General features: G+C 44.2%; 1 protein-coding gene across 2 annotated transcripts; it reads left to right on the top strand.

Moving 5' to 3' along the window:
* Positions 1-1,416: 1,416 nt before the first annotated feature.
* ANXA13 (annexin A13) lies at positions 1,417-59,314 on the top strand. 2 transcript variants are annotated; one of them, XM_003256181.2, is made up of 12 exons: positions 1,431-1,522; positions 2,956-3,078; positions 26,361-26,436; positions 36,434-36,528; positions 40,599-40,769; positions 44,461-44,494; positions 44,601-44,680; positions 46,373-46,441; positions 46,849-46,950; positions 51,156-51,231; positions 55,361-55,473; positions 58,749-59,314. In XM_003256181.2, the coding sequence occupies exons 1-12, from the start codon at positions 1,508-1,510 to the stop codon at positions 58,866-58,868; spliced, it is 1,074 nt and encodes a 357-aa protein (XP_003256229.2). In that variant the 5' UTR covers positions 1,431-1,507; the 3' UTR covers positions 58,869-59,314. The 2 variants fall into 2 exon arrangements, with proteins under 2 accessions (XP_003256230.2, XP_003256229.2); XM_003256182.3 differs by lacking the exon at positions 2,956-3,078 and having other exon boundaries at positions 1,417-1,522; positions 58,749-59,255.
* The last annotated feature ends 1,634 nt before the right edge of the window (positions 59,315-60,948 follow it).

The following is a 60,948-nucleotide window of genomic DNA, read 5'->3' as shown; positions in this document are numbered from 1 at the left end:
GAAATTTTCATTCTTTGAAAGTAAGCCTCATGGATCAGCTGGTCTTTGAGAGTGGTCCAGGATTTTGTCAGTATGGAGGACAACTTGGCAACAGCTATCAGAATTTTCAGCGCACATAGTCTTTAGCCAGCAATTATATTCTAAGATTTTATTCTACAGATAAGAAAGCATAGCAAAGATGTGTATGAGATATTCATGCAAAAGACCAAAAACAATCTAAATGAGACCTTTTACGGTGGACTGATGAAATAAGGTTTGGTTCATATTCATAACAGATGACTACATAGCCACTGAAAAAGAAATGTGCCAGTGTCATATATCTCTTTAGTATATGAAATATAAAACCCATGAGACCACTAAATTAAGTGAAATAAGCAAGGCACAAAAAGACAGATATCACATGTTCTCCATTATATGTGGGAGCTAAAAAATTTGATCACATGAAGGTAGAGAGTGGATAGATGGAGAAAAGAGACTGGAAAGGGTGAGTTGTGGGGGAAGAGGAGAAGTGGGTTAAAGGGTACAAACACACACTAAGATGGAAGGAATAAATTCAGTGTTGGATAGCAGAGTACGGTGGCTGTACTCAACAGAAATCTATTGTACTCAGGCAAACACTCTCAACACCCTGACTTGATCACTACTCATTATATACATGTAACAAAATGTCTTACGTGCCACATAAGTTTGTACAAATAAAAAAAGAAACATGTTGTAATAACCTTCTCAGAAAAAAAAGGAAAGAAAAGAAACATGCAAGGCATGGAACAGAATACATTGTACAAACCCATTTGGTGAGGAAGAAAAGACAAGTTGGATAAAGATAAACAGAGAAGTAGGTAACTAGACAGACGACAGATGGACATAGCTGAATATGCATGGACCACTTCCAGAAGGACTCACAGAAAACCTCTGGGGGAAGGAATAAGGAGGTCAGTAGGCTGACTTTTCATGGGACCTTTTTGTATTATTAGAAACAAATTTACCATCTGCACATATTACTTTTTAAATTCAAAACTCAGTAAAATTTTTTAAATGATCTACTGTAATGCAATGTAGCCTTCAAAAAATTCTCTGTAAGAATAATAATAACAATGTTAGTAAAAAATAGTAAGATTTTTCTATTTGGTTAATGCTTTCATTATTAAAAGGCATAATATTTTAAATGAACACCCAGAATATGAAAGAATAACTCAACAATTCTGAAGTGAGGCAGGTTTAGTCTTTTAGGTGGGAAGAAGCTATTCAAATTTAAAAGCCTAAACTTTATTTATTAAGAAGTATATTATTTTAAAAACATGGGTACCAAGGAAACTTGGGCAGTCTAAGTTTATCTGTAGCTAGAGCCACTCCCTACCCATCCCCAACAATGTATTCAAATTCAGTGCCAAAAGTTACTTATTAAACACAAGAGATATTATGCCCTGGGGAAAACTGTTGTAAACTTTGCCTGTAGGAGGACTGATCTCTTAATGAAATACAGAAAAACCATCTCAGAAAAAGGAAAATGGGCAATCATCATGTAAGTACTCATTGCCTTTGGGAATTGGTTTTAATTTTGGTTAGCACGTGGAAGAATTTAAACTATAAAATCATGATTGATATTTGTATATTTTATCACTATGATTACCCTTTAATATTGGTTTTAGCAACAGTATACCGTGCTTTTAAAATGCATTGAGGCCGGGTGCGGTGGCTCATGCCTGTACTCCCAACATTTTGTGAGGCCAAGGTGGGTGGATCACTTGAGGTCAGGAGTTTGAGACCAGCCTTGCCAACATGGTGGAACCCCCTCTCTACTAAAAAAAAAAGAAAAGTTAGCTAGGTGTGGTGGCACATGCCTGTAGTCCCAGCTACTCAGGAGGCTGAGGCAGGAGAATCATTTGAACCCGGGACGCAGAGGTTGCAATAAACCGAGATTGCACCACTGCACTCCAGCCTGGACTACAAGAGTGAAACTCCATCTCAAAAAAAAAAAAAAAAAAAAAGCATTGGGAATATATTTTTCCCTCATTGGCCAAAAATCTCTTAAGAGGGGCTAAAGAGAAAGAAGTATGTAAAATAAGGCAGTAAATAGTGCCTTGCAGAGAGCAAATGGTTAATATGTATCTGTAGAATGTATAACTAAAGCTGTTAGTTTGTAGCAAATTTGTATAAAACTTCATAAACTAAGCCCATTCAGAGTTATGTGGGAAAGATAGGTTCATGTTGCAAATATTAATAGACCAAGGTAAATACTCCTGTAAGTCCATACAACTTTGATTGAAAGGTGAAAATATTCCATTATTATTTCTAAACATCCAGATATTTGCAAATATCCATGGAATGGACTTAATATTTTACATTTCTTTTGAAATGTTTAGGCTCCTGAATAGTGTGTCTATAAATAGATAATGACTAAAAACTGACTAAAACACCACCTTTTGGAACCAACTACACACAAGACAGATCAGTTGAATCTTGAATATTTTTTACATTGAAGTATATCTAAAGCTATTCCAATACAAATCTTAATAAGGTTTTGTGTACCTGCTGTAACTTTCCACAGCAAGAATGATATATTTCATGCACACTATGAGCAGAGAATAAAACTCCAAAACTTTCTGTAAACTGTTACTTTGTCTATAAGGTTTTTCCTTCGCTATATATTAAACCTGCACTCAGATGTTTACAAACTTACAAATGTCTTCTTAGGAAAGGCATTGTTTTTCAAATCATCTACAAATAGCATTTTCATACCAGCAGAGATTATGAGCCATCCATTCAGTGTATCTTTCAGAGAAATTGAAGCCTGTTTTTCAAATACTTCTGATAGATGCAGAGGACCCCAGGAATAATCAATGGACCCTGCATTCACAGCTTAGGAGGATAATTTTGTCTTTTGAAAGTCAACCCAGGGGGCAGCTGGCCTTTAGGAGCGGACCAGCATTTTTATGTATTTTTTTTAATCCTCAGAGCCAGTCGTACACCCTCTCAGAAGGCAGTCAACAGTTGCCCAAAGGGGACACCCAACCCTCGACAGTCATGCAGCCTCTCAGCCACCCATCACGGAATGGAGAGCCAGAGGCCCCACAGCCTGTAAGCACTTTATTTTCCCTCCAAATCATAGGTATGACCTCTGCTCTGTCATGGGGCCAATATGAGCCCCCAGTGACCTGTCATGTTGGACCCTCCATCAGCCACCAGCCATCATCAGGCATGACTTCCAAGCAGGCAAATTTTTCCCTGCAAAAAGTTTGTTACTGTATTTACAGGTAATGTAAAAATGAACTCTTCTAGGAGCTTAGTTTCTGTTCCCAACAGTGTCTCATTAACAACTCCTTGAAATCAAGCACATGAGGCTACACCAGGACCACTATGACACTGCAGAAAATAGTAAAGGAACTTAACATGTGCACAAAGAATGAATACATGTAAAAAAGTAAATACAAAATCTTTTTAAAGAACAAAAAACTATCCCAAAAATGGCTTAACTTATTTGCATTAGAAAGTTACTTGAATATGTACAAACAAAACTAGAATGCTGGTGGTTTTGAAACTACACAAGCAAAACAGATATATAAATTAAATGATAATGTTATAAGTCAATGCTGTTTAAATGTATGTCATCAACATAGTGTAATAGACAATGTTATTTTGTTGAGGATAAATGGCTGTGCTCAACATGAAATGGTCCCAATGGCTATAATGCTGGGTTGTTTTTTTTGAGTTTTACTTGGTTTTTGTTTTGGTTTGGTTTGTTTTCTGAATCTCAGCAAATCTAAAACATGATGTGGTATGTGACTTCTGAGTTCTTTTATCATATTTCTCTATTGAACCTACTGAGACACTTTTGTTTGTAAGGCTCCTTGTAATGCCGTGGGACCTTCTCTCAGCTCACACACATGGTGTTTCTATTAAATCTCCCTCTGTTCACTCTTCTTTAATCATTAGCCTGCAATAATTGAAGTATGGCTGTTTGGCATATAAACAATCATAAATACAAACACAAATGCAGACATTGAAATCATGAGCCGGGACTTGGTCATCTTGATGATCTAGTATGCTTTATATTAATTTTTAAGTTGTTATCAGCATGAAATACAAAAGACTCCTAGAAAAGTTTTTATTCCCCCAAGAATATGTCCACAGACCAGGACCCATAGATAATTGACAACTATTATTGCAGAGCCAGTAGAATATTGGCCAGGAAATTGCATTTTTCAAGGTACTATCATCTGAAATCCTCATCAATCCTGAAACAAAAATTACTTCTGTGCTATCCTCAATTCTTTTGCCACTATTAATGATTTTTTTGAACCAAAAACCTAGTGTTTGTAACTAACCTATTTGGAGCAGCAGTAACCAAGATACTGGGTCATTATCATTCGCCAAATCACACAATGTTCAAAGAATTTCCTTATCTTGCCAGGCACGGTGGCTCACGCTTGTAATCCCAGCACTTTGAGAGGCCGAGGCAGGCGGATCACGAAGTCAGATCGAGACCATGGTGAAACCCCGTCTCTACTAAAAATACAAAAAAAATTAGCCGGGCGTGGTGGCAGGCGCCTGTAGCCCCAGCTACTCAGAAAGGCTGAGGCAGGAGAATGGCGTGAACCCGGGAGGCGGAGCTTGCAGTGAGCCGAGATGGCGCCACTGCACTCCAGCCTGGGTGACAGAGCGAGACTCCGTCTCAAAAAAAAAAAAGAAAAAAAAAAATTTCCTTATCCTGGAGGACATGTCCTTGTGTCCAGCGAGCTTTGCAGATAGAGTGTACACAGAGAGAAAGATCAGATCTAGCTCAGGTTTAGCTACATGACTCTTCCATTGTCTGGGTTGTTTTCACAAGAATCACTATCTAGGGAAAAACACAGAATTGAGATCAATATTAAGATTACTTTACCACTGGAGTGTGGCTATAGGATATGGGCAGAATGACAGAGGGAGGGAGACCTAGTAGAGCCATTGATAAATGTGGAAATAATCACAAACTCAAATGGACTCATGATTTCTGGGAAATTACTTGCAAGGCTAATGAACAGGCAATAGAAAGGACTACAGCCCTGCTACTCAAAGTATGGTCCCTGGATTTGTAGCAGCATCCACATTGCCTGGGCACTTGTTAGAAATGCAGATGCTCAGCCCACTCAGACCTATTGAATCATAGTCTGCATTTTAACAGACTCTTCAAGTGATTTTCAGGCACATTAAAATCTTAGAAGCACTGGACTATGAAACGCGTTCTCAAACTTGCCTGCATTGAGATCACCTGAGGAGTTCTAAAAGCCACTGATGCCTGGGTCCCAGCCCTAGAGTCTGAATTATTTGGTCTGGTGGTTGTCCTGGGCATCAGGGTTTGTCAGTGCTTCTCAGGTGGCTCTAATGTGCAGCAGAATTTGAGAAACACTGGAGTGTAGAATATGGCTAACCTTACAAGAAGAGCTCTGCACACTGGGGACAAAGGCAGATGGTCATTGCACACGCTTATAACTGAAAACCGATTTGTAAATGTTAGAACATCTGTTCAGCAGTCTGCCACGTTGTTTGTGAACATGCCAAGTTTATGACTTGCTTGTGCCAATATTTAGCCAACATAAATATTATCTCCAGTGGAGAACAGTTTGGGACTTGTGGCAGGTGAACACCAGGCGAGCTCAGATGAAGGTGGACCAAGAACACCCGAAAGCTGCATGACAAGTGGGGAAATAGGTCCAGATTCCTGAGAAAAGAAGAGAGGCTCTGGAGGCAGGTAAAATATGGCTGGGAATTTGAAATTAAAGTAAGTATGGTCTTAACCAAGGGTGTGCATTAAACTGTGATCCCAAATCCAGAAGACCCATGGTCAAGCCCTAGCAGAAAGCAGTCTAGATCATTTCAAAAGACTTAAATAAATAAATAAGATCAGGAAATATTACTTTTTTTTGAGACAGCATCTTGCTCTGTTGCCCAGGCTGGAGTGCAGTGGCACAATTATGGCTGACTGCAGCCTCGACCTCCCTGGTTCAAGCGATCCTTTTACCTCAGACCTCCAAGTAGGTGGGACTACAGGCATGTGCCACCATGCCCAGCTAATTTTTTGTAAAGACAGGTCATCTTATGTTGCCCAGGCTAGTCCCAAACTCCTGAGCTCAAGCGATCCTCCCACCTCAGCCTCCCAAAGTTCTGGGATTACGGGTGTGAGCCACTGCACTTGACCCCAGGGAATCTATTATCCCAGAAAGTTAGTCCTTCAGAGTGCCACTGCAAAAGTGTAGGAGGAAGTGAAAAGGGCCTCTGATGTCAAAGCATGACATGCACCAACGCATACCTTTTTCATTTAAAGACAAGTCTCTGAAGGGTAGCTACATTTTAGGTACAATTATGCAATCTTGGCCTTTTGGATATTTTGTCTATGGTGGATACAAAAAAAAACAAAACAGCCATTGTAAGGAGGTGGTAAGAAGTCGGCAGAGGACAGATACACTGATAGAAGGAAGAACATGCTAAATGAAACCTCAACACAAGAATTCTAGAGCCGCGGGAGTCTGGGGCCACTTGGTGCAGGGGAGAGAATCCTGCATGTCCCAGCAGCGCGAGCCCACCTCCCAGTGCTACAGCCACAGCAACAGGAACCAAAACTAAAACTCCCAGTGGTGATGGTTGTAACTGGAAGTTTAAATGAGACCTTCTGAAATGTTAATGATAATAACTGACATTTATAAAGTGCTTAGTAGACTGTGAGCTGTTCTGAGGGTGTGAACAGTGACCCTGGAAGTTTGAGTCCTTCAAGCCACCAAGCACTTCACATGTGTTACGTCATTTGGTCTTCACAACAATCCTATCAGGGAGATACTATTATTAGTCCCCTTTTAAATATTGGAAAAGTAAGGCAAAGAGAGTTTAGGTAAATTGTTCCTAGCTGGACAGCTAGTAAGGGGTCAAGCATGGATTTGGATTTAGGCACAAATTTTTAACACTATGCCTTAGGTTCAATAAAGCTTCTTTTTATGCCAAATAGAAGCTTAAGCTATTGGGATTTCTGAAACTGTTGAACTGAATCATCACCTTGTCGTCTCTTTAGCCCCTTCCCTGAGCTTTCTCCATCCCCTGCCCCCCAAGCTGGATTGAATGCTCTTCCTTAAGGCTTCTATAGTTCTCTCTGCATAACTATTACTCCACTCCCATGTGGTTTTAGAACCATCTGGGTTTTCTGCTTTTGTTTTGTGTTTTGAGACAGGGTCTCGCTCTGTTGCACAGGCTGGAGTGCAGTGTCACAATCACTGCTCACTGCAGCCTCAGCCTCTCGGGGTTCTCCTACCTCAGGACCCCCATACCCCCAAGTAGCTGGGACCACAGGCGAGCATGACAACGCCCAGCTACTTTTTAATTTTTTGTAGAGATGGGGGGTCTTCCTATGTTGCTCAGGCTGGTCTAGAACTCCAGGGCTCAAGCAATCCTCCAACCTCAGCCTCCCAAAGTGCTGGGATTACAGGTGTGAGCCACTGCGCCCAACAGAACCACCTGTTCTTTATACCTGCCTCACACTGGACTGATGGTTTCCTGAAGGCAGAATTGTATTTTGTTCACCTATATATCCCCATCACCAACACAATGCCTGCAGCATGGTAGATGCTTAATAAAATTTGGATAAATTCATCAATGCATTCATTACATTTTCTAAATAAATCTTAAACAAATCAGTGTTTTGCCCAGTTGGAGTTCAAATCCTTATATCTATTTGCATTCCCAGACCAATTCATGTGCAAGGCCCTGTCATCTGTATATTTTTAAACTCCCCAAATGATTCTAATGTATCAAAAGTTGAAAGCCATGAGTCTAACGTCAGGTATTCTAGTGCAGTAGTTTTCAAATGAGGTCTCCCAGGCCCGCATCATTGGTATAATCTAGGATCTTGTTAGGAATGCATATTCTGGAGCCCAACCCCAGATCTACAGAATCAGAAACTCTGGACATGGGATCCAGCAATCTGCACCTGAACAAACCTTCCACGTAAAACTGATGCGTGCTCAAGTATGAGAATGACAGTTGAAGCATAAGCCTTTCCCATGCCCACACTGGGGCTATGCCTCAGCATTGACTATGGGGAACTCCCACCATTCAACCTGCAGAGATGCCCAGATGATGGCACTGAAACCCAGATTAGCACCACACCTTCCTCCCCAGGCTTCTCACCCTGAATGCAGCCTGGAAAACTCCCCCATTCTGCTCCTTTCCCTACCCCACCCAGGCTTCCCTCTCTCCCTGCTGCCATGTAAGATGTGACTTTGCTCCTCTTTCACCTTCTGCCATGACTGTGAAGCCTCCCCAACCATGTGGGACTGTGAGTCCATTAAACTTCTTTCCTTTATAAATTACCCAGTCTGGGGTACGTCTTTATTAGCAGCTTGAAAACGAGCTAATACAGACAACAATCATTGGATTTAGGAAATATTCTAAATCCAGGATGATTTCATTTTGAGATCCTTAACTAATTACTTCTACAAAGACTCTCTTTCCGAATAAGGTGAATTCTGTGGCTGTGAGTAGACATGAGTTGGGGTGAGGGGGTGGGGGTGACACTGTTCAACCTATGACACTAAGGAAATTAGATTTTATTTTCTTAGGCTAGCAGTGATTTTAAACTTCAGCACATTAGAGTTCCTTGGAAGGCTTACTTAAATGGAGAGTTGGGTCCAACCCCCAGAATGTTGATTCAGTAAACACTCTAAGGTGGAGCCTGAGAATCTGCATTTCTGAGTTCCCCGGTGATGTTGATACTGCTGGTCTAGGAACTACCCTTTCAGAACTGCTGCCTTAGGCATAGGGAAGCCCAAGTCAGAAACAGACAAGGAAGTAAAAACTGGAGTGCTGCTTTTAGCTAGACCATGCTGGAAGCTAGTGGAGAAGGGCTTGGAGGGAAACATGACCAGAGGCAAGTCAAGCACTTGGGAAGCAGTGGCCCTGGAGAGAAATGAAGACCCTCTGCCGCCCTCCGCCCTCATCATCTAAAATAGCAACAATGGAATTGGGGAAAAGAAGGCAGATCAGAGTCAAATGAATATAACTTGCTAAGTGGATGTGAGAGGTGAGGGAAAGGAAGATGACAGAGTGACTCCAGGTGTCTTGTCTAGTTCGTGTGCACAGGTGGATGGTGGCACATCCCAGGGATGTAAGGCAGTGACAGATTGAATTTGGTTTGGGGATCTATAGAGTTTGAGATATCTTTGGGGAGTATGAGTTCACAGTTGTTTTTGTTTGTTTGTTGGACAACTAGTATGTGTTTGATCGAAAGTAGCACACCACAGGACTCACTTTGGCTTAAATAACAAAGACATTTAATTGTCAATTCTAACAGGAGCTCTGAATTAAGATGATTCCAGTGTTGGTTCAGCAGTTCAGTACATCGTTAGGGACCCAAGCTATGTCTGCCTTTCTGTCCTGCCACTCTGGATGTATTAGCAACATCTCCCCGCCTAGGTGCAAGATAAGGGTCATGTGTTCAAGTTAATGATCTCTCAAGATAGTCACAAGCAAGAAGGAAGCAGATAGAGGAAAAAAATACCTTCTTCCTTATGTACCACTCCCCTATCAGGGAGGAAAATCTTTCTGCAAAGCTCCAAGCAGCAGACATCCCTTTCTATCTCACTGGCCAGAACTGGTCAAAAGCCCAACCCAAGACTGGCAAAGAGGAAGAGGAGAGCCTTGAATCATAATTCATCCCTGAGGCTGAAGAAATCATCTTCTCAGTTCTCTCTCTCTTCTATGAGTTGGCCTCTTTCTCTCCTACTAAAAATAAGCTTTTTCTTTTCTTGATGTGGGAAGCAAAAGGGGCTGGTGAGAGGGAGGCATGGCCATAGATAGTTCAGGCACCAAGAGAACTCCATGGCATCACATAGCTCCAGATTAGCAGCCTCAAGGAAAATCTCTTCTTTCTCTAAGTATCTATGTCAGGGAAGAATTCTGGTTGGCTTGGGTCGTGTACCTACCCTGTGAATAATCATAGTAAGTAAGGTTGGCCTTATCTTTATCATCACCGCTTTCTTATAACTATTATATTTATTAATATTACTACTGCTATTACTACTACCACTACTGATACTAATACTACTAGATGGACAGAAATAGAAGGAGGATGCAAACTTGAAAATCAGATAGAAAGGGAGAAAATAATTCTCTTTCCAAATAATGGGGACTTGGATGGTTGTAGTAGGAATGAAAAGGAAGATAAAATGTTAAAGATAATTTTAAAGAAAGAATTAATAGATTAAAAATTAACTAACTAACTAAAAGAATTAATCTTTTTAGATCCAATGCATAAACTCTTCTACCAGGGGAAAGAATAACATTCATTGTTTTGATACTGATTGAGACAGAAATTTGCTCAAGCAAATTTAGCTATTTTACCTTGTTTCCTTTTCAGCAAATCAGAACTTGTCCACATACTGTTGACTGCATCCTTCTACACAGCACATTTGATGCCGTGAAGGCCCCGCTCAGCCCCCAATATTCTCACTTTTCAATTCCATCTGCCCACTTATCATTGACTCTTGAGGATTCCAGAATACACTTGCTACCTTTTTTCCTGCAAGTAATGAATCCCAAGTTCATACTCTCATTGAATTGGCAAAAGACTACCTTTGGCAATATAAGAAGGAAATGGATCATTCTTTTCTAATGAGAAACGTGCTTCATTTTTCATAACTCCTGAAGGCATGGTTCCTTTCACGGTTGAGAAATAGCCATCATCTCCCCACAACCACTTTATCCTCCAAGTTCTCTTTTGTTGATGCAATACAGTGGTAATTGGATATCTGGAAGTTTAGCACTCTTCAGAGGTCTCCAACTCCCCAAACAATCTGTGGACAACCTCAAAGCAGACAGTCATTTTCCCCAGGACACAAAATCTTGTTTCCAGATAACGAATGTTATTCCGCCTCTACTAGAAACTCCAAGTTCTCCAGCCCAACACAGCACTCAAGGGCCCCTAAGAATGAGTCAACAGAGAGATGTCACTTAGGCACGTCGCCCTGCCAGTGTAGGCTGGGATGTTCACAACAATCTTAGTGCAGACAAAGAAGCAGGAGGTGACAACAGGTTTCTCACTTTGAACTGATCTCAGCTCACACCTTCTTCCTAGTTACCTTATCCCAGCACTCATCTTTCAGATTTGTCATCTGGGTTTCTTTGCAAAAAAATTAAAGAAAGTAAGACATCATGGTCCATTTCTATTCTTCCCTTTTAAGTTACCACAGCAATTTGCCCTTGGTGACTGGAAGCCTTGCTTTAGTCAGTACCTGTGTGCCGTTTACCACCAGAGGCTTGGCCTTCTCCACACTTTTTAAAGAGACCCGTTGACAGAATTGTTACAACCATTCGGCCAGGGTTGTGGACCCTTGGCACATTAGTCCTTGGCACTGCTGACATTTGAGCCCAGGTAATTATTTGTGTGTGTGTGGGCGGAGGGAGGGGGGCTGTCTGTTCTGTGCATTACTGAAGGATGTTTAGCAGAATCCTGGCCTCTATCACTAGATATTCCAGTAATACTCCCCTACTCGTGCCAACTGAAAATGTCTCCAGACATTGCCAATTGTCTCCTGGGAGACAAAAATCACTCCTGGTTGATTGAGAACCACCGCTTAAAAGGGAAAACAAGGCTCCAGGGCAGGTGTCCTCAGAATGTCTTTATGTCACTGGATCTCCACCAGAAATCACCATTCCTGCCCTTCTGGCCCAGGCACGTCCCTACACTGATTTCTTCTCTTATAATGGAGAAAAGTCAGCTTCTCTTGAAGATTAACCCTCGTCCTCCTGTTGATGACAGCAGCAGCCAAGAGGCAGCAGTTTTTCTCAAAACCGTTAGCCCATGAGTAACTTCTTCTTCTTCTTTTTTAAAAATTCTTTATTTCCACAGGTTTTGGGGGAACAGGTGGTATTTGGTTACATGAGTAAGTTCTTCAGTGGTCATTTGTGAGATTTTGGTGCACCCATCACCCGAGCAGTATACACTGAACCCTATTTGTAGATTTTTATTCCTTACCCTCTCCCACCCTTTCCCCCAAGTCCCAAAAATCCATTGTATCATTCTTATGCCTTTCCATCCTCATAGCTTAGCTCCCACTTATGAGTGAAAATATATGATGTTTGGTTTTCCATTCCTGAGTTATTTCACTTAGAATAGTATTCTCCAATCCCATCCAGATTGCTGCAAATGCCATTAATTCATTCCTTTTTATGGATGAGTAGTAGTCTATTGTATATATATACCACAGCTTCTTTATCCACTCATTGATTGATGGGCATTTGGGTTGGTTCCACATTTTTACAATTGCAAATTGTGCTGCTATTAATATGCATGTGCAAGTATCTTTTTCATATAATGACTCCTTTTCCTCTAGGTAGATACCCAGTAGTGAGATTGCTGGATCAAATAGTAGTTCTTATACCAGAGTGAGAAGGGTTTCACTGCAGAAACCCTCAGTAACAAGGCTGCTGGGCTGCTGGGCTGCTGGATTCCCTGCCTAGATGAGCAGTGCTCCCCTGGAAAGACACAGGCTGGAACCATCAGGAGCTGATTGGCTCACCTCTCCTCTGTTTGGGTGTAGCCCCCAAAAGGGCTACCCCACTTGGACTCCCTATACCACAGGTCAGTGCATGGCAGGATGACCACATTGTTTACACTCCTGAGGATACCATCAGTACCTTCAGGTGCAGTGGCGCCCACCACTTTAAGGCACAACATATTGAAGGGCCTTCAAGTCAGGTCTCCTAGCTCCTACCCAGCCCTGCAGTCACCTTTGATAGGTAAATATCACATCAGCACGTGTAACCCAGACGGCACAGCCTAAGGAAGCTTGTCTTTCTGGAAAATGACCTAACTATACCAATCTTCATTAAAAGGTGCTGAAATGCCAACATGGAAGCAATCCCAAATGTAATAGAAAGGTCATGTTTTAATCTAAAGAATTGAACTCATTTTTCAGAACATACAGTCAACATATGTAAGCGAATCATGTTGAGCTGTGATCCATCCAAATGGATGTTTTTCTAGTTTTAGTTTTATTTGTCAAATGATACAAATATTTCTGCTCCTTTAGAGTGATAGCCAAACACTTAGTCATCATGCATGTCACTGTAATACTGCATCTTGGAAAGGAGGTATCAACAGCAATGAACAACTCTGTAGCATTCTAGCACCCTACTAAGGTGGGCAGAGCTCAAGTTTCCTAACACACTTTCCCAACAGCTCTCTGATCAACCCCCACAGATTAATAAACTTCTAATGTGGGAAGAGGTTCTAGGCATGAAGGAATTAGCTTGCTTTTAGTTGATGTGAGATTCTGGGGAATCCTAATGAAAACAGCAATAACTACATGATGAAATACCACATATTCTTATTCAAACTGTGCTTAAATATACCCAACAGGGTATACTGCCAAATATATTTTTTTCTATTGGGTATTTTTACTTTTTGCTCTGGCAGGCAATTAAGTGGATTTTAATTTTTTTTTTAAAAAAAAGGCAAGTATTTTTAAAAATCAAATTTATTGTTCCAAGGAAATCATGCCCAAGAAGCAATCGACTTAATGAAACCAATATGTCACTAATCACCCAAGATTCATGCTTCAGATGTGAATGGCCCCTCTATTTTGTTTCAAATTGCTCATCAGTCTCTACTAACCATGTCTGTGGAAATGTCACCAAGATATTTTCTGGCTCTGAATTCATGAATGTTAAAAGTACAATAATTTGCATTCATACTAACTGGCTTCAAAGTGCAAATGAGTAACCAGTTAGAGGTAAAAGAACATTGTTCTGAGAGAGATAGGAGATGGTTGTTTCCCTAAGGTGACCCTGAGCAGGTGACTTAACAACCAGGCTTCAGTTTCTTTGTTTGTAAATGAGGGGATTGGATACATTCAATGTCTCCCAAACTTCAGATTTAAGTACAACCTTCATGATTGTTGCCAAATATATGGGTCACCTCTTCTACTAATTATTCTATTATTTTTAAATACGCACTTTTAAATATAAATTACCTTAAAAGGAAATTTTATACTGATACCATAAATGGAAAATTAATATCAGTTGACATAAATGTAGATAACTAAATGAAAGCAAAAAAGAACGTATTAAATTCTAACTAAATTTGATGTTGCCAGCTGAAGGGTAAGGTCCTATCCTCTGACTAAAAAAGGACCTGTCTACATGTTCTACGTGGGATAGAGTGGGAGTCCACAAAGTAAATAATGAGGCTTTGTGGGCCACAGAAGCTCTGGTGCAAGTAGGTAACTCTGCCATTGTAGCGTGAAAGAAGCCATAGGCCAAATGTAAATGAATGGGTTGGCTGTGTTCCAATAAAACTTTATTTACAAAAATAAGTAATGGGCCAGATATGGTCCTCAGTCTGCAGTTTGCCAACCCCTGGATTAGATGAGTGTGAAAGATCCACTATCACTAAGCAGAGACTTAATCAGAAGAGTTGGGAGAGAATTTTAAAAGGAGTTCCTTTCCTAGTTGGAGGTCCAATGGCTTTAATGCTTTCAGTGTTCCGTGTCACCCATTTGGAAAACCTGGGTTGAATTTTCACTTTCAGATTTCATACTTAACCTTCTTCTCTTTATCTTTAGCATCTTGGATAAGGTCAAGGATTTCTTACTTGTGTAAACCTTCAGCACGTTTCTAAGTTGTCTTCCCCCTTTACCGGGATGTCAACGGGGAAAGTTTCTAATTGTTCTCAGACTAACAGTTGTCAACCCTGGCTGTTTGTTAGAATTGTCTGGGGAGTTTTAGAAATATTTATACCTGATATATCCCTGTACCTCAGAGATTCTGATTTCGTAGGATCAGATTGGGATCCCAAATGATTTTGAGTGCAACCAGGGTTGAAAGGCTACTAATCTATATCTTGGCCAGGTCACTTTCCTCAGAGTCCATTATTTTCTCCATTTGGTATTAAATTCTAAGAGCCCCAAACTCTATTTAGCTCAAACCGTTTCACACCTGAAGGTCTTAGGACTTCACTTTCATTTGTGATTCCTGTTATTTCTCCAGCTGAGGTCTGATTGAGCCCTCCCAGACACCTTGGTTAAATTTACTGTTCCTCTTTTCATTCTCTCTGCTTCATCACCTTAGAAAGCTTGACACTATTCTCAGCTCAAGATTTCTAGCCAGATAAGTTTCCTGTTCCATTCTTCTGTCCGTACTACTGCCACTGACTCTGACATTAATACAAACTGGGTGCAAGACCAGGATGCAAAGGAAAGGCATTCAGTGTATTCTGTAACATACAAAGGAAGAAGATTCCTCCTCCCATGGAAAAGAAGAGAACATTTACCAAGTACCTACAATGTGTCCGGCATTGTGCTAGATGCTGGGGATATGAGAGTGAACATGACATAACGTAGCCTCCAAAAGGCTTACAGTCTAGGGAAGGAAATAGACTAATAAAAAAGTATGATAATGTATCTGTAAAAAGATCTGATAGAAGACTCTAGAGTGGAGTATAGAACAAAAGAGAAAGTCAGTGGTGTGCTAGAATATGTCTCACCACCAGCTCTCTAGGAGAAAACAAAAGCCTAATTTGTGGTGCTTGCCAATTTCCATGGTATAAATACTTTCACCGTGACTGATTTCAAGTTACCAGCATGATCTCGCCAAGCAGATTTGGGAAGAGATCACACAATTGGCTCTTGCCAGCTTGCAAAGTCAGCTCCAGCTAGCGGGGCCAACCATCCTGGTTTACCTGGAACTGTCCCAGTTTTAGCACTTAAAGACCCACATTCCAGGGAACCCCTCTGTCCTGGGCAATCAAACAGTTGAGTTCAGCACACCACTGGAAGAATTCGATTCTTCCCAAGAGGATCAGGAATGGTTTCAGAAAGGGGAGGCTTCAGCTTATTTGCTTGAGTAGAAACATTCTCCACTGTTGCCAATGGAATCAATGGCTCTGTGCTGTCAATCTCAAGTTTCTTTGGTCCTCCGAGGACTCAGGAAGTTGCAGGGAAGAATCCACTTGCAGCATCCCCCCTTTTTCCTCCCCCTGCCTCCCACTGATGGGCCCCTTGGGAATCAAACAACTCAGCAATCCATGTGCACAGATTCTGTCAAGCAGGGAGAAGTGATATTTTACCTATAAATATATTTGGCAATTTATCCAGCTGGAAAGCAGGCACCCGTAAAAAGTAAGCATATTGGAAACCTTGGCCATCCCACTGGCTTCATGTCTTTTCAGTCTTCAAAATGTGTCTGCTAAAATTCAGCCCCCTGGCACACTGTAGTCCTTTAGCTATGATCCCTCCTCTACCTGAAGGGAAAGATACTTTAGGAAAGGGAGAACTGGAAGATTGGGTGTGAAATGAGGAGGGAAGGAGAAGGAAGAAGCTTCCTAATGGCCTTTGAAGGGCAGAAGGGCCACTTCCTCCCCTGCCAGCCCTGAGTCATCATAATGAAAGCTCCCTGTCCAGTGCTCTGACATTGTCTTATTTAATCTTCCTGAGATTCTTCAGGCTGGGCAGGTATTAGTCCCAGTTTACAAATGAGAGGCAGAAAACCTGATTCCATTAGCATCAGAAGGAATATTGGGAGCAGAATTTGACAATAGTGCCTCTCCTACATACACACTTTGCTCACTGGGAGATGGCTGTCTGTTTTGCCTTGCAAATAGTGGTGACTTCATTTTTCATTTTACTTTCTATTTTCTCATCATCCAGAATATTTATTGATCCTACAGCTGTGCAAGGGGTTCTTGGCTTCTCTGGTCACTGGACAAGTCTCAGGTCTCAACTAGTGTTTCTGTAAAAGACTATCATTCTAAGAGTTGAACTGAGCTTTGCTCGCTCTTTCTTCCTTTCTTTCTTTCTTTCTCTTTCTTTCTTTCTTTCTTTCTTATTTCTTTCTTTCTTTTTGAGACAGGGTCTCACTCTGTCACCCAGGCTGGAGTGCAGTAGCACAACCACGGCTCACTGCAACCTCGACTTCCTGGCCTCAAGTGATTCTCCTGCTTCAGCCTCAGCCTCCCAAGTAGCTGGGACTACTGGCACACACCACCATGCCAAGCTAAATGTTTAAAATTTTTTGTAGAGACAGGGTCTCATTATGTTGCCCAGGCTGGTCTTGAACTCCTGGTCTCAAGCAATCCTCCCGCCTTGGCCTCTCAAAGTGCTGGAATTACTGGCATGAGCCACCCTACCTGGCCCAGCTTTTCTATTATTAAATTTAAAATAATAATTATTTAGACAATAACCCCAAAAATCTATTAATAAGAAGTCAATAGTAGAGTTTCTGAATCCAGACTGCATAGGTTTGAATCCCTATCTCATCATACTTGTGTGTCTCGGTTTTTCTCATCTGCAAAATAGGAGGTAATAATACCTACCCCATAGGGTTGTTGGGAGAATTAAATGAGTTGTTATTTGTAAACTGTCTGGACCCATGCCTGGCACGTATTGAGTGCTCTATATTTTGAGTTTTCCTCCCATACATCTCTCTTAGAACTGTAGCCCCTGCTAATCTTTATCTATGAGTACAAAGTGATTTCTAATTTAGAACAAGATTTTGTAAACAGTCATTTTGAGCTTCCTATAGTAAACTTCCAATTTTAAAGGCACTACACAAAGCACCATGCAAAGGGCTCACTCAACACTCAACAGCAATCAGGTCAAGATGGAAGAAAGGAATAAAAATAACACTCAGCACTCGCCACGTGTTGAATATCCTGCCAAGCGCTCTTGATACATATTCTCCTAACAACCCATACGAGGTGGGTACTATTATTACCATCTTTCAGATGGGAAAACAGCCTTGGAAAAGACACGGAGGAAAAAATAGCCTCGTGCCTGGTTCAAAGGTAGATGTCTGTGAGAGAGGAGGCAGAACTTACGTGATCTCAAAGAAGAACCTTCCCCAAACTGGACTCAGTTTCCCTAACTCTGTAGTGTTCTTAAGATCTATACAAGGCAAGTTTACAATGGAATATTATTCAGCCTCAAACAAGAAGGAAATTCTGCCATTTGTAACAACTTGAACAAACCTGGGGAACATTATGCTAAGTGAAATAAGACAGAAAAATCAATACTGCATGATTCTACTTACATGAGGTACCTAAAATAGTCAAACTCATAGAAGTAAAGAATAGAACTGTACTTACCAGGGACCAGAGGGAGGGGAAATGAAGCACTGTTCAACTGGTACAAAGTTTTGGTTATGCAAGATGAATTTGTTCTAGAGATCTGGAGTACAGCAAACTGTACCCTATACTTTATTATGCACTTAAAAAATTATTAAGGTCAAGTGCAGTGGCTCATGCCTGTAATCCTAATACTTACGGAGGCCAAGACTGAAGGATCACATGAGGCGGGAGGATTGCTTGAGGCCAGGAGTTCAAGACCAGCCTGGGCAACATAGTGAGTCCCTCTTGCTACAAAAATTTTTAAATACAACGTTTTATTTGTTTAATGGGTTGATGTTAAGTTAAATGTTCTTAACATGCACACACACACACACACACACGGAGACACAAGGAAACTTTCATAGCTGATGAAATATTTATTACCTTGATGGTGGTGATGATGTTATGAGTGTATGCCTATGTCCAAATTCACCAAATTGTATAATTAAATATACAATATATTTTACAGCAATTATACCTCAGTAAAGATGTTTAAAATATTTTTCAGGAATTTTGAAAAAAAACTATACAAGGCAAGCTTAATCAGAATCACCAATATTGGTGCAAGGTGCCATTAACCAACAGTGGCAATGGTAACAGCTTAAACCGAGGAGAATCAGGTGTGTCTGAGGCTCTCTCCAGCACACCCTTCACCTGCCTCCATTTTGCTCCTGCTTAACAAGCCCAGGCCACTATCTGGTTCTAATCTTGGCCTGGTATTTAATCTCATTTCATGACAGCTCAAAGAGCAGCTCTCTGTAGATCAGTGTACAGCAAGCCCTCTGCCCTCTGCTCCCTGGGTCTTCCCGGGGGCCCTCCTGGCTCACAGCCCAGATACCAAGCAACCATTGTCAAATATTTACTGAGCAGAGTGCAGCCAGCCAAGGCTTCTGAGAAACTGCACTGGAAATATTAAACAGTCTAAATGCCACTCCCATTGCATTTTGATAATACTTTCAGAGTTTACAAATGACCCTTACATCCTATGTCACCCAGCATCCCACCTCCTACGTGCCACCACCTGAGTGCTTACCGTAATCCAGCACTGTGCTACTACATCCCAAACACGAATGCATCTACGCCTCCCACCGCCCCATGCGCAGGTGCATCTCCACTTTAAAGATGAGACAACTAAGGCTCAGAGACGTGAATCAGCTTGCCCAAGGTGGTACAACCAGCAAAGGGCAAAACAGCAATTGAACAGAGTAGGTCTGACTCCCGAGTCCGCACTATGTGGGCTATTATGTCATGATTAGATGTGATCATGTTAGCACATTGACAGGTCATAGTAAGCATGCAAGTACACAGACTCCCAAAGCATCAGGCTGTGGTCTCTCCCTGGCATATCTTCCTTCTACCTCCCCTCTCTCTTTTATTTAATTGCTTGCCTAATTCCTACTGCCCTTTGAGAACCAGCACAAATGTCAACTCCTCCATAAAAATTCCTTTCTCCTCTCAGCTATTTGTACCCAAAAGTGCTTACTGTATCATAATGCAATTGTCATGTGTCATTTACATGTTAATTTCCCTGGGAACAGGGACTATGCTTCATAGATCATGGTGTCCACCTCAACTGGGGTAGTGCTTAGCATACAATAGATTTTTCAATACTTGTTTGTTCAAGGAAGATAAGGGAGGAAAAAAGAAGAGAAGAAAGAAGAAGAAAAAGAGAAAGAGAAAGAGAGGGAAAAATAATTCAGAGTCTAATTTGCCTGTAACATATTTCTTCTTAATTAATTCACATGCCTCTCATGAGACAATCTATTCTTATTGTCCAGGCTTGAAGCTACTCAAGTAGAAAATCAGGACACAAGGACTGACAAGTATGAATGTACTTAAATGAGTGTATTTCTGGCTGTGTTCTGGAAGATGCTGGTTACTATATAATACTTAGAGCAACCAATTTGCAAATCATATCCCTCAGCAAACTCCTTCACACATTCCATCCCCAGAGTTTGCTGCAACCTGGAAGATGTTCCTAGAATGTTCCATTTCTATTATAAGAGTTAAGACTTCCTTGAATTGGACTGGGACAGAAGGCATTTGATCAGGCGTCTGTTTTTCCATTCTGGTTCTTCTGGCTGAGGGTATCAGAATCTTGATTCAAAAGAGCTGACCTCCCTCCTGGGCAATCTGCTCTGTTGCCGCAGGAACATCCCTGAGTCATTTCTCAACGTAGATGTTTTCTGCATTCTTTCTGCCAAGGTGACACTGCTTCCTAGGATCAGAGCATCTCAGTTTATTTTCTATGCTTCCTCCTTTGAGAAAAATGGATCATTCACGTCCTTGTTTTAGAGGAGGGAACACAGGAACGTAGATACACAGAGAAGGACATGTAGACCTACTAGAAGGAAGAAAAAACCAAAGTGGAAGTCCCCCCAGCACCAGGGCTGCCTTATTCGTGCACCAGGCAGTGCCTTTCATAGAGCTGACAGCAAGTGCTCCCATTTTGGACCTGAGGTCCAGGCATGATGGCCAGCACCTCACCAGAATGGTATCCCAGGGAGAGTCTCACACTCCATGAGGTGTGAATTATCACACTCGTCAAATGAGACAGCTAACAAGGTGTGATGTTGGGACATCATGCCAGGCCACCTGGACTCCGCAGCATGACTGCCTGGTGTAAAATATATGTCTGGAACCTCAGATCCAAGCTGCAGGTGACCGATGAGAAATTGATCTTTAGAGTGCCATTTACAAGGTGAAAACTCCTCAAGCAGGAAAGGGGTTTGAAATATTCTGGGAAGTTTATTGCTGATTTGCCTTCAACAAATATCAATTGTTTGCATTTGCAAAGTCCATGCTGTCAGCCAGGCTTGTTTTGGATGCTTGGCATGAATAACTTTAACTCCTCCAGGAACCTTACGTGGTAGGCACTATTATTATCCCCATTTACGATTGTTAGGTTCTAACTGAGATCCGAAAAAAGTCAGTGGGGTGGCGGCTAGCTGGAAAAACACTCGAGGAATCGCAGGGAGTTTCAATATGGCTTTACTCTTTCTCTGGGCGCAAGCGAGCCTGGGTGTGAGCCCCAAGCCAGAGGTACAGCCTTAGCAGCGTAATTGTACCTTTTACAGACAACAGTGGCTCAGAGCCAAGCACGAGCGCGCGTGAGTGGTTACTTAATGCGCCTCACGTGGCGTGGCTACATAACGTGCGGAGTTGTGCGTCTGCACTCCAAACCTGCTGAGACACGCTGCGTCAGAAAGTCGCCTGGGCCTACTCCCGACTAGAGCGCAGCCATCTCCCTTACAACCATGAAGAAAGTACAGCACAGAGGGGTTCTGTAACTTGCCCGAAGTCACACAGCTAATAAGCAGTTGTGCTGGGACTGAAATTCACTCTGACAATAAAGCCACATTCTTCAACTTTACTATTATATTTTCAGTGGCTACCTATTATAAATATGATGTTGCTCGGGCGTTATAAGATAAATATTTGACAAGTTTGGGAGATATCTATCCATCTGAGATCAACATATATGAATTAGAAACCTATATATCTACATATGGTACATATGTTTGTGTATGTATCTTCATATACATACCTTCCAAACCTGTTAAATCTAAATATGTAGAATTGAAATCTGCTTGAATATCACTTCTATGAAATCTTATAAATATCACAAGGCAAAAAGCCAAGAAATGACCCAAAGAGACAGGGAAAGGACCAACATTTATCTAGCTCCCTGTTTTCTGGCATTTGAAAAATTATTTCACGTAAGCCTCAAGCCTTGCAATGCAGAGACTGCTCCCATTTTACAGATGAGGAAATGGTGGCTTAGAGGTTAATGGCCCAAGTTCACACAGCTGCTAAGAGGCAGATCCTCATTCAAACCAGGATTCCTGTGGGCTCAAAGCCCAGACCTCTTAAGCCATTTTTATTGATGTTTAATATCTTGTGCTGTTTTTATCTGTCTCCTGAGTGTCAGTGCAAGCACTGTCAAAAAATAAACAAATTGAAAGAAAACAAAACAAGGAAAGTTGCCCTGGCTCTACAATGTCTCATAGTTGAAAATAAGTGGAATATCCGTGTGGTCTCCTGAAGCCTCACACGCTTGTCTGACCCCATCCTGGAGTCCCCTGCAGCCCATTCTGTATCTGACTTGCATTCTCACAGTATGCAGAAGCTCTGCTCAGTTGCTTCCGTTTCAAAAACTAAATCTCTGGATAGGCAAACAGGCCTGAGGCCCCATCGTCAGCTGTCTATCCCATTAACAATGAACAGTGGACGTGGAATGTCCGCTCCATATACATTCCCGAGAAGAAGTTCGGTACCCAGCTCCTGGGAACAAGTCATAGGACACCCGTTCCATCAGCACTGAGCATCGATGATGAATACAGCCATTGTGGAGGCAGCCCCCACCACAGTGAGGGGACAACGCCAAACAGACTGTTTTCTTTTTCTCTTTTAAAATCACATCACATGATTCTTTCACTTCGACATCAAATATCCTGCTGTTACAAGGAACAAGCCTGAATTATCTTCTCAAGCAGATTAGGAAAGACAACCAACATGGTGAACAGTGGTTCCTACAGGGAGTCAGGGCACTGGGACCTCAACCTGCCCTGCTGATGGTGGCACCTCTGATAGAGAGTCCTACCGCACATTATTTGTTAAGGAAAAAAAGTGCGGTGGCTCACGCCTGTAATCCTAGCATGTTGGGAGGCCGAGGTGGGTGGATCGCTTGAGCTCAGGAGTTTGAGACCAGCCTGGGCAACATGGTGAAGCCCCATCTCTACCAAAAAATACAAAAATTAGCCAGGCGTGGTGGCACTTGCCTGTAATCCCAGCTACTTGGGTGACTGAGGCAGGAGAATCGCTTGAACCCGGGAGGCAGAGGCTGCAGGGAACCGAAACTGCAACACCACACTCCAGCTTGGGCAACAGAGTGAGACCCTGTCTCAAAAAAATTTTTTAAAAAAGGAAAAATTAAGTCCCAATGTTATCTTCATTCATAACACATGACAACACTCTCCTGCTGCACCTCCCAGATATCAGAGTTATTTGGGATCAAATGACACTTATTTACTAGGTTTTTTGGTCTTGGGCATGTTGAGAGCATTCTTTTGTCTCACCCCTCAGCTCCTACAACTCTATGATATTTGTATCATGGAATGGCCTCCCTAAAATGGGAAGGGGATGAGGGGCAGGCATGTCATTTAGATCTGCCAGAATCAGAAAATCTGGTTCTAGCCTTGGCTCCCACTCAACCACTGCCTGGCCAGGTGATCTTAGATAAGTCTCCACGTGGTCTCTGCGAGCCCTCACAGCTTCTATGTGCAAATGAGAAAAAGGTGACCCTTGAGGGGAAGCAGTCCTGCCAGCACTAGGCTTGGCAAGCATGCCCCCAGCTTAGTTCTGCCCCAGCCCCTCGGCCAGGGCCTCAGGCAGGGCATAACCTGCACAGCCATTTGCAGAGCCCTGAATCTCTGTTTCAGCGCATTAGTTGTAAAGTGGGACAGATCATGTCCCACAAAATTCTCTGCACTGATGAGGCTAACAGGACATAGAGAACAGCTTATGAATTACCCGAGTGATAGGAGATTTCTGTTGCCCTGATTCAATTCTACCTCACTTCCTTGGCACTCCATAATACTTCGGATGAAAAGCAAAGAAGCCATTACTATTTTGAAGTTGCTACTTCCACACTCAGAGGACCAGCTCCTTCAGAATTTGATCAAAAGTAGGGTGGCCTTTATAAGTGTGCAGCCTCTGCAACTGCATAGGGCCCCATGCTCAGAAGGGCCCTGTGCTTGGCTTGATACTCTGATGTTACCATATTGAAATTCTTGGAAATTTTTGAGGAAGGAGCCCTGCACTTTGATTTTGTACTAAGCCCAGCAAATTATATAGCTGGTCCTGCCAACAAGCCTTCGAAAGCACCAAATAGCTGTCTTACATCTCACAAAAGATTTGGATAAGGAAAACAGGAGGTATCATTCTGCAACTCCAGAGTCATCGGACCCCTCTGTCGGATCATGGAGGCTCTAGTTATAGAATGTGAGGCAGTATAGTGCGCTGCACAGAGCACAGGCTTTAGGAGGCAAATTGAGCTGGGTTCAGTCCTGCATCCTGCCAGACCTCAAACAAATTATCTAACCTGCCTGAACCCAGGTTTCCTTACCTGGAAGGCAGACTAGTAATGCCCACTCTTCCCTATGCATAATGAAGAAAGGTCTATAAACTGCCTGGCATACAGCAGGTGTACAACAATGTCAGTCCCCTTTCTGGCTTGTTTCAGGAACAGATGCTGCAAGATGGGGCATGCCCTCATGTTCCAAAAGGCAGGGAGGTGATAGGTGGCCCTGACAATCCTTTCGGCTCTAGGAGTCTATGATTCTCCATTAATCAAAGCCTCAAGCCAGCTCGCCTTCAGTCGACAGATATTAGCCAGGACACTTTGGATTGCAAGGACGGAAACCCAACTCATATTAACTTAGACCAAGGAAGTTTGCTAGTTAATGAAACCGGGAAGCCCAAGGACACAGGCGCTGCTGTGTCTGAGGATTTGTACAATGTGTTTCTTTCTCTCTCTCCCTTTATGTTGTGGACAAATGGCCACTAAGAGCCCTAAACTCATGCACTTTCACTGCAGCACACCCAGCAGGAGGCAGACGTGTATCTCTCTCAGTATCTATGTATCAACCAAGGGAAAGACTCTAATTGACTCTAATCCTGCTTGGATTACATCTTCACTCCTGAACCAATCCTGATTGCCAGAGTCACAGGACACGTGCCCACATTGGTGACCAAGGGCAAGACAAAGGGGCTCAAGCCTCATGACTGACAGCCCCAGTGAGGCCACACAATGGGGGAAGGAGAAATAAGGAAAATAAGGATGCCATGCAGAGAAAGGCAACATACCCACTGAGCTGCATGTGGTTGACTGTTCACTTCCACTGGGTGCCAAAGGATATGAAAGCGGGGAGAGTTGAACTGCGATGCTACTGCCAGTGGCACTTAAACCAGCCTTCACTGAAGGATGGAAAATATATGGACATGCTGGGCGCGGTGACTCACGCCTGTAATCCCAGCACTTTGGGAGGCCGAGGCAGGCAGATTGCCTGAGCTCAGGAGTTCAAGACCAGCCTGGGAAACATGGCAAAACCCCGTCTCTACTAAAAATACAAAAAATTAGCCAAGCGTGGTGGCGTGCACCTATAATCCCAGCTATGAGGAGGCTGAGGCATGAAAATCACTTGAACCCAGGAGGTGGAGGTTATAGTGAGCTGAGATCGCACCACTTCACTCCAGCCTGGTTGACAGAGCGAGACTGTGTCTCAAAAAAGAAAAGAAAATATAGGGACACATATCGCTTAGGAAAAGCTCCATGAGAAAAGGCAAAGACGGGAAACTCAGGGTGTGTTCCTAGCTACCAGCTGCATAACTACAATTAACCTCACAGGTTAATTGCAGTTTTTAATAGTTATGTGTTTATATTTATGGTTAACTTCCATTTATGCAAGCAATACTGGGTTTCCATTTTTGTGCTCACAAAAATTTCCTTTTTAAGATAACTTTAAGTAAAAACAAATGTCAATTGAAAAGAAAATAATAAGCAAATAATAATTATAAGCAAACAATAATTTGCTTATTATTTAGACATAGGTAACCGTGGATGCAATAGTGCATGTATTGTGCCAATGACTGAAGTATGGGAAACAACTCAGTACACTATGTAAACAGGACTTTCCCTTCCCAAGGAGCACTAAAACCAAAACTGTGCTTTTACTGGTTCCTATAGTATCTCCAACAAACCAAATATATATCTCTCATTGTATAGAGATCCAAGTCACCAAATGAACCTGTAATAAGGTCCTAGAACCATCAGCTTCTGACCTATTCCTTAGACATAGCTGTGTCTCATGGCAAAGGGGGAGAACCAGCACTCCAGTACACTGGCTCACAGTATTATTCTTTGTTTCAGAGGCAGACACACAAAGGTGGGGTTGATATGAAAATCGCTCATTGCAGAGCTGGCCAGGATGATTGTCCTTGAGAACAGAAGGGCCCATTCTCCTGGTCATCCAAGGCCAGCTGGCCCCAAGGAGTACCAGCCACCTCTCTGGGGCCAGAGTCTCCCTAGCTGATTTCCGCATGTACCAGTGTGTGAAGTGACAGCTGGTCCCTGGTTAGGATGACTGTTTGGTCCTCCAGTTTGCTACCAATTTTAGCCAGAGATCAGTTAGGAATGTCTATATTGTCATCTCACCTTTTCAATTATTTTCTCCAGGCTAAAGCGAGCAGTCCTCAGGGTTTTGATGTGGATCGAGATGCCAAAAAGCTGAACAAAGCCTGCAAAGGAATGGGTATGAGAGATATTTTGTTGTTAATTTTCTTCTGAAGTTGATTAAACTTGGTCTCATGTCCAACTTTCCCATGATGTTAGGAAGGTGACATCTCACTGTCTTGTGTATTCCAAGCTAACGCAAGTCAATCACTTCCACTGACCTCTTTGTTAAAGTTCGTGAAATTATAGTGGGAACCTATTACTTTTCAGGATTCTATATAACAGCTAGGAGTTGGATATTGTGACATTTAATTTGAACTTGAGGTGAGAGAAACTTCATGAGAAGCTCAGTTCATGCAATCCTGGTGTATTAGTCTGTTCTTACGCTGCTAATAAAGACATACCCGAGATGGGGTGATTCATAAAGAAAAAGAGTTTAATGGACTCACAGTTCCACGTGGCTGAGGAGGCCTCACAAGCATGGCAGAAGACAAAGGAAGAGCAGAGGGACTTCTTACATGGCAGCAGGAAAGAGAGAATGAGAACCAACTGAAAGGGGTTTCCCCTTATAAAATCATCTGATCTCGTGAGACTCATTCACACCGTGAGAACAGTATGGGGGAAACTGCCCCCGTGAGTCAATTATCTCCCACCGGGTCCCTCCCACAACATGTGGGAATTATGGGAGCTACGATTCAAGATGAGATTTAGGTGAGGACACAGCCAAACAATATCACCTGGTATGATCTAAACTCCTCTGATCTCTTCCCTAGGAGATGGTGGGGAATTGAGTCTGATGAGAGCTGGATTAGGGACCTGGAAGCAGCCTGTAGAAGTAGATCAGCTGGGCGCGGTGGCTCATGCCTGTAATCCCAGTACTTTGGGAGGCCAAGGCAGGCAGATCACGAGGTCAGGAGATCGAGACCATCCTGGCCAACATGGTGAAACCCCATCTCTACTAAAAATACAAAAATTAGCTGGGGGTGGTGGCATGTGCCGGTAATCCCAGCTACTCAGGAGGCTGAGACAGGAGAATCGCTTGAACCAGGGAGTCAGAGGTTGCAGTGAGCCGAGATTGCGCCACTACACTCCAGCCTGGGTGACAGAGAGAGACTCCATCTCAAAAAAAAAAAAAAAAAGAAAAAGAAAAAAGAACTAGATCAAGTGAGTAACTGGCCAAGATCAACCATCAAGGGTTGAAAATGGAGAAGCTGTTTACATCCTAAGGGTCAGTGCATGGCCAAGAGTGGGGAACTCCACAAGAAGTCAAAACTAAGGTAGACCAGGGACCAGGGTGGGAGAAGGGAGAGAGCATCTAGGTCTAGGGCCATGGAAGAGAGGCCCTGGGATCCAAGGAAGCCACTCATGACACAAGGTCTAGTCCCAGAAGCCTGGAAGAGGGTGAGATCCAAAGCACAGATGGAAGGATTTCCCTTGAACAGGACAGGGAGGGAAGGCACTGAGACTGACAGCTGGAGTAGATGCCTTCATAGGTGTTGTCGGGGCAGAAATTGAAGGCACCCATGCCTGGTAACCTGACATTGCTCAGTGAGTGGGAGGTGAGGTTGTCTGCTGAAGAGAAGGGTTTGACAATGGAGTATGGGGCTTGAGTGGTGGCTTGGAATAGCCCTTGAGTAGCAGAGAAGGGGGAGACGACCAACAGAAGACCGCTGATACACATTGAGGGCCCCACAGAGTAGGGAGATCATGGTTTCTCACGGCTCCAGCCCACATGGTTGTGTGATCGTATCCTTGAAGGTAGGACGGGAGAAATTGATTGACTCTGGGCTTGCTGATCAGGAGTTCCAGAACAACAAGCCAGTGAAATCATTGAAGGAGACAAAGGGGTCAAGGGGCAAAGTGGATTAATTTCCCAGATTTTCTTTTTTACATTTATTAAGAAACTGTTAAACTTTCAGGCATTGAGCTGAGCACTTTATATACAAAATCTCATCAAGTTCTTACAAAAATCCATTTTCCAGCTGAGGAAACTGAGGACCTGACATTTTAAGTAAGACAGCCAAAGTCACCAAGCAACTAAGGGGGGAACACTGGGATTGAACCTATTCTTGTCACTCACTCCAAATGCCACCAATTTAGAGACATCCTAGCTAGGCACCTCAGCCACATGGCTGCAGTCCTGGAGGGGGTGGGGACATTGCTCAGTGTCATTAACAACAGGTAGGAGCCATCTCAGTCCACAGAATGTTTTATTAAATTAATTTTTTTGCTTATCGAGATATAATTTGCATACCATAAAATTCACCCTTTTGCAGCATGCAGTTCAGAGTTTTAGTATATTCACAGGATTTTGCGACCATCCCTACTTATTCCAGAACATTTCATCACCCCAGAAAGAAACCTCACACATATTAGCAGCCCCTTCCTCCCTTCACCTCCAGGCAATCACTAATCAGCTTCCTGTCTCCACAGCTTTGCTTATTCTGGACATTTCACATAAATAGAATCATACAATATGTGGCTTCTTTTACTTGGCATAATGTTTTACAAAAACAAGTGATAGGTTTTTTACACAGAAGTAGATTAGTAGAGATTTACTTTCCTAGAATTGGTGTCATGGTAGAATAAATATGGCCACAAATTTTTTGTATGGCTCCAGAGGAATAAAACTTGGATCCATGGTAGAAGTTCCAAAGAGACATACTTTGCTTTAATATAAGAAACTTGGCTGGGCGCAGTGGCTCACACCTGTAATCTTAGCACTTTGGGAGGCCAAGGCAGGTGGATCACCTGAGGTCAGGAGTTTGAGACCAGCCTGGCCAACATGGTGAAACCCCGGCTCTACTAAAAATATAAAAATTGGCCAGGTGTGGTGGTGCACACCTGTAGTCCCAGCTACTCGGGAGGCTGAGGCAGGAGAATCACTTGAACCTGGGAGGCGGAGATTGCAGTGAGCTGAGATGGCACCACTGCACTCCAGCCTGGGTGACAAAGAGAGACACCATCTCAAATATATACACACATACATATATGAAACTTATCTAGCCATAGAATAGTTGCCTTGCCCAAGAAATGTTGAGAAGTCTGCAGGAGGTGGGATTGGGAGGATCTGGTAGGAAAGTAGTACAATGGATGGCTACATATTAAAACCCATTTATGCCTAGTGTTCCATTATTGGGACACTAAGCATGTGGGAGTTATTTATATCCTACTGCTCAAGGTCATTGCCAAGGTCTGATTGCAAAAATTCAAAAAACTGAAGTCTCAGGAATCAATGGGTTAAGAATTCTTGAATAAATCAGAGCTAGAGAATGGGGGGAGGAAGAGAGAGAAGGAGGGAGGAAAAGAAAGAAGATAGGGAGAGAGAAGAGAAAGAGAAGATGGAGGGAGAGAGTGAAGGAGAGAAAGAAGAGAAGGAGGAAGAGAGAGAAGAGAGAGAACAGACAGGGAGGGAGAGAGTGAAGGAGAGAAAGAAGAGAAGGAGGAAGAGAGAGAAAGAAGAAAGAAGAGAGAGGAAGAGAGGGAGGGAGGGAGATTGAATGTGCAACCTGTGTTCTCATCTACAAAATGAGGCTAACAATGTCTCCTCACATGGAGAGGGATAAAGGAGGCAATGCAGAGCCCAGCACCTCGTTGGCCCTCGTTGTATGTAGATCGCATCCTTTGGAACAATATGCTGGGATCCAAAATCTGCACAAAGCCAGTGAGATCAGTATGAGAGTCGAGTAGGCACGCCCTTGTTCTACATCACTGAGGGTGAACTGGGTTGAATGGGGGCTCCCCAAAAATATATCCCCCCAGAACCTGTGAACATGACTGTTTGGAAAAAGGGTCTTTGCAGATATAATAGTTAAGGATCCTGAGATGAGATTATCCTGGATTACCTGGGTGAGCCCTAAATCTAATGACAAGTGTCCTTAGGAGAGACAGGGGAGGAGACACACAGAGAAGGCCATGGGCAGATGGAGACAGAAACTAGAGAGATACGGCCACAAACCCAAGAATGCTAAGGGTTCCCGGCAGAATCCAGGAGGGGCAAGGAACACACACTGCCCCGGGGCTGCTGGAGGGACTGTGGGCCTGCCGACACCAGGATTTCAGACTTCCACCCTCCAGAGCTGTGCGGGAATAGGCTGCTGTTGTTTTAAGCCATCAAGTTTGTGGTCATTGAATCAGCAGCCTCCCCTCCGGAAACTGAGACAGTGAACAAGTGGGAAGCAGTGACTTGCTCAGGCAGGCAGGACTGTGCCCATTCATTACTTCATCTGTCTTCCCTGCACTCCTATTTCCAAAGGGGAAATGAGGGACTGCACGGCCCAGCAGTGCTAGCAGAAGAGAGTGACCCTTAAGCACCAGAGCCGGGGTTGCAGCCTCCGGGGCCCAGCCAGGCAGGCTGGGCTGGCATTGGAGCCCAAGGGAAAGCTGAGCCTCCACCACAGCCCGATCACTGTTCTGCCACACAGGCCTGGGGGCTTCCCACCCTGTCTGGAGCCCCCTTCCTGCTGAAATGTGACTCGGTATCTTCCCAGAAAATTTCTGGGAAAAGCAAAGCCAAGGAGGCCCGGAGCCACTTCCTGAGGGTGATTATTGCCCCGGCTTTGACCTCTGCTGTGAAATTACAGTGTCCAGCGTATGGCTCCTTCTTTTCTCATTTTTTAAAAAGCCTTTCCCAGAACCACTGGGGACTGGCCCTGGTGCCTCAAACCGTTGTAAGTATTTACAGGAAGTCATTCAGCGGCACTGCTTATACGATACACATATTGTGAAATGTCAAGTGAGGTCACTGTTCAGTGACTGGGTAGTAGAAACACCCCCCGGATCAACCTGAGACCTGGACTCAAAGGGCTTGGGGGAAATCCAGTGTTGTTTTCATGGCCTCCCCCGACGTCCAGGTTGTTGCTGGGCCATCTCAGGACTGTTTTGCAATCTGGTTTCTCGCCTTTTTTTTTCTTTTTTAGCTTTAAAATTTCATAGACTTTTATTAGGTTTTTTTATTATTATTATTATACTTTAAGTTCTGGGATACATGTGCAGAACGTTCAGGTTTGCTACATAGGTATACATATGCCATGGTGGTTTGCTGCACCCATCAACCCATTATCTACATTAGGTATTTCTCCTAATGCTATCCCTCCCCTTGCCCCTGACCCCCTGACAGGCCCTGGTGTCTGATGTTCCCCTCCCTGTGTCCATGTGTTCTCATTGTTCAACTCCCACTTATGAGTGAGAACATGGAGTGTTTGATTTTCTGTTCCTGTGTTAGTTTGCTGAGAATAATGATTTCCAGCTTCATCCATGTCTCTGCAAAGGACATGAACTCATTCTTTTTTATGGCTGCATAGTATTCCATGGTGTGTATGTGCCACATTTTCTTTATCCAGTCTATCATTGATGGGCATTTGGGTTGGTCTCTCTCTTTTTTTTTTAAAGCATTCCCAGAAAGAACATCTAAAAAACACTATTATTTTTAATATTAATTTCATTTTCCTGATTATCCAGTTGTGGGCTGCATGTGGCATCAGAGTATGGAGGATTTCTATTGGTCCTCGCTACACAGACCCATCTGAATATCACATACAACTTACACCACTTCAGAGACAAGGTTCTGTCGTGATGACATGCAAACTTCCTCATTTGTCCATTCATTCATTCATTCATCCATGCATTCATTCATTCGTATGTGCACATGTTTAAGCATCTGTTCATTCAGCAAGCCATCTGATAAATACTGACAGCCTTCTGTGGGAATACCGTGGTGAACAAAACACTCTGCTCCCATGGAACTTACCGTGTGTCCTGGCAGAAACAGGAAGAGCAGGCAGCATGAGAGACACAGAGGGTGAGATGCCTCGTCTGTCCAGGAGTGTGCAGGGAGCTGAGACCTGAAGGAGAAGTAGGAGTGGAGGTGAGGATTGGTGTGTTTCAGATGAGGGGAACAGCCCATGCAAAGACCCAGAGGCGAGAAAGAAAGTGTATTTGTTCTAGGAGCTGCAAATCATCTACAAAGTGGGTGGAAAGTAGCCTGGGCGAGGACAGGTAGGAGGATGAGACTTTGAGAGGCCAAAAGGCCCCATAGGCCCCCCTGCAGAGTTGAAGCCTCATTCTGCATTTGAGAGGGCCTATACTGAAAGGTTTAAAGCAGAGGGGTGAGCAGGCCAATCTGTACTTCAGAACGGTTGTTCTGGAGGCAGTGAATGCCAATTGGAAAAAGTGAGAGCAACAGAGGAACCTGCATGTGGACGGTATCTGTAGTTCTACTGAGCGATGGGGTGGAGATGAGGATGGAGAGAAATGGGTGCATCTGAGAGGCACTAAGGAGGTGGAATGGAGAGGCCATAGTCTGACTGAATGTGGGGTGAGGGAAAAGGGAGAGCCAGGCATGAGCCCCAGCTTCCTGGCTGGCCCAGTACGGTGAGTGGGACTCCTGCAGGCAGAAAGGCTCCTTCCGGGCTTGGCACCTGCCAGGATCCAGGCCTGAGAGGCCGAGGCCCTCATCTGGAACAGGAGTAGCCTGAATGGAAAGAAAGGGGCAGGTTCAAGAGATATTTACAAGAAAAAGAAATCCCTTTTGAAGTGAGATTTCTGACACTCAGAAGTTTTTTTAAAAAAACATAATAGTGTCATAGAATGAGTAATTGGATACCCATGACGGAGGTGAAACTCCAGCAGGAAATGAAGCAGGACAACGTGAATCCCAGTGTTAAAACCAAGCCAGCACCAGGCAACTCACTCCTGCTATTTTTGCAAATGAGCTCCTCCTAGAATTCTGTTTCTCCAATTGGAACCAAACAGCTAAATGTACCCAGAGCTGTAGAGGTGAAAATACTCTTTGAGGTTAAGTGAACGGTTCAAGGACCCAAAGGTTTGGAACAGAGCTGTCACATCAGACCCCTGCTCAGGCCTGTCTTTCCAAGTCCCCTCTCTGTCTTTCCAAAGCTGACTCTGAGGGCTGGTGCTAGAGCAGCTGGTGCTGGAGGGAGGGTTAAACAGCTCACATTTTTTTGCCAGGGCTCCCTTTTTTTCTCTTCCCCATCTCCAGCCAGGTTCCCTCCATTCACTTCCCATCCCCATGGCCTAGATTTTTCCCACTCTCAACCCTTCCATCAAAATGCATTTGCACGACCTTGTTCCTTCAGGATCCTGATGGCTCAGCTGGGTAGCAGCCATCATCTAGGTCCACCCACCAACCAGAGCAAGACAGCAAGTGGCACCGTAACAGCACACACTGCCATTTAGTGGCCACTCCCTAGAGCCCAGGTGTTGGGCTCAGAATGTCAGTACTGCAGTCTTGGATAATCACTGCAACGATCCTAGAAATATACACGTAAATAGTGTGCTGTGCCAAAACAGAGGAAACAGAAACTTAACAAGTGTGGCTGAGATTAGGTGAGTAAGCCTTGGGCTGCTGTGTGCAGAGACGGATCTAGAAGAGTAGCATGACACCGAACTGCAGGAAGTCTCGATGCCACCATAAGGGATTCTGATGTAATTCTAGGAGTCAAGAGGGATCACTAAAGGTATTTAAAGTATGGTGTGAAATGAACACTTGCGAGCTTCCCAGGGTGGACTGCAGAGATCAGAGCCTGGTATCATGGAGAGGGCTAAAAACACTTAGGGCCTGTTAGGCAGTGACAGTAGGAATGAAGAAGAGGAACCGGTGAAAGAGTTGTCTCATAGGTGAGACAGGCAGGACTTGGTAGTATTTGAGAGTAAAAAAGACAGGTGGGCCCTCAAAGGTGACTTTGGATTTTCTCTAATCCAGGTGATGCCATGTGCTGAGACAAAGGAACAGGATGAAGAGTGGATTTAAGGACAGACAAAATGAGTTTGGTTTAAGCTACAGTGGAAGTTGAAATGCCTTGGGAGATCCGTGGGAAGTTGACTACAGGCAGCTGGAAATAAGATCTGAACTCAGAGGAAAGATTAGGGTTAGAGGCGCTGATCTTGGAGTCATCAGTAAAAGGGCGAAAGTCGCCTGGGAAAGGAGTGACTCCAATAGAGAGAACTGAAAACCGAGTTTAAAAAGCCTATGGAAGAATAAAGGCCAATAAAGAACGCTGAGAGGGAGGTGATGGAGAGGAGAAAGGAAGGACCAGGAAAGGAGGTACAAAGCCATCTAGGAAGGTGTTTCACACAAAGAATTGTCAACCGCAGGCCGGGTGTGGTGGCTCATGCCTGTGATCCTAGCACTTTGAGAGGCTGAGGCAGGCGGATCACCTGAGGCCAGGAGTTTGAGACCAGCCTGACCAACATGGTGAAACTCCACCTCTACTAAAAATACAAAAATTAGCTGGGCGTGGTGGTGGGCGCCTATAATCCCAGCTACTTGGGAGGCTGAGGCAGGAGAATTGTTTGAACCCAGGAGGTGGAGGTTGCAGTGATCATGTCACTGCGCTCTAGCCTGGGTGACATAGCCAGACCCTGTCTCAGAAAAAAAAAATAATTCCCGACTGCAGAATTCAAATGCTGCAGAACAGTCAGGTACATGCAGGAACCAAGAAGAGGCGCTGCGTTGTGCCTCAGCTTCCCCATCTGTAAATAAGAGCTTGGACTAGATAGTCTCAAACGTTTCCTCCAGCTCCAATGATTGCTGACTGCTGTGCCTTGATCCCACCGAGCTCGATCACTGGGGTGAGCAGTTCATGGAGGCTGGTCCCTGTGCACACCCTGCATGGATGTGAGGCAGTACCAGGCGTGTGGTCATTTACATCCCCTGGTGTCCCGGGTTTCCCATGTGCACTCTCAGGACCACCGTGGACTGGACCCACACTTGGATTCTCGCATTTCATTCTCACAATAGCCTTGTATAGTATTACCCCCATCTTAGAGGTGGGAAAACTGAGACTTGGCAAGAAAAATCACTTGCCCAATGTCGTGCAGTCGGTACAGGGTAGAGCCATGATCTGAATCCAGCCTGAATAAATTTAATGTGGGGTTTGATGGTAAAACAGTCTTTCTCATTCCCACACTGGAAATACCTGGTTCATCTTTCCGATCCTGGTTCCTGGTTCAAACAAGGATATTCTCCCCTTGTTTCTTATTCACTATAGTTTTCAGTACTGATCAAATTGCTGCCATGAGCTTGTATTACTTTGAGCATCAGGGGGCAAAAAAGCTTTTAAAAAATAGCATAATTTAAAGGTAATAAGAGTTAAAAGGGGCAACCTCCCTTCATGGTTTCAATCAAGACTTCTCTCCTGAGATTAACAAATGTATGGGTGGGGTTAATATTGTAACAGTTTCAGCCTATATCTTAATCTTGTTCACCCAATTGTAAGCACCCAGAGGCCAAGGAACAGGCCATCTTTTTCCTTGTTATTTTTTAAAACATTTTTATTGAGATATAGTTCATGCACCATATAATTCACCCATTTAAAGTATTCAATTCAACAGTTTTTATTATACTCACGGATACGTGCAACCACCACCATAGTCGATTTTAGAACATTTTCATCACTTCAAAAAGCAGCCCTGGACTCCAGCTACCATCCTGCTAGGCAGCCCACCCACCCCCAGCCACTAGTATACTTCCAGCCTCTGTATATTCTCCTGTTCTGGACTTTCATATGAATGGAATTATATAACATGTGATCTGCTATGATTGGCTTCTTTCACTTAGCATAATGTTCTCAAGGTTCATCCGTGTTATAACATCTATCAGTAATTTATTACTTTTTCTGGCCGAATAACATTCCATTGTATGGATACCCCACATTTTGTTTATTTATCTTCAGGTAATGAACACTGGGGTTGCTTCCACGTTTGATCTATTATGAGTAATGCTGCTATGAACATTCACATGCAATTGTTGGGTGGACATATGTTTTCATTTCCCTAGGAATAAAATTAAGGAACCGGCCATACTCGTTCCTCTTTCCACCACAACACCTAGCACTTTGTGCCATGCGCTGTGAGGCCTCAATGGCTATTTGTCTAAGTGAGTGAAAAGAATACAGTTTTCAGCCCAAGGCATCAAAGCTAAGGGTCCATTGGGTTCCATAGACACCTCCAACCACCTTTAAGCTGTGAGTCCTGGCTGCCTCACCCTGGACTAAAATAAACTTCCATCTTGTTTCTTGTTCACTGTGGCTTTGTTTGTTTCTCCTGCGTTTTAGGAACGAATGAAGCAGCCATCATTGAAATCTTATCGGGCAGGACATCAGATGAGAGGCAACAAATCAAGCAAAAGTACAAGGCAACGTACGGCAAGGTGATTCCAGGGGTGGTCAGCAAGCGTGCACCCAGCCATGGCCTCAGCCGTCTCGGCTTCCTCATGTCCCCACGGCCACGCAGAATATCTTTATAGCTTTATTGAGTCAGCCCAGGAGGAAAACTGAAATAACCACTTAAAAGCATTAATGGAGTTCAGAAAAACTGAAATCGCTTTGTTAACTCAATAGCCTGTAAAATCAATACTCTTAAACTCATTTCTTAAATTGACTTCATTTTTCTATTAAGACCCTAGTCTTTTTTTCACTTAATTGGGACTAACTGTACATATGTAGATAGATCAGTAATTTGAAGATCAGTTTCCACAAGTGGGTCTTTATACAGGAATTTTTCATAAGTGATTGTTACAGAAAACTATCAAAAAAACCCTCCATTTTATTAAGCTATCAACACCTATTTTTCTTTACATTTTCTTTCTTTTCTTTCATTCTTTTTATTGTTGAAAATAATGTCATATAGAGAAGTCTTCAAGTATCATTAGGCTTTCTTATTTCTTTATTAATATATAATGAACACAACTTAACCTTTTCTTAATGTCATTAGAATTATCATGCAAAATGAATATCAATTATTATGCTGTATTCTCATTTATATTTCTCAAACTTTTACCATTTCAATCACTGTATGTATGAAAGATGAAGATGGGTTTTCCTATTTATTTGATATTGAAGAGGTAACAATTGCTTCAGGCCTTGGTCTTTTCATGGATAGAAAGAAGATGATAACTTAGCTCCCTTCTCAGTTTGCTGGGAGAATCAGCATGTACCAATACAGGAAAGCTATGATAGCTTTGATCGTTTCCGTTTTACAAAATCACACACCTAAAAAAAAAAAAAAAAAGAGAGAACCAGGACTCACATCCAAGTCTTCTGACTTCAAGAACAGTATCCATTCCTGGAGGACCCAGTGCCATAAGTAGAGCTATTTGCTTATACACTAAATGGCCCAAATGGCTGTGCTTTTGTGCTTTTTCTGCTTCTCTCCTTACTATTAGGCTTGTCAATGTAATTTTTGATGAAAATAAGTGCATCTTCAGTTCAATTGCATTTAATTGAATGCATGAAGCTGAATGTGTGTGTGTGTTTTTTGTTTTTTGGTTTTTTATTTTTTTTGTAGTGACATAATCTTGGCTCACTGCAACCTCTGCCTCCCAGGTTCAAGCGATTCTCCTGCCTCAGCCTCCTGAGTAGCTGGGATTACTGGCGCGTGCCACCATGCCCAGCTAATTTTTGTGTTTTTAGTAAAATTTTTGTAATTTAATTTTGGTCAGACTAGTCTTGAACTCCTGACCTAGTGATCTGCCCACATCAGCCTCCCAAAGTGCCAGGATTACAGGCGTGAGCCACCGTGCCTGGCCTGAAGGTGAATTTTTATGCCTGTCAACATCCCTAACTCCAGCAGCCTCCCAAGACACATTCACCCTACCAATATGAAAAGTCAGTCCAGGCAAGGTGGCTCACACCTGTAATCCCAACACTTTGGGAGGCCAAGGCAGGAGGATAGCTTGAGCCCAAGAGTTTGAGACCAGTTGAGACCTTCATCTCTACCAAAAATAAAAAATTAGCTGGGCATGGTGGTGCGTGCCTGTAGTCCCTGCTACTCAGGAGGCTGAGGCTGGAGGGTTGCTTAAGCCCAAGAAGTTGAGGCCTCAGTGAGCCATGGTTGCACCACTGTACTCCAGCCTGGGTGACAGAGAGAGACCCTGTGGAAAGGAAAGAAAGAAAAGAAAAGAAAAAGAGGGAAAGGGAGGAGTGGAGGAAGGGAAAGAAGGGAAGGAAGGAAAGAAAAAGAAAGAATGAAAGAGAAAGAAAGAGAAAGAGAGGAAGAAGGGAAGAAAGAAGAAGAAGGAAAGAAAGAAGAAAGAAAGAAAGAAAGAAAGAAAGAAAGAAAGAAAGAAAGAAAGAGGAAAAGTCGGATACAATGCTTCTTAATATTTAGTCTTTAGTCTAAAGAAGAGTAAATGGGTTCAAAGTGAAAGCCTAGGGGCCCTGTTAAAACTTAAATGGGCATGTTCTAGCACAAAACTTTGTGATACATCATTTGCCAATCATTTGCTTACTTTCTGGTTCTCAGCTGTGTTTCAGAGAACTGAGACTGCCAAAGAGATAATCTAGAATCCCAACATCGCAAAGCTAGAAGATGTTAGATATGATCCAATCTCAGCCCCATGTCAGTTGACCTCCAAAGAGAATAACCGTCCCATGGTAACACAGAGTTAGCAGGAAAACCAGGAGTAGAGCTGAGCTATCCTGAGCCTGCTACTCTGTCCAGACAGAATGTAAGCACACAAGGATTTGTTTTTATGCCTGTGGTTTGTAAGAGTGGGAAGCTGGGATTTTTCTTCTCTGCGGCTGTATATAATGCCCACCTGGCCTGAAAATAGATTTCCAATTTTTAGATGACTCCACACCATAGACTACTGACCACAGACCTGCCTTCACAAGATGCAGTATTGGCTGGAGCAGCCACTGTGGGGTGGAGGCATAATATTACAGCCCCCTTGTAGGACTGCAGATCCCAGGGCTTTGGACAAAAATATTCCAGGTTTTTCTCCCAGGCCAAGAGCTCAGAGCTTCATATGAAAAAATAGTTGATGTGCCTCCTCTTAGAACATTTTTTTCAGCACGGGAGATTAATGATAAGCATTTGCTGACCTTTAAAATGTGTCAGGCACTATGCTCAGTATTGACAAGGATTGTCACATTTAATTCTCCCAACAACCCTGTGAGGTCAGTCTTGCACTGTCTCCATTTTCTAGAGCTGAAAACTGACAGTTGGTGGGATTAAGTACATTTCCAAGGTCACAAAGCTACTGTGACTGTGTTCTTTGCCACCATGCCACACTGCTGGGGAGCTGCCCACCCTATGCTATAGTTCGTGTCCTTGAAATGCCAGCTTGTCTGTGGGTCTCCAAACTGAGCCATCCTAGGCTGTCACTCTACGTGAAGGTCTTTGGTTTAAGTTAGGGCATTAACTATTCCAGGTAGGCTGATGCCCATCCTTGACCATTTCTCCTGTTAAACCACATTGTCAGAGGGAGACAGGGAGAAGGTAGTTAGTTCTCTTGTGAAAAGGGGGTGCTCAAAGAAAAGAGGAAGACATGTGCTTGACAGGATAGGTGGCAGGCTGGGAGTTGTGGTGGCTCATGCCTATAATCCCAGCACTTTGGGAGGCTGAGGTGGGAGGATCATTTGAGCCTAGGAGTTTGAGATTAGCCTGGACAACATGGCAAAACCCCATCTCTACACAAAAAAAATTTAAAAATTAGCTGAGCATGGCGGTGTGTACCTGTAGTCCCAGCTACTTGGGAGGCTGAGATGGGAGGATCATCTGAGCCCAGGAGGTCGAGGCTGCAGTGAGCCATGATTGCACCACTGCACTCCAGCCTGGGTGACAAAGTGAGACCGTCTCAAAAAAAGAAAAAAACAGATGCCAGTAAGAATTCCATGTACCTCCCCTTCTACATATCTGCATTCTTCCTCACGTGTGTCCCTTCCAGGATTTAGCGAGACAACTGAAGTGACAATACAGACCGTCGTTCTTCCCATGACAATCCCCTTTATTCCTGTTGTCCTCTACAATTGCTAATAGTGCCCCCTTTCACACTGAAAAGCATCCCAATTTGGATGACAAATTCTCCGGTCCTAGAGATAACAGCCCTTTATTTCAGTCCTTCCTAGCTGAATATTTGGGGAAAATTCTTCATCTTATCAGGTTCAACAGATCTTGAGGGTTTTTCAGCGATCTTGAAGACTGGCTGAAAAAGCTCTCTGAGCTCTCAAATGCTCCGCAGATACTGTTGTTATTGTGATTCATCGGTGAGGTCTCCAGCCCTGAGCAGGGAGCTCCTCTCTGCCTCTCTGCCAGCCCTGGGGAAAGGTGGATGGGCAGCTGAGAGCAGGTTGCATGTTCTCAGCAGGTTGCAGGTTGGCAGAATTCATGTCCACAGCACCTTTATTTTCAACCATGACCACTTGCAATAGTGCAAGCAGACACCTGCCCCTCTCCTTCTGGGCCATTCCCAGCAGGTCTCTCACTGTCTTCCGGCAGGAGCTGGAGGAAGTACTCAAGAGTGAGCTGAGTGGAAACTTCAAGAAGACAGCATTGGCCCTTCTGGACCGCCCCAGCGAGTACACCGCCCGGCAGCTGCAGAAGGCTATGAAGGGTCTGGGCACAGATGAGTCTGTGCTCATTGAGGTCCTGTGCACGAGGACCAATAAGGTCAGTCCCAGCTGAGCCCGCAAGGGAGCATCACACACCCAGTAGAGATAGTTGCAGCCCCCAGAAGGGACCCTACTTCCCAGCATTCTATCCATGGAGTAAGCAGGTGTCTGGGGAGAAATATGTGTGCTTGGTCCATGTGGGAGGACATCTCTTCCAGTCTTCCAGAGGTCAGTCTTGGTGTTGCTGCCCTTTGACAGGATAGATCTTTCCAGAAGAGCTGTGTCCAGCGAGCTTCTGCTTTTCTAAACTGATGCTTTATATGCAGGAGGCACAATTCTACTTTCCCCCACCTAGCCTGACTTTGCGGCTCTTCCGACATGAAAAATCAACAAGCAGCCCAAGCATGTCTGTGCCACTGCCTGGGCCATGGCGGTCAGCTAGCATAGGGTACAAAAGAGACTGTAATGAGGAAGAGAGGTGAGTGGTGCTGGGGGATGCCACTGAACACCCCAGTGGCTGCCAGTATTACCCTGAAGGATTGTGTGTCCTTCTGTCATCAGACAGAGGTATGTCCCTCGGGCACATGCCACCTTTGCAGGGGCTGAAGAGAGCATTTGTTGAAGCCCCATTGAGAACTATTTGTCTCTGGCTCCAGAAGCCAGGAGAACCAAGGGACTCATCAAGAGTCAAGAGGGTCCACAAATAATTCATAGGAGAGACCCCTCCCTCTTGAGCAACCACGCATGACAGCAGAATGGGGCAGCCCAGCAAGGAAAATGCCAGAAGAGCCCAACATTCTTGAGGCCTCTCAGCAGGAAATAGAAGCAGAGGTTGGAGCAGACAGCAGGCAAAATGCAAACAGTGCCCTGACACAAAAATGGCTGGAGAAGGCTTGGGTGCTTGTAGGGACCAGCCCCACAGGGTCGGTGGGTCTCTCCCTGTGTGCGGTGACGAGAGAGTGTAGAAATAAAGACACAAGACAAAGAGATAAAAGAAAAGGCAGCTGGGCCCGGGGGACCACTACCACCAATGTACGGAGACCGGTAGTGGCCCCAAATATCTGGCTGTGCTGTTATTTATTGTATACGAAGCAAAAGGGGCAGGGTAAAGAATGTGAGTCTTCTTCAGTGATAGGTAAGGTCACGTGGGTCATGTGTCCACTGGACAGGGGGCCCTTCCCTGCCTGGCAGCCGAGGCAGAGAGAGAGAGAAGACAAAGAGAAAGACAGCTTACGCCATTATTTCTACATATCAGAGACTATTAGTACTTTCACTAATTTACTACTCCTAGCTATAAGGCAGACCCAGGTGTACAGGATGGAACATGAAGGCAAACTAGGAGCGTGACCACTGAAGCACAGCATCACAGGGAGATGGTTAGGCCTCCGGATAACTGCGGGCGAGCCTGACTGGTGTCAGGCCCTCCACAAGAGGTGGAGGAGCAGAGTCTTCTCTAAACTCCCCCGGGGAAAAGGAGACTCCCTTTCCCGGTCTGCTAAGTAGCGGATGTTGTTCCTTGACACCTTTTGCTACCGCTAGACCACGGTCCGCCTGGCAACGGGCATCTTCCCAGGTGCTGGCATCACCGCTAGACCAAGGAGCCCTCTGGTGGCCCTGTCCAGGCATAACAGAAGGCTCGCACTCTTGTCTTCTGGTCACTCCTCACTGTGTCCTCTCAGCTCCTATCCCTGTATGGCCTGGTTTTTCCTAGGTTATGATTATAGAGCAGGGATTATTATAATAATGGGATAAAGAGTAATTACTACCAACTAATGATTAATGAGATTCATATTTAATCATATCTAAAATCTATATCTGATATGACTATTCTTGTTTTATATTTTATTATACTGGAACAGCTCGTGTCCTCGATCTCTTGCCTCGGCGCCTGGGTGGCTTGCCGCCCATGGGTGCTGGGCCCTATTCACGCTGCTCAGCCTCTTTTCCCGAAGTGCCGCCAGGGTCCAGGCTATAGCTGCAAACCTTTTCTGGAGCATCCCTGGACTTCTTTTCTCCCCACAAGATAATAAAAATCCTCCATTTCAAGGAGTCTCAGGTTGGGATGGTGCTTCAGAGGAGGGTTAGCACAGGCCACCGGGGAGTGTGAGTTGAGGCCAAGAGGCACACAAATTCCCCCACTCAGCATCCACCCTTCCCAGAAACACCAAGGTCCCAGCGGGGAGGCAGCCAACGCCAGGGCGGTCAGCACCTGCCTTTGTGAAAAGGTTAATTTTAATAATATTTTTCAGGACAGGTACAGTGGTTCACGCCTGTAATCTTAGCACTTTGGGAGGCCAAGGCAGGCGGATCACTTGAGGTCAGGCGGAGTTTGAGACCAGCTTGGCCAACATGATGAAACCCCATCTCTATAAAAATACAAAAATTAGCCAGGTGTGGCGCCATGCACCTGTAATCCCAGCTACCTGAGAGGCTGAGGCAGGAGGATGGCTTGAACCCGGGAGACGGAGGTTGCAGTGAGCGGAGATTGTGCCACTGCACTCCAGCCTGAGCGACAGAGCGAGACTTCGTCTCAAAAAATATATTCATATATATTTTTCTAATCTTATGTGACCGTAGCTTTTTCTTCCTCAGCCTAGTTTCTTTAAGGTCCTGGCTTCAACCAATAAGCAAGGCCTCTCTAGCAATCAAATAGATCTGATGGGATGAGAAGAAAAACCTGCAGAGAGCGGGTGCCAGGATCAGACAGAACCTGGTCACGGGTTGGAAGGAGAAAAGGGAGGGAGCTGCACAAACACAAGTGAACAGCCTCCCCCAGCACCTGGCCTGCCCCTCCCTCCCACCCAGGAGCGCAGCAGGGAGGCTGCCCACCACTTTCTCCCCATCACCACCTTCTCCCAATCACCACCTACTGACTTTCATTTTAACCAGCTTGGTGGTGGGGGGCGGGGGGAGCAGGAAGCCTGCTTTTACATGCTGTTGGTTCAAGTGTAAACTGAGGCAGCTCCTGAGGTGCACCCCTTGGCACCAGACATTGAAACATAAAGCAGTTTCTCCACGACCACACCCTCGAGAGAAACTAGCACTCCTGCACGCAGCCAGTCTGTTACTGAAGGAAGCCTTGTTTGAAGGAGAGAAAACTTGGAAACGACCTAAGCCTCCATCAATAGGAGGTTGGCTAAGTAAACCATAGCTTATTGTAGTATGGAATATTTTGTGTCCCTTTAAAAAACTCTAGGTGACTATCCATGTACAAGCATAGCTGGATCTCCGGGATATTAATATTGAGAGAAAAACTAAGTCAAAGAATGATAGGTACAGGATTCCACCTGCTAAACACATGACGCCTATACAATTCTGTTTTCAGTAGCACATATATACACAAATGCAAAAAAAAAAATCTGTGTATCTTTCTGATACGCACTGAACTTCTAACATGGGTTACCTGAGTGGGGAAGAGAGAGTGAGACCAGGCGAGGAGGTGGTGAAAGAAGGTGTTAGCCTAGCTGTAAACTTCTCACGTTTAAAGAAGGAGAATGCATGCATTTGTCACTTGGGTGTTTGAGATGTTTGTAGAGGTGGGTGGGGTGGGGGGGGGGCCTTCATATCTCCAGGGACTCGCTCCCGGTGTGTGCCCTGGATCTATAGGGATGACTATCTTAAGAGGAAGTCTTGAAGGCACCCTGTGTCCAGACATGGTCTCCCGCCTCCTCTCTCTGTATGTTTCTGTGTCCGTTATTGATTAATCCCTCCTTGCAGTATTGATTTTTTTTGTAAATTACCTTCCCTAGGAAATCATCGCCATTAAAGAGGCCTACCAAAGGCGTAAGTGACTTTTCAGCCTGGCTTTGGATAAAGTATATTTCTTTCAAAATACCTCTGGGAAACTAAATCATCTGCTTTCTTCCCTCCTTGTTTACTTCCTTTGAAGTATTTGATAGGAGCCTCGAATCAGATGTCAAAGGTGATACAAGTGGAAACCTAAAAAAAATCCTGGTGTCCCTGCTACAGGTAAGAGTAGGAAAGAATCTTTGGCAACATGGCACCATGAGGAAAAAGGGTAATGTAGATAAACATTTCTTTCTTACATTAAAAATGTTATCAAGGGATTATCAACCCATGCTCCATCAGCCCAGCTCTGGTGAAATTATATTCAATTGCAGTTACTTCCATATAAACAATCTGCCTAGTCATCTGCAGTTTACAATCCCTTTTTGTAAATGAATCAGCTCATTAAGCATCACTTTGTCATTTTGCCAGTGAGGAAATGTAGGCCATGAGAGGGTGGGTAACCTGCCCAGGTTCATGCAGCCAGTAAAGACAGCCCAGAAGCAAGAACCAGACCATCTGACCCCAAGCAGGGCCGCTTCCACAACACAACTCTACAATTACTTCCAGGATTCACTGGATCCTGGGCCTGTAAGGACTACAACCAGAAACTCAGCCAGGACATCAGGGCTTTCAGAATTGGCCCTGCTGGGACACAGCCCCCCGAGACCTCTAGACAGACGCATCTGTGTTCTCATGGACACACCCATCTTTATGAGCTCTGTGCATTTTCTCTGTTTTGTTTCTCCCAATGGGATACACTGACAGCAGAGAACAGAAGAGAGAGGCTTCCACTGCAGCAAGAAGGGTGTTTAAGTTTTCTCTTGCTGCATAACAAATCGCCACAAACTTAGCATCTCAAAACAACATAGATCTATCATCTCACAATTTCCATGGATCAGGAGTCCAAGTAGTATCTTGGAGATCCAGCTGAGTAATATTTGGGTTTGCTGAGTCCTTTGGTCAGGTTCTCAACAGGCTGAAATCAAGGTGTCGGCTAGGGCTGCCATCTCATCTGAGGCTCAAAGTCTTCTTCCAAGCTCATTAATTGTTGGCAGAATTCATTTCCTTATGGCTGTGTTTGATGTCCCCATTTTCTTGCTGTTGATCAGAAGCTACTATCAGCTCCTAGAGACCACCAGCAGCTCCCTTCCGCACAGTCCCCCAAGGCAGTGTACCACATGGCTGTTTGGTTTCTTCCAGTCCAGCAGCAGTTCATCTCTCTGACTTCTTCCATCTCTGACCTTTTAAGAAGAGCTCACTCATTTGGGTCAGGCCAGCCAAAGATAATCTCCCTTTTGGTGAACTCAGCTGATTGGAGACCTGAATTATATCTGCAAAATTCCCCTTTGCCATTGACTATAACACAATCACAAGAGTAGCATCTCCTCACATTCATAGCTCTCACCCACACTCAAGGGAAGGGGATTATACAAGGATATGGACCATTGGGTCATCTTAGAATTCTACCCACCACAAAGGGCTCAAGTTAGACTTCCGTGACCAGCTCTCAGGGTTCTTTAGGACTGGGACCTTGAGTGGTGAAATCTGATATTTTGAAACGAAGAGGGAACTCACTCTAGGGAAAACCAGAGATCGCACTCAGTCTGCTCAGAGGTCAGTGGGGTTTGTGGGTGAATCTGTTTTCTACAAAAAAAAAAAAAAAAAGGCAAAACCAAGTGTTGCCACGGAAGCTACTCTGTTTACCCGTTGTGCCCAAAAGATGGCAGCAAAGAGCAGGTGTTACCTCCTTGCCAGGCTGAGCTGAGCTGAGAAAGAACTCACCTCTTTCTCCAGGACTTTGTTTTTTTTGTTTGTTTGTTTTCTGTGGTCAAGCAGGAATGCAAGTTAATAACAATGTGTCAATTTTTCTAGGCTAATCGCAACGAAGGAGATGACGTGGACAAAGATCTAGCTGGTCAGGATGCCAAAGATCTGTATGATGTATGTGTGCAGACATGCCAGTCTCTGCAAATTCTTTTTTTAAATTTATTAGCATTATTTTCAACAAATGTTTATTTCATGCAAAGAGGAGTTACTTGGGAAAAAACAAACAAAGATATGCTTAGATCTTTATAGATCACATATATAGTCTCCATGAATCTAAATGAATGGTTCCTATTCCTATACTCTGGGGTTGACCACATCAGATCCGTTTTGGAACAAAGAATGGTATAAACAATATAAATAAGTATGTGAAATACATTTGTGGGTTAGAAGCTGAAAGTGCTTAGTCTATTTGACTTCTATTCAATGCATAGTTTATAATTTCCTGTGAGGCCTAGTCACAGCACTGTATAATCAGTCTTTTCACAAAAGCCTTTTTCAAAGTGTTTGTATTTCACCTTGAGGCAGGGGAAGGCCGCTGGGGCACTGACGAGCTTGCCTTCAATGAAGTCCTGGCCAAGAGGAGCTACAAGCAGTTAAGAGCCACCTTTCAAGCCTATCAAATTGTAAGTCATAAAGTATTGGGGCAAAAGAGTTCACTCTGAAAGTGTCTTAAGTTATTTCCAAAAGAAGCCAAGATCTGTAATAAGGAATTGGGGATCCTTTATAACAGTGGTTCTCAATTAGAGGTGATTTTCCTACCTAGGGAATATTTGATAATGTCTAGAATTATTTGGAGCTGTCACAGCTGGGGGCGGTGGCCCTGGCATCTAGTGAACAGAGGCCCGGGATGCTGTTAAACAGCCTGCAGTGCACAGGACAGCCCACCACCAAGAATCGTCCAGACCCAGATGCAGTACCCAGGCTGCACAACAGAGGCCAGGGAAGCAAGTGTCCCATTCGGGGGCGAAGCTCTAGAGTCCGAGAGCCCAGGTGCAAATCCTGGGTCTACCACTGGCCAGTGACCAAATCTCTCCATCCTCTTTTGTAGAACAGGAACCATGAACGTCATCTTCACACCCTCAGAGTGATTTTAAGCTTAAATAAGATAAAGACTCAGAACCGCAGCTGGCATGTGGCAAGCATATTAATGTTTGCTATTATTATTCCAGTTTACAGTTGGCTAACAGTGCTCACCATTCTCAAGACAGGTATGAGGTACCTCAAAGATAGGCTCCTGAAAAGATGCACATAAATTGTATTTTAATCCCAGGATAAATTTAAGCCCACAAGGTGAGTTAGTTATTTCAAGGCCCTTAGCGGTAAGTCCTTCCCTGAAAAGCAGTCTTTACTTGCAAAACGCCTGGAGTGGAATATCAGATTTTTTTTTTTTTGGCATCCTATTATATATGTGTAGAGTGCTTTTACCTATTCAAAGCACTTCTATGTTCTGTGTCTTATTCAGTTTCACAACAACACCGTAACTATAGTGTAGGCCGAACAACTATTGTGACCCACAACTGCTGGACAAGGAAAGTCTGTTGAATGAGGAACCATCTGTAACTTATCAGGACCACACAGCAAGTCGGTAGCAGAGAGTGGATGAGAACTCCAAGATTCCCCAGCCTGAGCTTCTACTTCAGCTGAAGCTGGCCGTTCCTCACTCCAAATAGCATTTCCTATGTGTTGCCAGCAGATAAAAAGACAATAAAGCTTTGGAATTTTATCATGACTGTATATAAGCCTTTAGGGCCTGCTCCTTTCAAATTGTGCCCAGAGTCATGATCAAAGACAGCTGACCCTGCACTCCTCTGGTCTCTTGTTCCTGGAGCTGCGTAGCCTGTGAGCTGGAGGACTTCTCTATGACTGGGATCCTCTTTCCACACTACGGGGCCCACAGATGGAGTTTCTGGGTACATGCGTGTGTGTGTATGAACTCACTACGTGAAAGTACACTCTCCAGGCTAATATCTCAAAGTTGATCCTGAAACAGCAGCATCAGCATCACTTGAGAATTTGTTTAAATTGAGAATTCTCAGTCCCCACGAGATCTACTGAATCAGATTCCCCGGGGCTGGGGTCTGACCATCTGTGTTACAGCAGGTGTTCCAGGTGATTTTAATGTATATTACAGTTGAAGAAGTCAGCTTTAGGCTACAGCTGCATGTCCTTGTGCAAGTTACTAAGGGTTCTGTGCCTCAGTTTCCCAAACTGTAAAACAGGGATAATAGTACCTACTTCATAGGGTTAATAAGGATTAAATGAGTTAATGGAAATAAGCACTTAGTACCTGGCATGCAGTAGGCGTTCAATGAACATTAGCAATGGTCAGGCATCTCCCTGGGTGAACAGACAGTGCCAAAAATCAGGGCTAAAGCTTACATGTACAATAAGGTAATCTATGGATTTGATGATTCTTTATATGAAACCAGCTCTAAAATGCTATCTATTCATCCATTTCAAAAGCCTTGCTCAAGTGTCATTCTTGATATTTATTACTGATGTTTTTAGAGTTCAGCCTGCTCTTAGATCCTGGTTCTGTGATTTTTCGGATGGCTTCTGACCAAAAGCACAGAGATGCTAGTCTGAGATCACTGCAGTTTCTCATGTGGCATGAGTCGTCCTGGCTCAGGGTTGAATTTTAATTTTCAGCACAAAAACTCAGGGTTTTGCCATTTATTTATGCTCTAAGCCTGAGTCTTAACTTCTGACACTCCCAGCAATCCTAGGCCACGCAACAGTTTCCCAAACTTCTGCATCATGCAGGATTATTACAGTCCCCAATGTTACCAAATATGAAAGACTTATATAGCTATGAAACCAAAGTAAAGTCCCCAAACAGGGCTCAGCATAAACGGTAGGTATGCATACCCATAGCCCACTTTGCTGCCACCCCACTGCGTGCCTCACCTTTTGCCCCTCCCCTGTACATGTTCCTCATTCCACCCCAGAGGCTTCAGCCCTCTAACTGCTATAGTCAGTGCCAGAGCGCAGAGGGCTCTGCTGTCAGCGTGCCGTCCATTTGGGGAAACTGATTTTCAAAGAAAGAAATGTCTCCCCTTCTCCTCTAATAACCTCCCTGCAGGCATTGCTGCCTGTTTAACTAGAGTCTTAGAGACTTGTTTGGAATCTACCCTCATAATGCGTTTTTCTACTGAGATCAGAAAATCTGCTTCTGTACAAAGAGCCCCTAAGAATCGTGTTGCAGTAACTGAAGTGAGAAGTATCCAAAGTACAGACCCAACAGCTTGGGCCAGACCATTGTTTCAGATTGTGTCCCACGGAGATGCCTCAGCAGCTACCAGGAGTAGGGTGGGGCAGGAAGCAGACAGGGCGGTACCTTCTTGTTGCAGTGTGTGAATAGCACCTCCTGGAGTTGTGCAAGGTAAAAACCCGAGAGGGCAAAAACATGGTATTGATGCCAATGGCTAGGGAAGGGAGCCCACCTCCTGCCTCCCAGCACAGCTCTGCTTTCTGCTTTCATCTGTTTTGTAGGCTGAGATTCTACAGAAAATTTAAAATCCCTGTTCTAGCCTGGTATTAACAATAGAAATGGAAAATGGTTTAATGTGAGGATTTTTTAAAGTAAACAAGACCTGTGTGAACAAAATGTTCTCTTGAAGAATGATCTCAGTCTACAGAACAAGAACCTTGTTTCTGGGAAAGGGATACCAGTCCCTTCCAAAATAATGACTCCCACATCAAACCCAAAAAAGACTGGGGGCAGCTAAGGAAGGGACAGTTCCCCGACTCTTCTAATCTGGTTTCTATTGCCACACACCAAGGCCTCCAGATACGCAAACAATGACTAGGAGATCAAGCAACAGGGCTTCATTAAATCTGGACACAGTTCCTCCCCCGACATATACTGTGCTTACATCACAAAGAACATTTTGTTTACCTGTGTTTTCAGAATAAACCACATAAACTCCACTGGTGCATACTCAAAGTCCCCAGTTATTTATAGAATCAATTGTGTCATATCCTCAAAAGATAATTTCTAAGAAAGAAGTTTCAGTATTTCTAATGCTTAATTGCATTTCCCCAAACCCAGCAAAGCACTCTCCTTTCTCTTTATGTGCCTGCCCTGAGCTTGGCCCGGGCAGTATTTGTGTTAAGGATAGTCACAATTTACTCTGAACTTCAGCTTCTGTAAATATTTAGAAAGAAACCTAATGTGTAATGCTGTGCAGAGCAATATGTGAGCCAGTGGTGAATATAGGACTATTTGGAATCACCCCAGAGTGAAGACAAGTGGCATTTTGATGTGGTCAGCACCCCTGGCTTCCAGCCCTTGCAGACCCACCCTCTCAGGAACTTTAGATCAAGTTATCATGAACTTCACCATCCCTACTTATTTCACTCAAACTGTGACTAAGTCCCTGGTCCCAAGACAAGGGAGAGGATGGAGGTGCATGTCAGATGATCATAACCACAGCCTCCTGGGAAATTGAAACTGGAAAGGTTGAAGAACACGTGGGAACTAAACTACACATCAATGTTAAAAAAAAAAATCTATGATTATAGTATATATTAGTTGTTTCTCCACTCCCAAATTTTACACATGAGGAAATTGAGATTGAGGGAGTGGCACTGACTAAGGTCAAATCCATTAGGAGTCGAATCCAAACTGACTCCTCAGCAATGAGAGCCCTCTCTCAAATGGGGGGCAAACACCCCAATCCTACGAGGCAAGAGTCAGGATAGGAGTTCCCTGAAGCCACAGGACTAAATCTGGAAAACTTCAGTGCTTTTTGTAGAGGAACAACCCCAAGAGTACCAAGGTCAAAGGCAAACCTGGAATAACAGCTGATTTTGGTTTTCTCCGCAGCTCATTGGCAAAGACGTAGAAGAAGCCATTGAAGAAGAAACATCAGGCGATTTGCAGAAGGCCTATTTAACTCTCGGTAAAGTAAAGTTAGGAGATTTCCTGTCTTAGGTTGGGCTGCCTGGAACCAGACTCAGACAGAGGTTTGCGTGTAGGAAGATTTGAGGGAATAGCTTTTGGGGGTCAATACATCTAAGCAGCACTGAGCAAGAGAGAGAGTGACTATGATGTAGTTGCAACAGGGGCATTGCTGATCCCACAGGAAGCTCGGAAGCTGAGAAGTCCAAAGTGGAGCAAGGGGGCCAGGCTTTGGCACCCCACATCAACCAGTCATGTAACACTGGCTGTACCAGGGGAGCAGTGCAACTTTGGGCAAGCCAGCTCTCTCCCTTGGAGGGAGATTCCTGGGGAGGGACTCAGCTGTGAATGACTGCCTCAATCCTGAATAGGGCATCTGAGTGGCACACCACAGCATCCACTGCAGTCCTGCTGTATTAGTCCATCTTCATGCTGCTGATAAAGACATACCCAAGATGGAGTAATTTATAAAGAAAGAGAAGTTTAATGGACTCACCATTCCACATGCCTGGGGAGGCCTCACAATCATGGTGGAAGACAGAAGGCACATCTTACATGGTGGCAGACAAGACAGAATAAGACCCAAGCGAAACAGGAAACCCCTTATAAAATCATCAAATCTCGTGAAACTTATTCACTACCATGAGAACAGTATGAGGGGAAACCACCCCCATGATCGAATTATCTCCCACTGGGTCCCTCCCACCATATACGGGAATTGTGGGAGCTATAATTCAAGATGAGATTTCAGTGCGGACACAGCCTCACCATATCACCCACTAACACCATGGGTCCCTGAGGGCACCTGTCAACAACCTAGACTGTTATCCAGTTTCAGGCAGCCTGATAGCTCACAGGTTTCCTTTTCCATTTGGTTCCTTTCAATGTTTTCAAAAAATGAAGTTTGTTTGGAAAGAGAGGGGAGGGAGATCAGATCCTGATTGTGCCAACCAAACCCCAGGACCTCCTCTCCAGGTGTTGCCCAAAGGCAGGAAATAGCAGAGAGATGGGCATGAGGCTGTGTCTGGCAGGCTCCTTCTTTCTTTCTGCAAGCCCTGGAATGAAGGCATTGTCCATTGTCCACACTCCTGTGGTGAGGAATCCAGGGCACCAACCCAAATGGCAGAAGCAATGGAGAGACCTGTCCTCAGAAGAGGAAGAACCAAATAAGCAGGCCTGGAAGTTAAAAAATGTGCTCCAGTTGCCAAACTCTTTTGTTTGGTTTCTTTAGGGTTTTTTTTTGAACAATGTCAGCAATTGATTTTTTTAAATCCATCCTTATTTTGCATTCAATGAGCAAGACCTCTGCTGTGATATCTGGAGGCCTAAAAATCCCCAGTGTTACTCATGACCCACACTGGGTATATACACGAGCCCTGGTATAAGTGACTGTGCTTAGGGCCTTAAGCCATTTATGCCGGAGGTTGCAATTTTTTGAATTGCATACATGTGTGAAAAATTCAGACCTTGGTGATGACCTTGAGCAGTAGGATATAAATAACTCCCACATGCTTAGCATTCCAATAATGGAACACTAGGCATAATTAAGAAGAGTCTTGAGTAGATAATAGGATCTACTCATGGCCTGGTTCTGAGGCTCTACGTCCTTGCTTGCTATACTTGCAGTGTGAGAATCGGGAAAACACCGGAGTGTGGTCAGAAGATGGTATCACAACTAATGATTTAACAATTACTCAGCACCTGCCTGGGCCCAAGGTTTGTGCTGGGTGTGGGAATAAGAGGTAAATAAGGCCAGTTCTTGCTCTTAAGGAGCCTAAAGCTCATGGTGGATTTTAAGCTGGTGGGTACAAATCAACAGATTAGGCTAAAGATAAAGATAAAAAAGAAAGAGCAAAGATGGTATAGATGAAGGAAAAGCAAAGTCCCTGGGGTTGAGGACCACAGTCTAAGAGAGAGCTGTACTCCAGTGGTAGCGAAAAAAAGTGATTAGAAAAGACCTTGAGAATAAGCCACACAAATAACAGAATACGGCTTCATGACTATTTTCTAGACACCTCCCACCCCACTCCCACCTAACTTATAGCCATGCCAGTTTATGACTAACATCTAGGAGCAGGGGGCTGAGGTCAAATGGCTCCCACCACATGCAGCCTCTGGAGCAGCATTTCTCAAAGTGAGGTCTATGGACCCCCTGCCTCAATCACCTGTTACAATGCAGGTTCCTGGGCCCCACTCCGGGTTCCCATTGAGAACTCCAGGAAGGGAGCCCGGGAAGCCGCACTTTTACAAACTCTCCAAGTGACTGTGTTATACTCCCTGAAGTTCAGGAACTTGCCCTGAAGGCAAAGGGGAGCAAGATACAGAGCACTGGGCTGGCTGCCCTTCCTGCCACTTGCTGTGAGGGGTTTTTTTCTTTCTTTCTTTTTTTTTTTTTTAAAGACACAGTTTCACCCTGTCACCCAGGCTAGAGTGCAGTGGTGCGATCATGGCTTACTGCAACCTCTGCCTCCCAGCTTCAAGTGATTCTCGTGCCTCAGCCTCCCAAGTAGCTGGGATTACCACGCCTAATTTCTGTGTTATTAGTAGAGACGGAGTTTCACCATGTTGGCCAGGCTGGTCTCGAACTCCTGACCTCAAGTGATCCGCCGGCCTCGGCCTCCCAAAGCGCTGGGATTACAGGTGTGAGCCATCGCGCCTGGCTGCAGTGAAGAATTTTATTCCACATCTTCTCTGGCTATCCCTGCCCAGCCTTTTGAGGGATTCCTGCCGCTGCTAACAACAGAGGTTGTTCCCCAAGCATAGATTATAGACAGGAGAAATGTTGAGGGTTTTCTTCCCAAAAATACCAGATGGTAGAAGGAATGTCAAGGGAGAAGACCCCTGTGCAGGAGCGGAACACAGTGACTTCAGGCAGACAATGATCCCCGCATCAAGTCGTGCTGTACGAAAGAGGATTTTCAGGAAAACTTTGTGGTGCTCACTAGCTCAAATTGCCTGGGGACCACAGTGAGTCTTGAATATGTTACTCCCCAAAGTAGCGTGCAAGTTTCCCCTGAACCACCAATCCAGCAGCTTTTGGGTTGTTCTCAGGAGAAAGAGGCCAGACATCGTTTCTTTTCCAGTGCTATTTTCTTTTCCATTGAAACTGTGGCAGCTACCACATGGCCTGTAAAAGGAGGCTGGTCCCCAACCTAGACTCTGCTTCCCAAACTCTGCTCCTCTCCCCTGCTTATAAGCATCAATCACACAGACAGTCCCCTAGACAACAACAGCCCCATTATGGGACATAGTAAGGTTGCACATTCCACCTTTATGCTGAAATAATCACTTACTGTTAATCACTAACATCATCAAGTGTTCTAGAGAAATGTTAACAGCCTAAAGGGCAATTTCTTTTTTCCTCTAACGTGTTAGTCATGTTGGATCCATGTGAGCCTGGGAGGAGGGGAAGGAATGATTTATTCCCAGGAGAAGAGATGCACCCTGTCACCTGCTTGATGAATAGAGACCACGCTTCATTAAGCTGTGGATAGATCAAAGCTGGAAGGCAAGGGAAGGCCAGGAAAGAGCAAATAGCAGCATCGTAGGAAAGTGATCTTTAAAAAGGATCAAACATTTCATCAAGTCCACATCCCGGATTGCAAACCAAAAGATCGCTGGGAACCTGGAAAAGGTTCAGAGATGAGGCTACAAAACAAATCCAGTGAGGAAAAACAAAGGGTAGGGAGGTTGTTGAGCATAGGAGAGCAGGCGGCTGTCCAACTGGATACACTGTCAAGATGATGAAGTTTTGTTCCAGAAGGTTGCTGGCCAATCTGTTTCCCTTCAGAACCCTAGGACAGCACCAGAGATTTCACTCGATAGGGAAAGTTATTTCTGCTGGGAAATAACAAGAATCATGGACGTGGCTGGGAAGGCCCGAGGAAGCCACAGCTCTCCTCTAGAAGGTCTTCAGGGGTCAGAAGAGGAGCTATGCTTGAAGATTCCAGGTGCTCTGACCAGGGAATCTTCCGAATCTCATTTCACAACAGTGTCAAGTCAGCTCCTTTCAAACCTCTGCCTCACCATCCAGTCAGCTCGAAGGGCAGCCAGGTGACATTTAGGGGGGTCCCAAGGTCATTCCACAAAACCTGAAAGCCTCACATTCTCTTTTCCTTCGTGCTGCCTAGTGAGATGTGCCCGGGACTGCGAGGGCTATTTTGCTGAACGTCTGTACAAGTCGATGAAGGGTGTGGGGACTGATGAGGAGACATTGATTCGCATAATCGTGACCAGGGCCGAGGTAAGACACACTCCAACTCCAAAGAGGCGGCTGCAACTTCTCTTTTTTCCACCACTGATGTCATCAACAAATAGTTTCTATTAAGGGCCTATTTACAGAAAAAGTAAAACAGAGACAGCCCCTTGCCTTCCCAGAATTTGCAGAAGACATTGTGCTCTGCTTCAATCTGTTTCTTTTTATAAAAATACAATAATGATCGTTGCTTCTTTTTTTGTCCTCTGTGGCTCCGGAGAGCTCGTGGAGGGGCGCAGAAGCGACCCCGTCGAGCGGTTCTCAGGGGCTGCAGCTATGCACAGCTCCATGTTAAGGAAGACAAAACAAAGACACTTGAAAGAGGTCAGCCAGCAGCAGGGACAAAAAGAGAATGATTTCTGAATTCCCGAGCGAGGCCTTTCCTTAACTGAACACACTGCAGAAGCAAGCACATCAGCATAAGGCAATGGTTCTCAATCTTCTTAAAAACCATTGCTGTTCTAAGGAACCTTTTTAGACACATGTGTTTCTTCATTGCCATCCCTTCCCCTCAAGAAATGTTAACACCAGAGATAATACTACAAATCTGTTTATATACCGTGTGGATATCAGTGCTTTATACGTAAAAAGATTAGGGGTTTTTTCACCCCCTAAAAGCCAATTTGTGTTTGCTCTCGGAGAATGTGTGTATAAGAAAGAGAAGGGAGAGGAAGAGCCAACGGCTTGGGAGCAGCTGTCAAGATCACAGCTGATTGGGTGCAGTGGCTCATGCCTGTAATCTCAGGACTTTGGGAGGCCGAGGTGGGAGGATCACCTGAGGTCAGGAGTTCGAGACCAGCCTGGCCAACATAGTGAAACCCCGTCACTACTAAAAATACAAAAATTAGCTGGGCATGGTGGCACACGCTTGTAGTCCCAGCTACTCAGGAGGCTGAGGCATGAGAATTGCTTGTACCCAGAAGGTGGAGGTTGCAGTGAGCCAAGACGGTGCCACTGCACTCCAGTCTGAGTAACAGAGCGAGACTCGGTCTCAAAAAAAAAAAAATTCACAGCTAACACTTTGGGATATGGGGCCACAGACAGAAGGAGGTACAAAATAAAGGGGAAGTGGCATTTCATCGGCAGCAGGAGAAGCCTTGGGGAATGAAGTGGAACTAAGCACTTGAAAACCACAGACATCTTCCCTCAAAAAAAAAAATAAAAATAAAAATAAAAGGTGTTAAATGAAGGGGGAGGTGAAGGGGGAGGGACACCAACCCAAATTCTGATCCGTGGCTTCTTAACAAATAATACTTAACATCTGACACTGTTTTTAAATATAACTTTGCAACAGGATGGTTCTTGCATTTTTATTTCTATTCCTGGAATTTCTCCTCCCCTCCTTTCTCCTCCTCCACAACTTGTCTTTTTCTATTGAAGGCCACGTCTCTCTCTCCCCTCTTTCCCTTTGCCATTCTCTCTGCTCTGCTCCCGCCATGCCTCTGCCTCTCTCCTCCATGGCTCCAAATCCCTCTACCTCCTTTCTCTCCAGGACTTCTGCCTTGTCCATCCCTCTGTCTCTTAGCAACTCGACCTCCAGCCAAAGTCACTGAGAGATGAGAGATCTTGAGGGACTCAAAGGGGACAGGTTGAACACAATGAAGACCCAGGATTCCAAAAGACTCCCAGAGAGACTGGATCCATCCAAAGGGCTTGTGAGGGTTCCGTGATCACTCCAACGTGGCCCACGGAGTGTTTTATTCCAAGAAGCTCTGTCCCATCTCAGAATCAACCACACGTCCTGGGCCATCTCAACATGTGGGCCGTTCCCTCAGAAGGCTTCAGGCCTGGCTAGATACAGTAGTTTGGCCAGACTTCCTAATCTCCCAAAGCCACAGAACAGAGCCCTGTGCACCCCATCCCCACCCACCCTCCACCTTCCTGCCCCTGTCTCAGCCCCAGCACGGGGCAAGGAGCCAAGCAGCGGAGCAGGGGGACACAAAGGCTGGGGGAGAGACAGACACCACCTGTCTCCTGTAGTGTCTGCCACCTGCTCCGCATCCAGTGCAAACCCTCCCTCACTCCCCCACATACTCCCATCCTGATCATTTCTCTCACTGTCTCAGCTCAGCCCTCTCACTGGGGCAGGAGAAGAAAGAATCAGATCCCTGAGCCACACTTTTTGGGTCTGGAGTACAAGGTAGGATCTAAGCCAAAAAAGAAAAGAAAGACTCCTGGTTAAAAAGAGTTCTCTGCTTCTTTTATGAGATCCATTATGTTCTACCTGGAACTACATCTTTTCTGGTACAAGTATCATCTCCTTTGCTAGGCTGTAAGAATCTTTTGGCAGAGCAATCTTTGAATTTATTTTTCTCCTGAGTCCTATCATCACTTCTAGCACCCGGGTTTTTCAAGCTTCCAATAAATTAGATTCAAAATAAATCCTACAAGTTGCTAGTGATTTGAGTTGTGTTGACTGGTACTAATATCCTTGCTAATCAGGGTGTGAGGGAAAAACTGCTTAATTGCTTAATTCCACATCTCTATGTTGACAATTTTCTTAACTTTATACCAGGGGTAAAAACCAACTACAGCCTGCAGGCCAATTCAGGCTCACTGCCAGGTTGTGTACAGTCCTGCTGGCTTAGGGCAATTCATTTTCAAATAACTGTTAAAACTCAAAAGAAAGATAATACTTTGTAACATGTAAAAACTGTATGAAATTCAAGAGTTTTAGGGCCAGGCATGGTGGCTCACGCCTGTAATCCTAGCACTTCAGGAGCTGAGGTGGGTGGATCACCTGAGGTCACAAGTTCGAGACCAGTCTGGCCAACATGATGAAACCCCCGTCTTTACTAAAAATACAGAAAAAAATTAGCCGGGCATGGTGGTTGACTGTAATCCCAGCTACTTGGGGGGGCTGAGGCAGAAGAATCACTTGAACCCGGGAGGCAGAGGTTGCAGTGAGCAGAGACCACACCATTGCACTCCAGCCTCGGCAACAAGAGCGAAACTCTATCTCAAAAGAAAGAAAAGAAAAGAAAAGAAAAGAAAAAAATTCAAGAGTTTTAGTGGAACACACACACACGTGGACACCTCTGCAACCTTTGGGGAATTGACCTCTGCCTTCCCTTTCCTGATCACAAAATTGAAATAATGTGATAAAGGAAATAATAATAGGAAATAAAGCCCTATCTCAAGGGCTGTTTTAAGGCATGAATGAGATGAATGAGCAAATGAGTATAACGTATATAGAACAGTGCCCACTGTTTGTGAACACACCGTAAATGTTCTTATCTCCATTGCTGTTATTTTTTCTACAGGTGGACCTTCAGGGGATCAAAGCAAAGTTCCAAGAGAAGTATCAGAAGTCTCTCTCTGACGTGGTTCACTCAGACACCTCCGGGGACTTCCGGAAACTGCTAGTAGCCCTCTTGCACTGAGCCAAGCCAGGGCAATAGGAACACAGGGTGGAACCGCCTTTGTCAAGAGCACATTCCAAATCAAACTTGCAAATGAGACTCCTGCACGAAAACCCTCAAGAGTCCTGGATTACTTTCTTGGCAGCTTAAGCGGCGCAGCCAGGCCAAGCTGTTTAAGTTAAGGGCAACAACGTTAAGATGCGTGGGCAGAGCACCTTGAACTCTGGCTTAGCAAGCATCAAGGCTGCCTCTTCACTTTCTTTTAGCATGGTAACTGGATGCTTTCTAAACACCAATGAAATCAGCAGTTGATGGAAAAACCATGCATTTCTAATGGCACATTTAGAAGGATATGCAGCACACAAGTAAGGTACAGGAAAGACAAAATTAAACAATTGATTAATTTTCCCTCTGTGTGTTCAATTTGAAAGCCGCATTGTTAATTAAAGTTGTGGATTATGCCTCTAGAAGCTGCTTTTCCAAAGATTGTCTTGATAAGTTTGGGCTCTTGTCTTGGAAATGTATGACTTGTGAAATTCAAACATACATTTTTTAGTGGTCACTAATCAAGGCTAGTCATAAGGAAACAATTCACTTGCTTTTGTAAACTGTAACTAAGGGTAAAATTCCCCACTCTGCTACCTGGTTTAACTGGGTTTTCTTCTCTAGACATTCGACTCACTTGAGTCTTCCATCTGATCTTCAAATACAATTAAGCTGAGCAAAGTGCCAACAAGATCAAGATCAATGGTCTACCTCTGAAGTGAATTGGTTCCACACCAATGGATTCTGTGTTCCAAAACTTTAGTCTCATAGCGACGTGTTGCTAGACATAGAGGGATCTGTCAAGAGAACCTGGACACCTTGGCCCAATAATCATAGTTGTCATTCATTGGCTGATTATTTGTGCCTGACACTGAGTAGTCCAATTTCATTCTTAATCCTCCCCACAGCTCTATGAGGTTAATATTACTCCCAATTATCAGTTGAGGAAACTGACACATTAAGTAACCTATCTAAATTCATTTACAAGTGCCGTTTTCACACTGCTATAATTACCGGTAAAAAATTACCGAGACTGGGTAATTTATAAAGAAAAGAGGCTTAAGTGACTCACAGTTCCGCAGGACTGGGGAGGCCTCAGGAAACTTATAATCATGGTGGAAGGGGAAGAGGCATGTCTTACGTGGCAGCAGGAAAGAAAGAGTGGTGAGCAAAGGGGGAAGAGCCCCTTATAAAACCATCAGATCTCATGAGAACTCCCTCACTGTGACGAGAACAGCATGGGGGACACAGACCCCATGATCCAATCACCTCCCACCAGGTCTTTCCTGGGGATTACAATAGACACATGAGGATTACAATTCGTGATGAGATTTGGGTGGTGACATAGAGCCAAACCATATCAACCAGCATTTCAATCCAGGGCTGGCTGACACCAGGAATCATGCTACTAACTGCCTTTATTGGAAAAATCACTTGAAGTACATGAGAATGGGCCTGTATTCATTCATCTGCTTAATTCCCTACTATCTGCCAATCACTGTGCTGTGCTCTGAGGATACAAAGATAAGTAGAACACTGACTCCCCTTGGGGCAGTTCATTCCCAGGTCAATGATGTCTCTTTTATTCAATAGAATGCTGTAAGTGCATTAATAAGAGCCGTATATTTGTTCATTTTCACACTGCAGTAAAGAACTACCTGAGACTGGGTAATTTATAAAGGAAACGTGTTTAATTGACTCACATTTCCACCTGGCTGGGGAGGTCTCAGGAAACTTACAGTCGTGGCAGAAGGTAAAGGGGAAGCAAAGCATGTGTTACCTGGTGGCAGGAGAGATGGAGGAGGGGAAGAGCCACACTTTTAAACCATCAGATCTTGTGAGAACTCACTCACTATCATAAAAACAGCATGGGAGAAACTCTCCCCATGATCTAATCACCTCCCAGCAGGTCCCTTCCTCGACACATGGGGATTACAGTTCAAGATGAGATTTGGATGGGGACACAGAGCCAAACGATATCAAGCAGGTAAAGGGCTCTACCCATGAGTAAGAAGAGAGAACACACAGCCCTGCATGGGGAACTGGGGAACACTTC

This window comes from Nomascus leucogenys, chromosome 16 (assembly GCF_006542625.1).
Source record: "Nomascus leucogenys isolate Asia chromosome 16, Asia_NLE_v1, whole genome shotgun sequence".
Classification (NCBI taxonomy): Eukaryota; Metazoa; Chordata; class Mammalia; order Primates; family Hylobatidae; genus Nomascus; species Nomascus leucogenys.
The sequence above is the reverse complement of the archived record's forward strand: the minus strand, read 5'-3'. Positions and strand labels throughout refer to the sequence as shown.

What these genes read in the sequence shown, in the direction of transcription:
- ANXA13 (XM_003256181.2), top strand. An exon ending in AGCCAGAGGCCCCACAGCCT is followed by an intron (nt 3,079 to 26,360) that starts GTAAGCACTTTA and finishes TATTTTCTCCAG; the next exon opens with GCTAAAGCGAGCAGTCCTCA. An exon ending in CCTTTCAAGCCTATCAAATT is followed by an intron (nt 46,951 to 51,155) that starts GTAAGTCATAAA and finishes TTTTCTCCGCAG; the next exon opens with CTCATTGGCAAAGACGTAGA.